The sequence below is a fragment of the Ranitomeya variabilis genome, chromosome 3, assembly GCF_051348905.1.
Source record: "Ranitomeya variabilis isolate aRanVar5 chromosome 3, aRanVar5.hap1, whole genome shotgun sequence".
Classification (NCBI taxonomy): domain Eukaryota; kingdom Metazoa; phylum Chordata; class Amphibia; order Anura; family Dendrobatidae; genus Ranitomeya; species Ranitomeya variabilis.
This window is the reverse complement of record NC_135234.1, coordinates 34,191,066-34,245,536: the sequence shown is the minus strand read 5'-3', so window position 1 is coordinate 34,245,536 and position 54,471 is coordinate 34,191,066. Positions and strand designations below refer to the sequence as shown.

The following is a 54,471-nucleotide window of genomic DNA, read 5'->3' as shown; positions in this document are numbered from 1 at the left end:
GCGCATTGCACACGGACCAATGATTCTCTATGGGGCAGCTCCTATCTGCCGTATATTTCTCTGCCATATGTTACGGGCTGATAAAATCAGAGCATGCTGTGATTGTCAGCGTAATTCATCCAAAAATCCGCCAATGAAAGTCTATGGGGGCGAGAAAAATACGGATTACACACACCACACATGTGACTTGTGAGAAATACGCAGCGGTGTTCTATAGAAAAGCCGGCAATTCAGTGCGGTGTACAGTAAAGTCACACTGACAGGTTAGAATAGAACAGATAAAATAAATGTCTACACATAGAATAGGTATATATATATATATATATATATATATATATATATATATATATATATATGTATGTCATTGACTCACACACACATATATATATATATATATATATATATATATATATATATTTAATACAGAGCTAGATAGCTTAAAAGCTTAAAATTGCCGGCTTTTCATTTCTCCTTATCAAACCCGACAGGATATGAGGCATAGGTTACATACAGTAAACCATCTCATATCCCTTATATTTTTACATATTCCTCACTAATAATGTTAGTAGTGTGTGTGTGGAAAATGTTGGAGTTCTAGGTGTTAAAATAAAGGGTTAAATCACAGAAAAAATTGGCGTGGGCTCCCGCTCAATTTTCTCCGCCAGAGTGGTAAAGCCAGTGACTGAGGGCAGATATTAATAGCCTAGAGAGGGTCCATGGTTATTGGCCCCCCCTGGCTACAAACATCTGCCCCCAGCCACCCCAGAAAAGGCACATCTGGAAGATGCGCCTATTCTGGCACTTGGCCACTCTCTTCCCACTCCCGTGTAGCGGTGGGATATGGGGTAATGAAGGGTTAATGTCACCTTGCTATTGTCAGGTGATATTAAGCCAGGTTAATATTCGAGTGATGTCAATAAGACACCTATCCATTATTAATCCAATAGTAATAAAGTGTTAAAAATACACACACGCATTAAGAATAAAGTATTTTAATGAAATAATTAAACACATAGGGTTTTATTATCTTTATTGTACACTCAATCCAACTGAAGACCCTCGTTCTCCTGTAAAAAAAAAAGGAAAATAAAAAAGCAACAATATCCCATACCTGTCCGCCGTACAGTCATGTCCCACGCACAGTCATGTCCCACGCTGTAAATCCATCTGAAGGGGTTAAATACAGTTACAACCAGTAGCTCTGCTAATGCAGCCACTCCTGGCTGTAGAACACTGGGGAATGAATGACATGAAGGTAACGTAGCTTTGGTGACTAGCGGTGATCGCCATTATTGTATTTTAATGCAATGTTGCGGAGACCAAAAAAATGTAATTCTAGCGTTTTTAATTTTTTTATTGCTATGCCGTGTAGCGATCAGGTTAATTCTTTATTTTTATTGATAGATCGGGGGATTCTGAACTCGACGATACCAAATATGTGTAGGTTTGATTGTTTTTTTGTATTGTTTTATTTTGAATGGGGCGAAAGGGGGGTGATATGAACTTTTATATTTTTTTTTATTTTTTTTAAATATTTTTAAAAACTTTTTTTTTTTTACTTTTTCCATGCTTCAATAGTCTCCATGGGAGGCTAGAAGCTGGCACAACTCGATCGCCTCTGCTACATAGAGGTGATGCATCGGTTACCTCTATGTAGCTGAATTACAGCATTGCCATGAGTGCCGACCACAGGGTGGCGCTAATAGCAATCCGTCATCAACAACCATAGTGACGGGGGTCAGCGGTGCGTGTATTTCCAGCCCGGTGGCCGTAAGAACTTGTTAAATGCCGCTGTCAGCGTTTTACAGCGGCATTTAACTACTTAATAGGCGCGGGGGGATACTGGTTGCTGACGTACTATCCTGTCAGTGGCTAGTAAAGGGTTAAGAGTCGCTCCTTCATAAATGAAACAATTATGGTCTTTCCTTAGTATTCAGACCATCAATTGATGATTGGTTGAAATCTTTCTTTAAAAATCTACAGCACTGTCACGATTCACACCGTGACTGTCAAGTTCCCTTAGCCGCGGCCAGCAGTGTCATGATTCTCAATGGCGAGAGAACATAGCCCAGCATATATGAGAACTAGCTCTTGGAAGATGGAAACTATACTGACCATGAACTAAACCTGCCGCACAACTAGAAGTGGCCGGGTAGCATGCCTACGTTTTTTTATCCCTAGATGCCCAGCGCCAGCCGGAGAACTACCTAATCCTAGCAGAGGAAAAGACAGTCCTGGCTCACCTCTAGAGAAATTTTCCCAAAAGGCAGACAGAGGCCCCCACATATATTGGCGGTGATTTAAGATGAAATGACAAACGTAGTATGAAAATAGGTTTAGCAAAATCGAGGTCCGCTTACTAGATAGCATGAAGACAGAAAGGGCACTTTCATGGTCAGCAGAAAACCCTATCAAAACACCATCCAGAAATTACTTTAAGACTCTAGCATTAACTCATAACACCAGAGTGGCAATTTCCGCTCACAAGAGCTTTCCAGACACAGTAACAAAACAGCAGCTGTGAACAGGAACAAAATGCAAAAACACACAAGGACAAAAGTCCAACTTAGCTGGGAGTTGTCTAGTAGCAGGAACATGCACAGAAAGGCTACTGATTACATTGTTGACCGGCATGAAACTGACAGAGGAGCAAGGTTATATAGCGACTCCCACATCCTGATAGGAGCAGGTGAACAGAGGGGATGATGCACACAAGTTAAATTCCACAAGTGGCCACCGGGGGAGCCCAGAATCCAATTTCACAACAGTACCCCCCCCTCAAGGAGGGGGCACCGAACCCTCACCAGAACCACCAGGGCGATCAGGATGAGCCCTATGAAAGGCACGGACAAGATCGGAGGCATGAACATCAGAGGCAGTGACCCAAGAATTATCCTCCTGACCGTATCCCTTCCATTTGACCAGATACTGGAGTTTCCGTCTGGAAACACGAGAGTCCAAGATCTTTTCCACAACGTACTCCAACTCACCCTCAACCAACACCGGAGCAGGAGGCTCAACGGAAGGCACAGCTGGTACCTCATACCTGCGCAACAATGACCGATGAAAAACATTATGAATCGAAAAGGATGCAGGGAGGTCCAAACGGAAGGACACAGGGTTAAGAATCTCCAATATCTTGTACGGGCCGATGAACCGAGGCTTAAACTTAGGAGAAGAAACCCTCATAGGGACAAAACGAGAAGACAACCACACCAAGTCCCCAACACAAAGCCGAGGACCAACACGACGACGGCGGTTGGCAAAAAGCTGAGTCTTCTCCTGGGACAACTTCAAATTGTCCACCACCTGCCCCCAAATCTGATGCAACCTCTCCACCACAGCATCCACTCCAGGACAATCCGAAGATTCCACTTGACCGGAGGAAAATCGAGGATGAAACCCCGAATTACAGAAAAACGGGGACACCAAGGTGGCAGAGCTGGCCCGATTATTGAGGGCGAACTCCGCCAAAGGCAAAAAAGCAACCCAATCATCCTGATCCGCAGACACAAAACACCTCAAATATGTCTCCAAGGTCTGATTAGTCAGCTCGGTCTGGCCATTAGTCTGAGGATGGAAAGCAGACGAAAAAGACAAATCTATGCCCATCCTAGCACAGAATGCCCGCCAAAATCTAGACACGAATTGGGTCCCTCTGTCAGAAACGATATTCTCCGGAATACCATGCAAACGAACAACATTTTGAAAAAACAGAGGAACCAACTCGGAAGAAGAAGGCAACTTAGGCAAGGGAACCAGATGGACCATCTTAGAGAAACGGTCACACACCACCCAGATGACAGACATCTTCTGAGAAACAGGCAGATCCGAAATAAAATCCATCGAGATGTGCGTCCAAGGCCTCTTCGGGATAGGCAAGGGTAACAACAATCCACTAGCCCGAGAACAACAAGGCTTGGCCCGAGCACAAACGTCACAAGACTGCACAAAGCCTCGCACATCTCGTGACAGGGAAGGCCACCAGAAGGACCTTGCCACCAAATCCCTGGTACCAAAGATTCCAGGATGACCTGCCAACGCAGAAGAATGAACCTCAGAGATGACTCTACTGGTCCAATCAACAGGAACAAACAGTCTACCAGGTGGGCAACGATCAGGTCTATCCGCCTGAAACTCCTGCAAGGCCCGCCGCAGGTCTGGAGAAACGGCAGACAATATCACTCCATCTTTAAGGATACCTGTGGGCTCAGAATTACCAGGGGAGTCAGGCTCAAAACTCCTAGAAAGGGCATCCGCCTTAACATTCTTAGAACCCGGTAGGTAAGACACCACAAAATTAAACCGAGAGAAAAACAACGACCAGCGCGCTTGTCTAGGATTCAGGCGCCTGGCAGACTCAAGGTAAATTAAATTTTTGTGGTCAGTCAATACCACCACCTGATGTCTGGCCCCCTCAAGCCAGTGACGCCACTCCTCAAAAGCCCACTTCATGGCCAAAAGCTCCCGATTCCCAATATCATAATTCCGCTCGGCGGGCGAAAATTTACGGGAAAAAAAAGCACAAGGTCTCATCACGGAGCAGTCGGAACTTCTCTGCGACAACACCGCCCCAGCTCCGATTTCAGAAGCGTCGACCTCAACCTGAAAAGGAAGAGCAACATCAGGCTGACGCAACACTGGGGCGGAAGAAAAGCGGCGCTTGAGCTCCCGAAAGGCCTCCACAGCATCAGGGGACCAATCAGCAACATCAGCACCCTTCTTAGTCAAATCAGTCAATGGTTTTACAACATCAGAAAAACCAGCAATAAATCGACGATAAAAGTTAGCAAAGCCCAAAAATTTCTGAAGACTCTTAAGAGAAGAGGGTTGCGTCCAATCACCAATAGCCTGAACCTTGACAGGATCCATCTCGATGGAAGAGGGGGAAAAAATGTATCCCAAGAAGGAAATCTTCTGAACCCCAAAAACACACTTAGAACCCTTCACACACAAGGAATTAGACCGCAAAACCTGAAAAACCCTCCTGACCTGCTGGACATGAGAGTCCCAGTCATCCGAAAAAATCAGAATATCATCCAGATACACAATCATAAATTTATCCAAATAATCGCGGAAAATGTCATGCATAAAGGACTGGAAGACTGAAGGGGCATTTGAAAGACCAAAAGGCATCACCAAATACTCAAAATGGCCCTCGGGCGTATTAAATGCGGTTTTCCACTCATCCCCCTGCTTGATTCGCACCAAATTATACGCCCCACGGAGATCAATCTTAGAGAACCACTTGGCCCCCTTTATACGAGCAAACAAATCAGTAAGCAGTGGTAACGGATATTGATATTTAACCGTGATTTTATTCAAAAGTCGATAATCAATACACGGCCTCAAAGAGCCGTCTTTCTTAGACACAAAGAAAAAAACGGCTCCTAAGGGAGATGACGAAGGACGAATATGTCCCTTTTCCAAGGACTCCTTTATATATTCTCGCATAGCAGCGTGTTCAGGCACAGACAGATTAAATAAACGACCCTTAGGGTATTTACTACCCGGGATCAAGTCTATGGCACAATCGCACTCCCGGTGCGGAGGTAGTGAACCAACCTTGGGTTCTTCAAAAACGTCACGAAAGTCAGACAAGAATTCAGGAATCTCAGAGGGAATAGATGATGAAATGGAAACCAAAGGTACGTCCCCATGAGTTCCTTTACATCCCCAGCTTAACACAGACATAGCTCTCCAGTCGAGGACTGGGTTATGAGATTGCAGCCATGGCAATCCCAGCACCAAAACATCATGTAGATTATACAGCACCAGAAAGCGAATAACCTCCTGGTGATCCGGATTAACACGCATAGTCACTTGTGTCCAGTATTGTGGTTTATTACTAGCCAATGGGGTGGAGTCAATCCCTTTCAGAGGTATCGGAGCCTCCAATGGCTCCAAATCATACCCACAGCGTTTGGCAAAGGACCAATCCATAAGACTCAAAGCAGCGCCAGAGTCGACATAGGCGTCCGCGGTAATAGATGACAAAGAACAAATCAGGGTCACAGATAGAATAAACTTAGACTGTAAAGTGCTAATTGAAACAGACTTGTCAGGCTTCTTAGTACGCTTAAAGCATGCTGATATAACATGAGTTGAATCACCACAATAGAAGCACAACCCATTTTTTCGTCTAAAATTCTGCCGCTCGCTTCTGGACAGAATTCTATCACATTGCATATTTTCTGGCGTTTTCTCAGTAGACACCGCCAAATGGTGCACAGGTTTGCGCTCCCGCAGACGCCTATCGATCTGAATAGCCATCGTCATGGACTCATTCAGACTCGCAGGCACAGGGAACCCCACCATAACATCCTTAATGGCATCAGAGAGACCTTCTCTGAAAATCGCCGCCAGGGCGCACTCATTCCACTGAGTAAGCACAGACCATTTGCTGAATTTTTGGCAGTATATTTCAGCTTCATCTTGCCCCTGAGACAAGGACATCAAGGCCTTTTCCGCCTGAAGCTCTAAATGAGGTTCCTCATAAAGCAACCCCAAGGCCAGAAAAAACGCATCCACATTGAGCAACGCAGGATCCCCTGGTGCCAATGCAAAAGCCCAGTCTTGAGGGTCGCCCCGGAGCAAGGAAATTACAATCCTGACCTGCTGTGCAGGGTCTCCGGCAGAGCGAGACTTCAGGGACAAAAACAATTTGCAATTATTTTTAAAATTTTGAAAGTGAGATCTATTCCCCGAGAAGAATTCAGGCAAAGGAATTCTAGGCTCAGACATAGGTGCATGAACAACAAAATCTTGCAAATTTTGTACCTTTGTGGCGAGATTATTCAAACCTGTAGCTACACTCTGAAGATCCATTTGAAACAGGTGAACACAGAGCCATTCAAGGATTAGAAGGAGAGGAAGAGAGGAAGGCTGCAGTATAGGCAGACTAGCAAGTGATTCAATTAAGAGCACACTCAGAACTAGAGGGGAAAAAAAAAAAAAAAATTGTAGCAGACTTCTTTTTTCTCTCCTTTCTCAGCCAGTAATTTAACCCTTTTTTGGGCCGGTCAAACTGTCATGATTCTCAATGGCGAGAGAACATAGCCCAGCATATATGAGAACTAGCTCTTGGAAGATGGAAACTATACTGACCATGAACTAAACCTGCCGCACAACTAGAAGTGGCCGGGTAGCATGCCTACGTTTTTTTATCCCTAGATGCCCAGCGCCAGCCGGAGAACTACCTAATCCTAGCAGAGGAAAAGACAGTCCTGGCTCACCTCTAGAGAAATTTTCCCAAAAGGCAGACAGAGGCCCCCACATATATTTTACGGTGATTTAAGATGAAATGACAAACGTAGTATGAAAATAGGTTTAGCAAAATCGAGGTCCGCTTACTAGATAGCATGAAGACAGAAAGGGCACTTTCATGGTCAGCAGAAAACCCTATCAAAACACCATCCAGAAATTACTTTAAGACTCTAGCATTAACTCATAACACCAGAGTGGCAATTTCCGCTCACAAGAGCTTTCCAGACACAGTAACGAAACAGCAGCTGTGAACAGGAACAAAATGCAAAAACACACAAGGACAAAAGTCCAACTTAGCTGGGAGTTGTCTAGTAGCAGGAACATGCACAGAAAGGCTACTGATTACATTGTTGACCGGCATGAAACTGACAGAGGAGCAAGGTTATATAGCGACTCCCACATCCTGATAGGAGCAGGTGAACAGAGGGGATGATGCACACAAGTTAAATTCCACAAGTGGCCACCGGGGGAGCCCAGAATCCAATTTCACAACACAGCAGTTTGTCACGAAATCCACAGGGATTCCTGACCACTGCCACCAATAGGTCACGGATTGGGGTGACTTTAGACCAACAGACAGCTATCACATGTGCAGGAGGCTTATCTTAGTTATCCCTCCACTGCCACAATGTGATAAAAAAAAAAAAACACACCAGGTTATTGACCTCTTAGTTTACAGCAGGGGCTTATTTTAGGTATCCCACTGCTCTTCAATATACCATGAACTACAGGGATTTGTGTATATCCCGCTTACAGTTCCAGTTAAACCTTGCAGCTCTCTGGCGCCCCCCTTTCTGTCAGGTCAGATCAGGTACTGCACCTAGGGTAATTAGTCACCAGAAAGGCTGCCTGCTATGTACTGGCTTTTGGGCCCGCTGCAGCGACGCGATAACTACTCCCACTCAGGCAGGAACAATAATTATCAAGCCGCAGTCGCTACAGTGACCCCCCAAAAGCCTGCACAGTATCGCTGCCACCAGCTTCGATTAAACGGGTCCGAAGCTAACCCAACACAGTAGCGTAATTTCCCTTCAAGAGACAGGGTACGTTTTTAGAGCAGGGAGAAAGAACTGGCATGAAATAATATACCCCACAAGGAGTAGGCAGTGCTTTATAAAAATATTTTACAAAGATGTTACAAATGAGACAATTGTAAATATGTACAAGGTAATTATAAAAAAACCCAGGGAATAACATGAGAAATAACACTTACAGTTGTTCAAAGCATTGCAGGCAACAGGCTAGGGGAGTTTCCATCTATTCCAGTGCATCAGGGCGTGCACTCTGGGCTCTTCAGGTAAAAACTCAAATCTGACCCTCTTGGACGCTGGCCAGCACTTAAAACCTACAGCCTGTGACCTCACAGAAAGGGCTGGCTTTTCCAAATCCTCCTACCTTTTCCATCTGACTAAGTGTAAGCTAAATTTTCAAGACTTGTAATTCCGCTACCGAGCATGTCATAGTCCTAACAAAACCAGCATTCATCTCGGATTAACGTGAGCATTTTTATGAGATCAAATATGTCCTATTATTTACAGAGCAATCCCTACTTCTTCACCCGATGGAGTTAGACGCCCATGTTTAGAGTGATGCGTAGATCCACCGATGGAGAATAAGAAGATATATCTACCATTTTCCTATCTTACATCGTCTGCCTAATATCTTACAAAAATGGAACAAAAGACCCATGATTCCGTAATCTTCTCTAACAGTTCCAGCTAGAGCAGTTGGGAGGGGGCGAGTAACTTCCTTCAGAGCCTGGAATTTATGGCATGGCCATAAAACCCCCTACTGCCTTAGATTCAGAAACTCACAGGGAAGCAAAGAGAACCAGACAGAGGGGGGGGGGGTTTAGCCCCCGCTTGCTAGCAAAAAAACTAACTTATGATATTTCATACCATATCGTGACACCTCCCCCTTTTAGCGTGCGCTACGGCGGCAGAACCTCTCGGTATGCCTCCATGCGCACCTCCGTGGGTTCACCCTGGCGGGAGAGTCCATCTGCATTCCCATGCTCTTTGCCCGCTTTGTGTTTAATGGTGAAGTCAAATTGCTGAAGGGCAAGGCTCCAGCGTAGCAACCTGCCATTGGTTCCATACATGGTGCTTAGCCAGCGCAGAGGGTCGTGGTCGGTCACCACAGTGAAGGTGCGACCGTACAAGTAGGGCTGCAAGCGCTGCAGGGCCCAGACTATGGCCAGGCACTCCTTCTCGATGGTGGAGTAGGCCACTTCCCTCGGCAAAAGTTTCCGGCTCAGGTACAACACGGGGTGCTCTTGGTCCTCCGAGTCAACCTGGCTGAGCACAGCATCAAGGCCAAACTCGCTGGCATCAGTCTATACCAAGAATGGTCGACTGCTGTCAACTGCTTTCAACACAGGGGCGTTGCACAGTGCTGTTTTCAACGCCTGGAAGGCCCCCTCACAGCCATCTGTCCAGTTGACGATGTGGGGTAGCTTCTTCCTGGTGAGGTCCGTCAAAGGTTTTGCCAGGCTACTATAGTGCTGCACAAAGCGCCTATAGTACCCTGCAGTGCCCAGGAAGGACATCACCTGTTTCTTGGTCCCAGGAGTGGGCCAGTTCACGATCGCGCCCACTTTCTCAGGCTCCGGTTTCAGGGTGCCTCCGCCTACCCGGTGCCCCAGGTAGTGGACCTCCCTCATGCCCATCTGGCACTTTCCCGGCTTGATAGTCAGTCCTGCTCGGTGAATTCGCCTGAGCACCTCCTCGAGATGCTGCAGGTGTTCCCCCCAGGAGGGACTGAAGATGGCAATGTCATCCAAGTACGCCACTGCTTACTTCTCCAGTCCCTGAAGCAGGAGATTGACCATCCGCTGGAAAGTGGCAGGGGCATTCTTCATGCCGAAGGGCATGACCGTGGACTCGTACAGTCCAAAGGGTGTGATAAAGGCGGACTTCTCCTGCGCCTCGGGGCTCAGGGGAATCTGCCAGTATCCGCGACTCAGATCCATTATTGTCAGGTACTTTGCGCCAGCTAACTTCTCAAGCAGCTCCTCGATGCGCGGCATTGGGTGCGCGTCAGAGGCTGTAATGGCGTTGAGCCCCCTGTAGTCCACGCAGAACCGGGTGGTCCGGTCCTTCTTTGGCACGAGAACTACAGGTGAGGCCCACGCGCTCTTTGACCGTCGAATCACCCCCAGCTGTAACATCTCATCGATCTCCTGGCGCATAATCTGCTGCACCTGGTCAGAGATTCGATAGGGTGTTCGCCGTAGTGGGGCGTGATTCCCGGTGTCCACCTCGTGGACGGCTAACTCAGTCCTTCCAGGCCAGTTGGAGAACACGACCCGAAAGGGTTCCAGTGTGGTTTGCAACTGCAACCGCTGTGGTTCATCTAGCGAGGCGCTTACCTCCACGTCCTCAATGGACCCACGGGCCTTGGCTTGGGCCAGCAGGTCCAGGAGGGTGTCTTCCTCCCCTTCTTCGGGTGCGCTGCAGACCGGTAGGACGAAAGGTTCACGTTCGTGATGAGCCTTCATCATGTTGACGTGAAAGGCCTTTCGCCTACCCCGAGTGTGGTCAAGCGTGACCACATAGGTGACCGGGTTGAGCTGTTGGTGGACGACGTACGGGCCCTCCCAGGCTGCCTGAAGCTTAGCCGTTGGTACAGGAACCAGCACCCACACCTTTTGACCCACGTGGTAGGTCTGCTCCCGGGCGTTCTGGTCGTACCAGTGCTTCTGATCAGCCTGAGCCTGCGTCATGTTGTCATGCACCAACTGCGTCAAGGTCTGCATCTTGTCACGGAAGCGCATGACATAATCCACTATGGACAATTGCAGAAGGGTTCGGCTCCTCTTCCCAGGATTCTCTTACCAACCCAAGGGGTCCCCGGACTCGCCTGCCGTACAGGAACTCGAAGGGGGAGAACCCCGTCGAGGCCTGCGGAACCTCTCGGTAAGCGAATAGCAGGTGTGGGAGGTACCGCTCCCAGTCGCGCCCTTGTGTCTCAACCAGCATGCGTAGCATCTGTTTGAGGGTACCATTGAAGCGTTCACACAAGCCATTGGTCTGTGGGAGATACGCACTCGATACCAGGTGCTTCACCTGCATTTTCTTACAGAGAGCCTCCATTAGGTGAGACATAAATTGGGTCCCTTGATCAGTAAGCATTTCCCTGGGAAATCCTACACGTGAAAAGATGGCCAACAGGGCATCCGCCACCTTATCTGCCCTAGTTGACGACAGAGCTACTGCCTCTGGGTACCGGGTAGCGTAGTCTACCACAGTAAGAATATATCGCTTTCCAGAGCTGCTGGAGACGGCCAGCAGGCCCGGCCCACAATGTCCACCGCAATCCTCTGGAAAGGCTCCTCTATCACTGGCAAAGGGATCAGGGGAGCCTTAAGAGCAGGCCCCGCCTTCCCCACTCTTTGACAGGTGACACAGGAGCGGCAGTAGTTTGACACATCTGTCCCCATCTTAGGCCAATAGAAGTGTTGAGACAGCCGGGCCTTAGTTTTGCTGATTCCCAAGTGTCCAGCTAGCGGGATCTCATGGACAATCCGCAACAACTCACCCCGGAATTGCTGCGGGACGACCAGCTGTCTTTCCCTCAACCACTCCTTTTGTGATTCTCCGGGTACTGTCTCCCGGTACAACCTTCCTCCTTCCCCGAACACCTTCTCCTTATCAGTCTCGGAGAATGACGTCCCGGCGAGTTGTCTCAAACTCTCTAGGCTCGCATCTGTGTGCAGAGCGGCCTGAAACTCCTGGCTAGGGGAAGCCAGAAGCGACGTCAGGGTCCCTTCCCCACGGGAGCCCTCTGGGACCTGCTCTGGGTCCACCTCTGGTTCAGTCATACTGATGACTGAGGAGGGTCCGGAAGGCAAACAGGTATCTGCGTTCCGGGCACTCTGACTGCGGGTGACAGCAGCTACGTAGGCTGTCTCCCCGGGGGTTTCTACAGACCCATCAGCCGACGCTGCTATGTGCTCTACCTCCCCATCCATCCCCATTACCTCAGGAGCATTGCTACTTATGGGCCAGTTACCTTCCTCGGTGGCACTGGTCAATTGCATGGCATCACCTTCCTCACGGTTCCCATGTATCTCCCCATTTCTTGTAGCACCGACACTTGCCCCTGCTAGGGGTTCCTCAGCCGTCTCACTCCGCAGAGCGACGTGGCTGAGCACTCCTGTACCTATGGACACATCAACTTGCACAGAAACATCATTATCAGATTCAGTTGGCACAGGTACAACATTTTCACCATCGATCCTAGGGAAAAAAGGGTTAACAGATGCATCATTACAAGATAAAGCATGGTCAGGTAACACATGCGATCTCCCATCATCATCATCATCAGGGTTAACTTTACCCTCATTAGTAGATTGGGGAGGGGTGTCAATGACGAAGTGTGCCACCAACCTCCCCAAATCAGTCCCCAACAAAACATCAGTGGGCAAATTATCAGACAGCCCCACTTCCTTCACCCCGCTCCCGGCACCCCAATCAATAAAAACCCGGGCCATCGGTAAGGGACAGCTGATGCCCCCAATCCCAGTGACAGTTAGGGTTTTCCCCGGAATGATTTCTTCAGGGGCCGCCAGTTCGGGTCGGATGAGGGTTCGTTCAGCCCCGGTGTCCTTGAGGCCTGTAGCAACACGACCTCCCACAGTGACGGGCTGTACGTTGTCACACACCCTCCCAACCACACCACCCACCAAAAGAACTGCTGCATTCGGCCCTGGGGCCTTGGCTGGGGGGTTCTTCTGCTTGGTTGGACAGAAGGTACCGATATGACCAGGCTGCCTGCAGTGGTAACACTGTCGAAGTTCGGTGGTAGGTCTGGTGCTGTTGGCCACGGGGACAGGACCTCTGGTGTGTTGGCTGGCAGGGGTACTGGCGTTGGATGCAGGCTTACCCCCTCTCCAGCTGGAGGTGACTGGCTTCCGCACTTCCGATCTACGGTTGGCCTCATAGGCATCGGCAATCTGCGCTGCTTTCGTCACGTCTTTGGGTTCTCTGTCCATCACGAACTGTCGCACCTCAGCTGGGCAAAGATGGAAGAACTGGTCTTTGATCATCAGGTCTCGCAGCTGTGCAAAGGTGGTCACTGACAGTCCTTGGGTCCACTGGTCAAAGTGGGTCCCCAGTCCATGCACCACATCACTGTAACTGTCGTGTGGGCCACGTTGGAGGGTCCGAAACTTTTTACGGTACACCTTGGGTGTAAGCTCGTACTTGGCTATCAGAGCCTGCTTGATGGCCTCATAGTCACCATCTTGTTCTTGAGGGAGTGCAGCAAACGCCTCCAGAGCTTTGCCTCTCAGCCCTGGTGTCAGGTATTGTGCCCATTCATCTGTAGGCAGTCGGTACTGTCTGCAGGCTTTCTCAAAGGCCCGCAGAAAAGTGTCCAAGTCCCCATCCTTTTCCATAACAGGAAAGTGGTCGGGCCGGGGCTTTGGTGTCTGAGCACTGCTGGGCTCACGGCTGGACTGGGACGACCTCTGCATTTGCAGTTGGGCCATCTGCAGCCGGTACTCCCGCTCCGCTTGGGCCTCCCGCTCGGCTCGGGCCTCGGCTCGCTCCTGGTATTGCTGGATCAGCTGTCGACGTCCCTCATGGTCGTCAGCGGGGAATTCTTTCAAGGCCGCCTGCAGGTGGGGGTCCAATTCGCCCGGATTGCTAACAGGGCGAGCATTCAGTGGTTGGACCTCGGCTGCAGCACCATGTTCGCTGGTGCCGGCTTCTGTGGCTTCTGGGCTCTGTGAGTGGTCTAGAGCGGCTTCCCATTGCATCAGGACTGCGACCAGTTGGCTTTTGTTTTTGTTTGCATAGTCAATGTGCTGTGACTTGCACAAGGCCACAAGGGTGTCTTTGGTCTGCTGCTCATAAAAGGTTTCTCCCAGCACAACCATGGTTGCCAAATAAAAGATAGGATAGAAAAACTTAGAGAAAGGGAGGGGATAATTACCAGTACACAATTGTCTCACAACTAATAAGCACTGAGTTCGTTCTCCCAAACTTATTTGCGCAGGGTTCTTGTAAGAACTTTCTGCAAGTTTTTAGTGAGAGGAATGATTGCTCAAACCAAATCACTAATGCTCTAATATCCCACCGCCTTGCCACCAATTGTCACGATTCACACCGTGACTGTCAAGTTCCCTTAGCCGCGGCCAGCAGTTTGTCACGAAATCCACAGGGATTCCTGACCACTGCCACCAATAGGTCACGGATTGGGGTGACTTTAGACCAACAGACGGCTATCACATGTGCAGGGGGCTTATCTTAGTTATCCCTCCACTGCCACAATGTGATAAAAAAACACACACCAGGTTATTGACCTCTTAAGGCCCCGTCTCACATAGCGAGATCGCTAGCGAGATCGCTGCTGAGTCACAAGTTTTGTGACGCAACAGCGACCTCAGTAGCGATCTCGCTATGTGTGACACGTACCAGCGATCAGGCCCCTGCTGCGAGATCGCTGGTCGTGTCGGAATGGCCTGGACCTTTTTTTGGCCGTTGAGGTCCCGCTGACATCGCTGAATCGGTGTGTGTGACACCGATCCAGCGATGTCTTCACTGGTAACCAGGGTAAACATCGGGTTACTAAGCGCAGGGCCGCGCTTAGTAACCCGATGTTTACCCTGGTTACCAGCGTAAATGTAAAAAAAAACAAACAGTACATACTCACCATCTGTTGCCCGTCAGGTCCCTTGGCGTCTGCTTCCTGCTCTGACTGAGCCGCCGTAAAGTGAGAGCACAGCAGTGACGTCACCGCTGCGCTCTGCTCTCACTGTACGGCGGCTCAGTCAGAGCAGGAAGCAGACGCCAAGGGACCTGACTGGCAACAGATGGTGAGTATGTACTGTTTGTTTTTTTTTACATTTACGCTGGTAACCAGGGTAAACATCGGGTTACTAAGCGCGGCCCTGCGCTTAGTAACCCGATGTTTACCCTGGTTACCCGGGTGCTGCAGGGGGACTTCGGCATCGTTGAAGACAGTTTCAACGATGCCGAAGTCGTTCCCCTGATCGTTGGTCGCTGGAGAGAGCTGTCTGTGTGACAGCTCCCCAGCGACCACACAGCGACGCTGCAGCGATCAGCATCGTTGTCTGTATCGCTGCAGCGTCGCTGTGTGAGACGGGGCCTTTAGTTTACAGCAGGGGCTTATTTTAGATATCCCACTGCTCTTCAATATACCATGAACTACAGGGATTTGTGTATATCCCGCTTACAGTTCCACTTAAACCTTGCAGCTCTCTGACGCCCCCCTTTCTGTCAGGTCAGATCAGGTACTGCACCTAGGGTAATTAGTCGCCAGAAAGGCTGCCTGCTATGTACTGGCTATTGTGCCCGCTGCAGCGACGCGATAACTACTCCCACTCAGGCAGGAACAATAATTATCAAGCCGCAGTCGCTACAGTGACCCCCCAAAAGCCTGCACAGTATCGCTGCCACCAGCTTCGATTAAACGGGTCCGAAGCTAACCCAACACAGTAGCGTAATTTCCCTTCAAGAGACAGGGTACGTTTTTAGAGCAGGGAGAAAGAACTGGCATGAAATAATATACCCCACAAGGAGTAGGCAGTGCTTTATAAAAATATTTTGCAAAGATGTTACAAATGAGACAATTGCAAATATGTACAAGGTAAGGTAATTATAAAAAAAACCAGGGAATAACATGAGAAATAACACTTACAGTTGTTCAAAGCATTGCAGGCAACAGGCTAGGGGAGTTTCCATCTATCCCAGTGCATCAGGGTGTGCACTCTGGGCTCTTCAGGTAAAAACTCAAATCTGACCCTCTTGGACGCCGGCCAGCACTTAAAACCTACAGCCTGTGACCTCACAGAAAGGGCTGGCTTTTCCAAATCCTCCTACCTTTTCCATCTGACTAAGTGTAAGCTAAATTTTCTAAGACTTGTAATTCCGCTACCGAGCATGTCATAGTCCTAACAAAACCAGCATTCATCTCGGATTAACGTGAGCATTTTTATGAGATCAAATATGTCCTATTATTTACAGAGCAATCCCTACTTCTTCACCCGATGGAGTTAGACGCCCATGTTTAGAGTGATGCGTAGATCCACCGATGGAGAATAAGAAGATATATCTACCATTTTTTTATCTTACATCGTCTGCCTAATATCTTACAAAAATGGAACAAAAGACTTCCATGATTCCGGAATCTTCTCTAACAGTTCCAGCTAGAGCAGTTGGGAGGGGGCGAGTAACTTCCTTCAGAGCCTGGAATTTATGGCATGGCCATAAAACCCCCTACTGCCTTAGATTCAGAAACTCACAGGGAAGCAAAGAGAACCAGAGAGAGAGGGGGGGGGGTTAGCCCCCGCATGCTAGCAAGAAAACTAACTTATGATATTTCATACCATATCGTGACAAGCACTCAGTAGAGCAATTTGTGATTCTGCAGTTTTGGCCCAAGAAAGCCAAAAAAAAAGTGTACCTTGTAAGCCCATTACAGTTTTTTAACTAAACAGTTGCCATTCAGGAGAAGCAGTAGTCCTTATGGTGTATCTCACTCAGGTCTCATTGTCTACTATGTACAGAGACGTCATTTTACAATCCTCTAGACCTCATGAAAGGAGACACATTTTTATTCCTCTCTCCTGGATCCATCGCTGAGCACTGCTTCCTCCTCCTTTCATAAACTTTCTCTGTTCTTTGGCACATCACATTGTCATGGTCAGCTGATGACCACCTCTGACCTCGCTCTTCCAGGCATTATTGGTTGGTTCAGGTAGCAGGACGTGGTCTGAGTATTCCGGTAGTTGAGGACCATGACACTGCTTTATTGCTGGCCCTTTCTGCCAGTTTGCTGGGTGATTCTGCTATGTCTCTGGCCATTTGTGCTACTTTGCTGGGTGATTCTGCGATATCACTGGCCATTATGCTACATTGCAGGGCGATTCTGCTATATCACTGGCCATTATGCTACATTGCTGGGTGATTCTGCTATATCACTGGCCATTATGCTACATTGCTGGGTGATTCTGCGATATCACTGGCCATTATGCTACATTGCTGAGTGATTCTGCTATATCACTGGCCATTATGCTACATTGCTGGGTGATTCTGCTATATCACTGGCCATTATGCTACATTGCTGGGTGATTCTGCTATATCACTGGCCATTATGCTACATTGCTGGGTGATTCTGCTATATCACTGGCCATTATGCTACATTGCAGGGCGATTCTGCTATATCACTGGCCATTATGCTACATTGCTGGGTGATTCTGCTATATCACTGGCCATTATGCTACATTGCTGGGTGATTCTGCTATATCACTGGCCATTATGCTACATTGCTGGGTGATTCTGCTATATCACTGGCCATTATGCTACATTGCTGGATGATTCTGCTATATCACTGGCCATTATGCTACATTGCTGGATGATTCTGCGATATCACTGGCCATTATGCTACATTGCTGGGTGATTCTGCTATATCACTGGCCATTATGCTACATTGCAGGGCGATTCTGCTATATCACTGGCCATTATGCTACATTGCTGGGTGATTCTGCTATATCACTGGCGATTATGCTACATTGCTGGGTGATTCTGCTATATCACTGGCCATTATGCTACATTGCTGGGTGATTCTGCTATATCACTGGCGATTATGCTACATTGCTGGATGATTCTGCTATATCACTGGCCATTATGCTACATTGCTGGATGATTCTGCTATATCACTGGCCATTATGCTACATTGCTGGATGATTCTGCTATATCACTGGCCATTATGCTACATTGCTGGATGATTCTGCTATATCACTGGCCATTATGCTACATTGCTGGGTGATTATGCTATATCACTGGCCATTATGCTACATTGCTGGATGATTCTGCTATATGGCCATTTATGCTACATTGCTGGATGATTCTGCTATACGGTTAACCAGTTCTGCTTTAAACTCTGTGACAAGCTCAACTGAGCCTACTCTGCCATACTGCTACCAGGTCTCTATTGGACTCTGTGACAAACTTAGCTCTGCTGTATCGCAGGACATAGTGTGATGTAGCCCTGACAGTTCTGCATTGGTTTCTGTGACAATCTGAGCTTGTTTTCACCAATTCCTTATTGCCGAGTTTCCTCTGCCGCCCCGTGGACTACCACTCCGTTATCTCTGTTGCCATAACCACAACATGGCTGTATCATATCGCCTGGTTCCCGTTTGCTCCTCTTGTTGTCATTCTGCCACCACAGCTTCCGTTGTTTCATATGGATCTCCATGTTGCACCAACGTTATCTGTCTGTGCTGAATTACAGTGGTTAATCCGGATCACTGGTCTTCGATGATCCACCTCACCAGGTGAGGCATAACATTCAATCCTGGACCTGCCCCGAACTCGGGGAACCCCGTGCTCCAGATCCACTAGTCTCAATTGCATTTCCCGTTTACTGCCATCATTGTAGTCGGACATTTTCTGCAGTCAAACATCCTTGTGTCATGGTCCGAGTACGGACCGTGATACACGGACTGTTCACGGGTCTCCTGAACCGAACTTGACGGTCTCATATATGCCGATGAGGTTTTCAAGTTCGGTTCAGGAGACCCGTGGACAGCTGTCCTGCAGTTTCTGGCTTTTCAAGGTAGTATGTCAACTCTACACCAGAAGACCACCTATACCCCCATTTATGACGTAGTAAAATCTTTCGTTTATAATATTTGTACCTGAACATAACATATCACTAGCAAGGTATAAACACATGGTTAACGATTTTCACTACCACTACAACTATAGAACGGGTGAGGTTACAGGTGACTTTCGCACCTTGTCCGTGCACCGTGCTGGAGAGCGTGTGATTACGGCACTTCTCCCTGCTCTCGCTTAGGCTTGCACAACCTGTGGGCTGATTACACAGGGGACTGTAATGAGCCGTCAGCTGTCTCCTCCCTCGTGTGTGTTGCTTTGTAATGTTTTCCTGTAACTGTGTATATTCCCCAGAAGTAAAAAATGAGGAAGTGACTGAGCGTCGTTACAGTGGGTGTCGGTACATGATGTGACACGCTGTACGGCACAAAGGACCCCAGCGCGGATCATGGACTATCACTATGGGCTGCTTATATTCATCTGCGGCTGGATTCCAGGTGAGTTGTCTCATTCCCCGTGAACTTTGAGCTCTTTACAGGGGATGTGGTAACGGGTTGTCCCTTTGTGATAGATCAGGCAGATTATAGCGAAACATTCACCAAAATTTAGACTGAAATTATGGCAAAAATATTTCTATACATGGTGTGCACCAAAGTTTTCATGCATTTTAGACCCTTTCTCCGACTCTCTCGACAGTTTTAAAGACTAACTAGAAGTGATGTGGCTAGGAATCATAAATTAGCCCCAGGTTATCGAAAAGTGTCCACCATCGTGAGAAATCGGGGGGAATTTCAGCCTCTCTGGTCCCCTTCAGCTCTCTGCTGGGTTCACATGAGTGTGTCGGGCGCTTTACCATGAATTGCCGAGGTTTTGTGATGTGGTTATAGTCCGCGCGGTGCTTTTAGATGAAACTTGTTAGACAAGTTCATGGCTGTAAAGAAAAAGAACAAAAGACAAACTGCATAGCTAAAAATTATACCGAAACGACATGTATGGTTTTGGCACATAATATTAGGCTATGTTCACACGTTCAGTATCTGGTCAGTATTTCACATCAGTATTTGTAATCCAAAACTAGGAGAGGAACAATCACAGGAAAAGTATAATAGAAACACATCATTATTTTTCACTCACTCCTGGTTTTGGCTTACAAATATTGATGTAAAATACTGAACGTAGGAACGTGGCCTTAAATCTACCTACAGTTTAGGTAATGCTCTTAAAAATTATCTATGCTCAATGGGTGTAATATCAAGTTGTTGGATGCCAAAGCAAAATCAGCGAGTGGGCCACCCCAACGACTTCATCTGGAGTACTTGCCATTCGAGAGTTTGGAAAAAATGGGTATATCCCAAACTAGACACCATGTTGTTCTTCTTAGGGCATAAGACATCTTTTTCAGACAAATTCTGCCTGGAACCTGCCTAAAAACATGTGCCCCAAAAATTAACATTATGTCAAAATGAGTTGCTGTCCATATGTTCTTGTCACTTCGAAAGCGTGAAGTGGCTCAAAAAAGGGACTGGCCAATTTTCTGGCATCTTCCAAGCGATGATATATATGTAATTTAAAAAAAGAAATCGCCGATGGCACAAAATAGGTCCACAGAGAAATAAAAAAAGTGCCTCAGTGAAAAGACCACCAGTGGTTTCCTGAGGCGTCTTTTGTCTCAAAACAATGTGGGTGCCCTGGCATGTAAAAGATGCCAGGCGTACAAACCCTTAGGGTTTCCAAAATAGTTGTTCTTCCTGTAATTACACCGTTTTTATAGGCCATGGCCTATCACACCCCATTTCTCACCCCCTTAAGTATGCGTTTCAAGTGCCAGAGCTACATTTATGTACAGAGCTAAAAGAACAATATCTCGGGAATGGAGAAGCTCAGGAACAAAAGGAAAATCATACTTGTGTGGGGCGCCCTGACGTTACACACAAGAAACCTTCCAAAAGTGATGCTCTATGGAAGGATTCAGGAGGGTTCAGCCTGTGAACTGGAGATTTGCCAAAGCTTCCGGGAGTCCACATTGTCTTCCCTTTTCTGGGAACCTTTTGGACATTTCGAGACAGTTTGCAAATAAGGCCGCATTGAGATGTCCGTTTTTCACGTGCGTGTCCTATCTGAGTTTTTTGTACTCTATGGAGGCTGTTCACATGTCTGTGATTTTCTTGTGGATTGAGTGCCAAAAAATAAAAATGGAGACACGTCCATTTTTGATCCGAGTCACGGATCAAAATTATTCATCCAAGTCTAGGGGTTACACAAAAAACTTGGACAGTTGCATCCTAGTACTGTCCGTTTTTTCACTGACTGTTTTCTAGGTGAAGTATGTGAAAACTCCATCAGATTTTTTTTGAGGGTGCACGAGAAAAACTGATGGTAAAAACTGATCAATCACTGATGAAAATCTGATCCAAAACACTGATGAAAAGTGTTCTGAGAAAAGTCCACTGAAGTTGGAATGAGGCCTAATGCTTAACTTATGGTATTGGTCTTCTTATGGGGAGGAAAGAGACCTTATGGGCCCCTTTAGGTTGCTGAGCCTGGATGGCCACCACACCTTCTGCTGCCCTCATTCACCCCTACAGCTAGAATAAAGGGTCCCATAGCCATAGCCAAAAATAAAAGGTCCCATGGCTTACAGATTTCCACAGCCTTTAAGAGGTTATCTATGAATGATTCCATAATAAATAGACCCTACTAACAAGTGATCGCTCCTAGCCTCCGAATGAGGTTGTCTTCTGTTGGATCTTTTGGGCCTGGCAGAGAATTTTCTTGCACTATAGCGGGTGGTCTGACCCTGCACTAAATACAAAAACATATATCTAAAACCACAAGTTGAGGACCTTAATAATGTTTGGAGTATTTTATTTTACCCTTTTGATTTCTTTCTTTTAACTTTTGACACATTCTGCCTTGGTGACAAGATCAAGATGAAGGAGGCAAAACACGTGCGGGCATTCTCTCCGAAATAATTGGAAAGGAGAAAACAGTTGTTCAGTGATAGGGCTCCATAGTAGCGCCACACATTGCTAATAACGAAACTATACATTGTACTAAAGTCATTCCGTGAGCACATGGTAATAACGCTACACTGCATTGACGAAGTAATACCACAACAAGCACAATGAGAAACATTCGTGACACACCACAAGGGAGGATGTTTACAGCAGAAGTGACCTGGAGGTGGAAGACAGCGTTAAATAGAAAGAGAAGAATGACTCGGACCTCCTGCCAAATAGGAAGTAGATATAAAACCATATATGACCATAAAATAATTACTAAAAGGGATTATACCCCTTCAGGTATTTATGGCATATCCATGACAATAAAGGTTTCATAGGACCCTAACTTATGATGAGACTCTCTTATCAGATATTTCTTACATATTGGAGTTCTGTATGAACAAAAACGAGCTTTGACCTCCATAAATATTTATTATGAAACAAATTTATTAGTATGGAATTTTGGCCCGTAAAATTATATAATGGTAAAAGGTGAAGAATAGGAACTCAACTGAGCGCCTTCTTTGTGATCAGCTTGTGTTGAAGCAGTAATTATTAGACCCCTATATACATTAGATAAAAGTTGACCATACCAGATGATTTTGGGGGAATCAGTCAGTCATCTATTGTGTGTCAAGGCCTCACAACTCTCCCCCCAACAGATAGTGCAGATAAGGATCAGCGGGTTTTAATTTTTTTGCCAGATCCTTTTTTCTGCAGAAAGATAAGCTACTGCCAGACTCATCTGGCAGAGGATTACTCTGATTTCCCAATAGAGAACACATGAATGCTTGACTAAGTTGAACGTTCACGTGCATGGGGCAGTCAGGTGAGATATCTGTATCTCAGATGTACGGGGATCTTTCGGTGTATCTAAAATTAAAAAAAAACTATGGAAACCATGACAAAAATAACCCATGAAGATAAAACGAATGAGATCCCACTTTCTAAAAGCTTAGTCTGAAAGGTTATTGTTATTAACTTTTTTGAGTCTGCTCCATAACATCCTAGTTCATCTTTGTTCCTGTCGGATATCTGAGTCAAAGGTATGGGTGAAGGCGAGGTATCTAGCAGTAATTGCCCTACGGAGGTATGTGCACAATAGGGGGTGAAGGTAAATGACACAAGCTGAAGTTCAAAACTTAAACTTTACTCACTGGGAGGTTCTATAAACTTTATGGTTACACAATACAAGTCCAGTCTCTTGGCGGTTTCATCAATTAGAGGCACAATGGTGCGGCTTGCTGAATTTCAGTTTATTGCACTTTATCTATCTTAATCTTCATTGTGGTGAGGCCCCTTCCACTCTACCTCACTGCACCCCCCAAAATGTTAGACTTCGTGGATTCTGGTACCTCAATTTTATCGGTCGTCCATGACAGCACTACGGAGAGAGGGGATCCGCCCTTCAGGAACAGGAAACCTACAGATACATAAGGGCGGCACCTCTCCCACGCATCAGTTGGTTTCCTGTTCCTGGAGGACAGGATTCCTTGCAGATACGACTTCGTTTCTCCTATCAATACCCAGGCCGGCTGTCCGACCCAGGTAGCGAGGGGGTCTCCTACCTCGGGCAGTGCGGGTCCCTGGAAGCGCCACGGTGGGTCCGGGTAGGGCTCCACGACAGTGAGCGGTGCAGTGTGGAGCGACGTCCGGAGGAGGTCCATCCCCAGTGGTCAGCAGGTGAGTATGTCCCCCCCCCCCGGGGTCCGCTCTCCCCCCTGGGCCTCGGTCTTCCCCACTCTGATCCCCGTCGGTGCGGTGCAGCGCGGCGTCCTGTGTGCTCCTTTCGATTCGGGACCGGAGCTGGGGGTCGGACGCCGGCCTCTGCCGCGGTCACCGCTGGGCTGCGGCCGTGGAAGCGGCGGTGGCGTAGCGGGGGGGCGGCTGGATGGTCCGGCGGCACCGTTCCCCGGCTTCCGGGCACGTTTCTGAGCGTTCTGCCCGAAACCGGAAGTGACGCGCAGGGGGCGGGGCCAAAACCGGAAGTCAAACACCGGCCGGTTTTTTTCTAAAAACGCCGCTGTCCTGCATGCGGCGGGGGGGGGGGGGGGGGTGTTTGGGTGCAGGGGGGGGTGGAGCAGTCACCTGCAAGTCGGGGGGGTGGATTTGGCCACACACCTGCACTGATTCCGGATCCGGGGGAGGGCTATTTATAGCCAAACAGAATGCTGCAGCACTGCTTGTGAGCCCATCTGCAGCTATGGATGAGCCGGAAGCTGCCGTCGGTCTGCTGGAGCAGGAGCAGGATGGATCCTCGGAGAAGTCCCATGCGAACCCCCAGCTGAAGACCCGCGGACGCAGTAACCAGACCAGTCGCAGATCTAAGCAGAAGGATCTGGACCGACCCCCCAGTAATCCGGTACCTACCGCTACTGCCTGGGTAAGAGATCTTCGTGAATGTACCCTGATGCAGTCTTTTCCTATGTTTATTTCCGTAGGGGAAAAAAAGCGCTGGTAAATCAAAAAACAAGGAGTGCGCGCTATGCGCTTGCCCTTTGCCAGACGCCTACCCTAAGAGACTTTGTCAGTCGTGTGTACGGCAGACGGTAGGAAATAAATTGATGGGAACACTGATAGCGGTAGCGCCAGATATATTACATAGCCTTTTTCTCCGCTCCCATAGGTGGCGGAAGAGTCTCCTGATTTCACATCAAGCCTTAGGGAGATTATCAGGAAGGAGGTGGCCCTAACATCGGCGCGTAGGATAGGCGACATCCAAGCATTATCCAGGGTTCCCCCTTACATGCAGCTTAGGGATGATAGAGTGATACTATCCCCTGATCCAGCATATCTTCCTAAAGTAGTGTCCAGGTTCCACAGAACACAGGAAATAGTTCTTCCATCCTTCCTCCCCAATCCTACTAACGATAAGGAAAGGAAGCTACACACTTTAGATGTAAAAAGATGTATCCTGGAATATCTGGCAGTAACTGATCCCTGGAAGATAGATAACGCCCTATTCGTGTCCTATCAGGGTAGTAGGAAGGGTCACAGGGCATCAAAATCTACTTTAGCTAGATGGATCAGGGAGGCTATCTCGCTGGCATACATCTCAAAGGGCAAGCCGGCGCCTGAAGGTCTGAAAGCGCATTCCACTAGAGCTATGGCGGCTTCGTGGGCGGAAAGATTGGAGGTGTCGATCGACCAAATTTGTAAGGCTGCTACTTGGTCTTCTCCACACACATTCTATAACCATTATTGTTATGGTTCTCAATGGCAAGAGAACATAGCCCAGCAAACATGAGTACTAGCTCTTGGAAGGATGGAAACTAAACTGACCATGAACTAAACCTGCCGCACAACTAACAGTAGCCGGGTAGCGTTGCCTACGTTTTTTATCCCTAGACGCCCAGCGCCGGCCGGAGGACTAACTAATCCTGGCAGAGGAAAATATAGTCCTGGCTCACCTCTAGAGAAGTTTCCCCGATAGGCAGACAGAGGCCCCCACATATATTGGCGGTGATTTTAGATGAAATGACAAACGTAGTATGAAAATAGGTTTAGCAAAATTGAGGTCCGCTTACTAGATAGCAGGAAGACAGAAAGGGCACTTTCATGGTCAGCTGAAAACCCTATCAAAATACCATCCTGAAATTACTTTAAGACTCTAGTATTAACTCATAACATCAGAGTGGCAATTTCAGATCACAAGAGCTTTCCAGACACAGAAACGAAACTACAGCAGTGAACTGGAACAAAATGCAAAAACAAACGAGGACTAAAGTCCAACTTAGCTGGGAGTTGTCTAGCAGCAGGAACATGCACAGAAAGGCTTCTGATTACAATGTTGACCGGCATGGAAGTGACAGAGGAGCAAGGTTAAATAGCGACTCCCACATCCTGATGGAAACAGGTGAACAGAGGGGATGATGCACACCAGATCAATTCCACCAGTGGCCACCGGGGGAGCCCAAAATCCAATTTCACAACAGTACCCCCCCCTCAAGGAGGGGGCACCGAACCCTCACCAGAACCACCAGGGCGATCAGGATGAGCCCTATGAAAGGCACGGACCAGATCGGAGGCATGAACATCAGAGGCAGTCACCCAAGAATTATCCTCCTGACCGTATCCCTTCCATTTGACCAGATACTGGAGTTTCCGTCTGGAAACACGGGAGTCCAAGATTTTTTCCACAACGTACTCCAACTCGCCCTCAACCAACACCGGAGCAGGAGGCTCAACGGAAGGCACAACCGGTACCTCATACCTGCGCAACAATGACCGATGAAAAACATTATGAATAGAAAAAGATGCAGGGAGGTCCAAACGGAAGGACACAGGGTTAAGAATCTCCAATATCTTGTACGGGCCGATGAACCGAGGCTTAAACTTAGGAGAAGAAACCCTCATAGGGACAAAACGAGAAGACAACCACACCAAGTCCCCAACACAAAGCCGAGGACCAACCCGACGCCGGCGGTTGGCAAAAAGCTGAGTCTTCTCCTGGGACAACTTCAAATTGTCCACTACCTGCCCCCAAATCTGATGCAACCTCTCCACCACAGCATCCACTCCAGGACAATCCGAAGATTCCACCTGACCAGAAGAAAATCGAGGATGAAACCCCGAATTACAGAAAAAAGGAGACACCAAGGTGGCAGAGCTGGCCCGATTATTGAGGGCAAACTCCGCTAAAGGCAAAAAAGCAACCCAATCATCCTGATCTGCAGACACAAAACACCTCAAATATGTCTCCAAGGTCTGATTCGTCCGCTCGGTCTGGCCATTAGTCTGAGGATGGAAAGCAGACGAGAAAGACAAATCTATGCCCATCCTAGCACAGAATGCTCGCCAAAATCTAGACACGAATTGGGTTCCTCTGTCAGAAACGATATTCTCCGGAATACCATGCAAACGGACCACATTTTGAAAAAACAGAGGAACCAACTCGGAAGAAGAAGGCAACTTAGGCAGGGGAACCAAATGGACCATCTTAGAGAAACGGTCACACACCACCCAGATGACAGACATCTTCTGAGAAACAGGAAGATCCGAAATAAAATCCATCGAGATGTGCGTCCAGGGCCTCTTCGGGATAGGCAAGGGCAACAACAATCCACTAGCCCGAGAACAACAAGGCTTGGCCCGAGCACAAACGTCACAAGACTGCACAAAGCCTCGCACATCTCGAGACAGGGAAGGCCACCAGAAGGACCTTGCCACCAAATCCCTGGTACCAAAGATTCCAGGATGACCTGTCAACGCAGAAGAATGAACCTCAGAAATGACTTTACTGGTCCAATCATCAGGAACAAACAGTCTACCAGGTGGGCAACGATCAGGTCTATCCGCCTGAAACTCCTGCAAGGCCCGCCGCAGGTCTGGAGAAACGGCAGACAATATCACTCCATCCTTAAGGATACCTGTAGGTTCAGAGTTACCAGGGGAGTCAGGCTCAAAACTCCTAGAAAGGGCATCCGCCTTAACATTCTTAGAACCCGGCAGGTAGGACACCACAAAATTAAACCGAGAGAAAAACAACGACCAGCGCGCCTGTCTAGGATTCAGGCGTCTGGCGGACTCAAGATAAATTAGATTTTTGTGGTCAGTCAATACCACCACCTGATGTCTAGCCCCCTCAAGCCAATGACGCCACTCCTCAAAAGCCCACTTCATGGCCAAAAGCTCCCGATTCCCAACATCATAATTCCGCTCGGCGGGCGAAAATTTACGCGAGAAAAAGGCACAAGGTCTCATCACGGAACAATCGGAACTTCTCTGCGACAAAACTGCCCCAGCTCCGATTTCAGAAGCGTCGACCTCAACCTGAAAAGGAAGAGCAACATCAGGCTGACGCAACACAGGGGCGGAAGAAAAGCGGCGCTTAAGCTCCCGAAAGGCCTCCACAGCAGCAGGGGACCAATCAGCAACATCAGCACCCTTCTTAGTCAAATCAGTCAATGGTTTAACAACATCAGAAAAACCAGCAATAAATCGACGATAAAAGTTAGCAAAGCCCAAAAATTTCTGAAGACTCTTAAGAGAAGAGGGTTGCGTCCAATCACAAATAGCCTGAACCTTGACAGGATCCATCTCGATGGAAGAGGGGGAAAAAATATATCCCAAAAAGGAAATCTTTTGAACCCCAAAAACGCACTTAGAACCCTTCACACACAAGGAATTAGACCGCAAAACCTGAAAAACCCTCCTGACCTGCTGGACATGAGAGTCCCAGTCATCCGAAAAAATCAAAATATCATCCAGATACACAATCATAAATTTATCCAAATAATCACGGAAAATGTCATGCATAAAGGACTGAAAGACTGAAGGGGCATTTGAAAGACCAAAAGGCATCACCAAATACTCAAAGTGGCCCTCGGGCGTATTAAATGCGGTCTTCCACTCATCCCCCTGCTTAATTCGCACCAAATTATACGCCCCACGGAGATCTATCTTAGAGAACCACTTGGCCCCCTTTATGCGAGCAAACAAATCAGTCAGCAGTGGCAACGGATATTGATATTTAACCGTGATTTTATTCAAAAGCCGATAATCAATACACGGTCTCAAAGAGCCATCTTTCTTAGCCACAAAGAAAAAACCGGCTCCTAAGGGAGATGACGAAGGACGAATATGTCCCTTTTCCAAGGACTCCTTTATATATTCTCGCATAGCAGCATGTTCAGGCACAGACAGATTAAATAAACGACCCTTAGGGTATTTACTACCCGGAATCAAATCTATGGCACAATCGCACTCCCGGTGCGGAGGTAATGAACCAAGCTTAGGTTCTTCAAAAACGTCACGATATTCAGTCAAGAATTCAGGAATCTCAGAGGGAATAGATGATGAAATGGAAACCACAGGTACGTCCCCATGCGTCCCCTTACATCCCCAGCTTAACACAGACATAGCTTTCCAGTCAAGGACTGGGTTATGAGATTGCAGCCATGGCAATCCAAGCACCAACACATCATGTAGGTTATACAGCACAAGAAAGCGAATAATCTCCTGATGATCCGGATTAATCCGCATAGTTACTTGTGTCCAGTATTGTGGTTTATTACTAGCCAATGGGGTGGAGTCAATCCCCTTCAGGGGTATAGGAGTTTCAAGAGGCTCCAAATCATACCCACAGCGTTTGGCAAAGGACCAATCCATAAGACTCAAAGCGGCGCCAGAGTCGACATAGGCATCCGCGGTAATAGATGATAAAGAACAAATCAGGGTCACAGATAGAATAAACTTAGACTGTAAAGTGCCAATTGAAACAGACTTATCAAGCTTCTTAGTACGCTTAGAGCATGCTGATATAACATGAGTTGAATCACCGCAATAGAAGCACAACCCATTTTTTCGTCTTAAATTCTGCCGTTCACTTCTGGACAGAATTCTATCACATTGCATATTCTCTGGCGTCTTCTCAGTAGACACCGCCAAATGGTGCACAGGTTTGCGCTCCCGCAGACGCCTATCGATCTGGATAGCCATTGTCATGGACTCATTCAGACCCGCAGGCACAGGGAACCCCACCATAACATCCTTAATGGCATCAGAGAGACCCTCTCTGAAACTCGCCGCCAGGGCGCACTCATTCCACTGAGTAAGCACAGCCCATTTACGGAATTTCTGGCAGTATATTTCAGCTTCATCTTGCCCCTGAGATAGGGACATCAAGGCCTTTTCCGCCTGAAGCTCTAACTGAGGTTCCTCATAAAGCAACCCCAAGGCCAGAAAAAACGCATCCACATTGAGCAACGCAGGATCCCCTGGAGCCAATGCAAAAGCCCAATCCTGAGGGTCGCCCCGGAGCAAGGAAATCACAATCCTGACCTGCTGAGCAGGATCTCCAGCAGAGCGAGATTTCAGGGACAAAAACAGCTTGCAATTATTTTTGAAATTTTGAAAGCAAGATCTATTCCCCGAGAAAAATTCAGGCAAAGGAATTCTAGGTTCAGATATAGGAACATGAACAACAAAATCTTGTAAATTTTGAACTTTCGTGGTGAGATTATTCAAACCTGCAGCTAAACTCTGAATATCCATTTTAAACAGGTGAACACAGAGCATTCCAGGATTAGAAGGAGAGAGAGAGAGAGAAAGGCTGCAATATAGGCAGACTTGCAAGAGATTCAATTACAAGCACACTCAGAACTGAAGGGAAGGGGAAAAGAAAAAAAAAAAAAAAAAAATCTTCAGCAGACTTCTCTTTTCTCTCCTTTCTCTGTCAATTAATTTAACCCTTTTTTGGGCCGGTCAAACTGTTATGGTTCTCAATGGCAAGAGAACATAGCCCAGCAAACATGAGTACTAGCTCTTGGAAGGATGGAAACTAAACTGACCATGAACTAAACCTGCCGCACAACTAACAGTAGCCGGGTAGCGTTGCCTACGTTTTTTATCCCTAGACGCCCAGCGCCGGCCGGAGGACTAACTAATCCTGGCAGAGGAAAATATAGTCCTGGCTCACCTCTAGAGAAGTTTCCCCGATAGGCAGACAGAGGCCCCCACATATATTGGCGGTGATTTTAGATGAAATGACAAACGTAGTATGAAAATAGGTTTAGCAAAATTGAGGTCCGCTTACTAGATAGCAGGAAGACAGAAAGGGCACTTTCATGGTCAGCTGAAAACCCTATCAAAATACCATCCTGAAATTACTTTAAGACTCTAGTATTAACTCATAACATCAGAGTGGCAATTTCAGATCACAAGAGCTTTCCAGACACAGAAACGAAACTACAGCAGTGAACTGGAACAAAATGCAAAAACAAACGAGGACTAAAGTCCAACTTAGCTGGGAGTTGTCTAGCAGCAGGAACATGCACAGAAAGGCTTCTGATTACAATGTTGACCGGCATGGAAGTGACAGAGGAGCAAGGTTAAATAGCGACTCCCACATCCTGATGGAAACAGGTGAACAGAGGGGATGATGCACACCAGATCAATTCCACCAGTGGCCACCGGGGGAGCCCAAAATCCAATTTCACAACACATTATAGATTGAACTTGGGTGCCTCTTCTGACCTTTCGTTTGGTGTAAGGGTGCTGCAAGCTGTAGTCCCTCCCTAGTTAGTTACTCTCTGTAATTCTCTCCGTAGTGCTGTCATGGACGACCGATAAAGTCTTAGTTACTCACCGGTTAACGGTGTTTTTCGGAGTCCATGACAGCACCTGTACATACCCTCCCGTCTTCTTAAGTTCTGGGTGTACACCTCTTCCTTTATTTATATAATTCACGGGTAGTGAATAGTTAGTTATTTGTATCATTGTTTATTATGTATGCTATTAACCTTGGTGGTCCTCTTGTGCTCTGTAAACCAACTGATGCGTGGGAGAGGTGCCGCCCTTATGTATCTGTAGGTTTCCTGTTCCTGAAGGGCGGATCCCCTCTCTCCGTAGTGCTGTCATGGACTCCGAAAAACACCGTTAACCGGTGAGTAACTAAGACTATTTGCCACACACCAATACACTTGAACCCTTTTCTGGTTCGACAATGGTAGACTGAAACCTGGACCTTCTCCAAGAGTTGTCTGGTCCATGAATTTGGCCTCAAACCACTGGACCACGCTTCAATACCTGTGGATGCCCAACTCTCCCATATTGCTCAGTTTTATGGAAAGGTTCCCAACCAGAGAGGATTTCCCCTTTTAAGAACTTTTGCTCTAATACTCGACTATATAAAAAACACAACTAACGGACTAATCAGTTACTCACCCTCCCGCTGTCCAGTGATGGGTCTGTGCTGCTTTTCCAATGTTTGTTGTGTAATGATGTCACATCAGTCACTGATCTCCGTGTTGACGTCACGTTGACAGCGCTGCAGACAATCAGTGAACTCAGCAGCTCTGTCAATGTAGATGGCAAAAGAAATTGAGCTCGGTGATTGGCAGCAGCCTTGTAAACTTTTTACCACTGAAGTCAATCAACAAATAGCGGCATATGGTGAATAAAAGCACAGTTTTATGGGTTTTTTTGCATCCCTAACCCTTTTGAGCAATAATCTTTGAAAGGAAACAACCCTTAAATGCTACGGCACACACACTATGCCTAATAGTCCTCACTGGTAGACCATGAGCCATGAGGTGGTTCAAGGAAGCGGATACCGTCTTGTAGTGAGCTTTGCCATATCTTTATCTATATCTCCATATAGTATTATCAAATCTGTTTTTGGCCAATTTGAACCATTTTTTGCACTTGTATTAGATTGTACATGATAATATCACGCTGATTTCTTCTGCATACACAGGTTTCGGGAAGCTTCCGATTCCCACCAATGTCACCATGGAGTCCATGAACTTTAGGAATATCTTGCGATGGAATCGTCCAGCTGAGCTCGGGGGTAACGTGAACTACACTGTGCAATATAAAATGTAGGTGACATTGCAGTGATTGCTTTTTAGGATTCTTCTTGTCATATAAATGTACATTGTGCATCACTTTAACCCAGCTGCTTCCGAACATCTTTTAGAAAACATAATTGGAGCCTCATGCTATAGAGTTTACAGACCCTGCAACAATAAAGGGGAAACTTCAGTATCAGTCGCTATTAATTGATGCACATATAATATATTTTACCCATAAGTGCAGGTTTTAGAGAAATAAGAAATTGAGCAACAGAAAAAAAATTCTTGTAATTTCATTTGAAAAAATTGAATAATTTAGAAATTGATGGCAGCAACACATCTCAAAAATATTGGGCTCGGAAAGTGTCCACCATTGTGTGGCATCCCCCTGTTCTTATTACAACACTCTGTAATGTCAGGAAATGGTGGAGACAATGGCTGGAGTTTCGGGAGAGGAACTTTCTTCCCTCCTTGACTGATGTCTTATTCTCGCTGCTCCACAGTTCAGGGTCTTTGCCGGATCTTTTGTTTCATAATGTGGCAAATCTTTTCTATTGGTGAAAGACTGGCCAGTTCATCACCCAAACTCTTCTGTGCAGTCCTGCTGTTATGATGGAGGCAGTATGTGGTTTATCATTGTCTTACTATGATATAATATACAAGTCCTTCCCTGAAATAGACATTGTCTGGATGGATCAGATGTTGTTCTATAACCTCCATATAATGCTCAGCACTGATAGCACCTTTCATGTGTGCTGCCCCTGCCATAGTCACTAATGCCCCCCGAACCATCACAGACGCAGAACTGTGCGCGGATAACAAGCTGGATGGTCCCTGTTCTCTGGTTTCCATAAAGAATTTCACATTTTTATTCCCCTGACCACATAACCGTTTTCCATTTTGCCTCTGTCCATTGTGAAGGAGCGCTTGCCAAGGAAAGACAGCAGCGTTTCTGGATTGTGTTGCCATTTGGCTTCTGTAACTTTTGGCTTCTGTAACTTGCATCGGTGGATTATACAGAACTGTGATCACAGACAATGATTTCTGGATTATTCCTGAGCCCATGCATTGATTTGTATGAATGAATCATGCCTGTTTCTAATGCAGCAGGGCCCGAGAGCCCGTAGACCACGAGCATCCAATATTGACCATTATCCTTGTCCCTTGTGCACATGGATTTCTCCAGAATCTGATTCTTTTGATGATATTATATCCTGTAGATAGTGAGATATTCACAGTCTTTGCAATTTTACGTAGAAGATTTTCCTGAAATTGTAGAAAAATTGTTCACAGATCGGTGATCTCCGACCTTCTTTGCTGCTGAGACTCTGCCTCTCTAACACGCTCTTTTAAAATTGTCCCTCCAGCTGTTTTTCATTACTACCACTTAAATTTTCAGCCTTTCATTAACCCTGCCACAACGTTTGTGTTGATGTCATCAATTTCTAAATTAGTTAATTTAAAAAAAATTGAAAAAATGTCCCACGTTCACCTCCTGATCTGTGGTCTATCTTCTGTAGTGAGCAAAATATGGGTAGAAGAGATTTCCAAATCATTGCGTTCTTGTTTTCTTTATATTTTTATCTCTGTCTATTACATGGTAATCCTCTATGGAAGTATGTATTCTAATGACATTTTGTTTGTTTTTTTCTCTCAATGTGATTTGCATCACATTTGCTTTTTGCTGCTGCACATAATGTGAATTTTAATTTCCAGGGACTTCAGCTCTGAGAGGGATGACTATAAGTATATATGTGAAAGAACACATAAGCAGCAGTGTGATTCCTCCCTTATTACATACAAGTCTTATGTGCGAGTGAGGACAGAGCTAAATTCCAAACAATCTGACTGGGTGACCATTCATTTTGACCCCTATTATCAAAGTAAGTATTTTCCCATCCACTATGGATAAATAGATAGATACAGTTCTACTCAAAAGTTTACATACCCCGGCAGAATCTTTGCTTTCTTGGCCTTTTTTCAGAGAATATGAATGATAAAACCAAACCTATTTCTCCACTCATGGTTAGTGGTTGGGTGAAGCCATTTATTGGCAAACTACTGTGTTTTCTCTTCTGAAATCATAATGCCAACCCAAAAAATCCAAATGACCCTCATCAAAAGTTTACATTCCCTGTTTCTTAATACCATGCATTACCTTCTATCATCAATAACAGCTTGAAGTCTTTTGTGGTAGTTGCGGATGAGAAAGCCTCCAGTTCCTGTAAATTCCTGGGCTGTCTAGCATGAACTGCGCGCTTGAGATCTCCCCAGAGTGGCTCAATGATACTGAGGTCAGGAGACTGAGATGGCCACTCCAGAACCTTCACTTTGTTCTGCTGTAGCCAATGGCAGGTCGACTTGGTCTTGTGTTTTGGATCGTTGTCATGTTGGAACGTCCAAGTACGTCCTATGCACAGCTTCTGGGCTGATGATTGCAAATTTGCCTCCAGTATTTGCTGATAACGTGCTGCATTCATCTTTCCTTCAACTTTGACCAAGTTTCATGTGCGTTTGTAGCTCACACATCCCCAAAACTTTAGCGATTCACCTCCGTGCTTTACAGTAGGAATGGTGTTCCTTTCATCATAGGCCTTGTTGACCTCTCTCCAAATGTAACGTTTATGGTTGTGGCCAAAAAGTTCAATTTTGGTCTCATCACTCCTGTTCCAGAAGTTTTGAGGCTTGTCTGTGCTGTTTTATGTATTGTAGGTGAGATACTTTGTGGCATTTGTGCAGTAACTTTCTTCTGGTGATTCGACCATGCAGCGCATTTTTCTTCAAGTGCCTCCTTATTGTGCATCTTGGAACAGCCACACCACTAATTTTCAGAGAATCCTGTATTTCAGCAGCTGTTATTTGTGGGTTTTTCTTTTCATCTCAAACAATTCTGGCAGTTGTGGACAAAATTTTTGTTGGTTTACTTTACGGTGTTTTTTTTTTTTTTTTTCCAGAGCCCCTGATTTTCCATTTGTTAATCACAGTTTGAACGCTGCTGACTGCCATTATCAATTCCGTGATATCTTTTTGTATCCTTTTCCTGTTTTATACAGTTCAACAACCTTTTCCCATAGATCAGTTGACAATTCTTTTGCTTTCCCCATGACTCACAATCCAGAAACGTCAGTGGCTGGATGAAAGATGCAAGAGTCTGTCTGGATCCCAGAAACTCACTCGGCTTTTATGCGCACACACTGATTACAAGCAAACAGGTCACAGGTGAGGATGTTCCCTTTAGTAGCCATTCAAACTCATTTGTGTCAACTTCTGTGCAATGCTGTCAGGCCAAAATCACCAGGGTATGTGAACTTTTGATCAGGGTCATTTGGATGTTTTCGGTTGTCATTATGATTTAAAAAGAGAAAACACGTTAGTTTGACAATAAATGGCTTCACCCAACCACTAACCATGAGTGGAGAAATAGGTTTTGTGTTATCATTCATATTCTCTGAAAAAAGGCCAAGAAAGCAAAAATTCTACTGAGGTATGTAAACTTTTGAGCACAAGTGTAGATGAATGGATGGACAAATATTAGATAGCTAGATAATAGATCGATATTAGATAGATAATAGATATATAATAGATAAATAGATAGATAGAGGACACAGTGATAATAGGGCCCTTGTGCAAGAACAATTTGTGGACCACTTGCAGTACAATAATGTGTCTGGACAGAAGCTGCTTTGGAGCTGGTAGTGGCCTCTTTCCCTATTGTGCCCCTCTACCGCTGCACCAATGGTGTCTGCTCCCATATATATGTACACATAGATGGAAAGATAACAGGCAGGTGGATTGCTAGACTTTTTAGGATTTGTTAAACATACTACTCATCCCATTTTTCTTACTCTCAGAATGGGCAACACTAAACATGATATATAAACATACTGATCCTGTAGTAAATAAACCGCATAAAGATCAAGAAGTGCTGTAATTTGAAAGATAAAAACGATCACTTTATTTAAAAAAAAATTTAAAAAAATGCACACAGATATAGAAAATAGAATTAAGAGGTGCCTCAAACCACAAAACCACAAAAAGGGAGGTCAGCTGAAAAAGTATACATTAATAAACAGGTAAATATAAATGCATGGCAACATGTGTCCTGTCCATCAATTTACACTGGTGTCAAAATTAGACAAAATATGCACCTAAAATACATAGCCTACTCTCAACACAGCAAGGTATGTTGTCCTGAAGAAAACATTCATACACTCACAATGGTCACACTACCATACAGCTAAACAGGGAGGCTTGTGCCTAAACACAAAAATATACCTGTTGCCAAATAGGCAATGTGGTAGCATGTGATGGTAAATGCAGAGAGAAAACATTCCGCTGGTAGAGCAGAGTCTAAGAATGAATCACAATAATAGCAATTGTTGACAATGTACTCCTATTCCCCAATATTTGCACTAGAGTCACAATAGCCTGTGCCAAGCACATATTACCTGGGTTTGTACTGCTTCGGGAATAAGATGCCGAGTGGCACGCTAACCTGACCCCGACGCGCGTTTCACTTGTGATTCTTCCTGTGTAGTAGTGTAACAGTGTAAATTGATGGACAGGACACATGTTGCCATGCATTTATATTTGTCTGTGTATTAATGTATATTGTTTCAGCTGACCTCCCTTTTTGTGGTTTGGGACACCTTAATTCTATTTTCTATATCTGTGTGCATTTAAAAAAAAAAAAAATTAGTAATAAAGTGATCGTTTTTATCTTTCAGATTACAAACACTTCTTGATCTTTATGCAGTGTATTTAGTACAGGATCAGAATGTTTATACCTTTTAGGATTCGCCGAATTTGGAACAGATATTTTGTAAAATAAATCATGGGCTTTATTCACACACTGCACCAGTAAAGTCTCCTACTGTGTGTATCTGACTGTGGGCATTATTATAATAATATACCAGATTCTACCATTAGATCATATTATATCCATTTTCTTTTATCAAGCAATAATCGGAGCTCCAAACACAACAGTCTCCTCAAGGTCGGGATACCTGGATGTCAGTTTTAATGGCCCCTTTGTAAATTCCGAAGAACACTTTATCGGAAGGTCAATAAAGGAGAGATATGGGGAGCTGACTTACAGGGTGTTTTACTGGAAGAAATCTGACCCTGCACATGTAAGTAATGTATGATCGAGACCACCGGAGATAGCAGGGTGCTGAACACCGTCATGTCCTGCAGCCCTATAGACAATGTACAGAACGATGCGCATGCGCGACTGCTGCCCCATTAGATCCCTGCTCTCAGGTTCCTTCAGAGACCCAGAAATCAGCAATCTAGCCTGCAGATAGGCGCTAGCTTTCTAAATTTTTTGTTTCTAAGGGGAATCTATTGGCCGAGAATGACACTTTTCAGCTTGGGGTGGGCCGCAGTTGTCTATCATGAGAGGGAAGGGTTATAATAAAATATATTAAGGCAGATTTACAGCTGTATGCGGAAAACAAAGAATCACAACATTGACCGAGGCTGATGAGGACACTTGAGCGTTTCCTCCCTCCTCCCTGCGCAGTGACCTCTGCACATGTCACAGAGCGTGCCCGTTACATTCTACCATAGATGTTACTGAGTCTGCTATATTCCATTTTGTATATTTTCTGCTTTTCATTCTGCTATTCTGTGCAGGTTTTAAATATAACTACAGAAGACAACACAGAAATCCTTCAGGACTTAGAAACGTGGACTGTCTACTGCGTGACGGTCCAAGCCTACGTACCTCAGTTTGACAAGGCTGGCGAGTTCAGCCCTGTGATGTGCAATCAAACCACAGAAGACGGTAAGCGACTATTATACTAAACCTGTTACACAGCGATATACACCGACCTGTATACCCAGTGCCCCCCGATAAAAATGTCTGCCAGCTAACTTGGCTCTAGCGGCCAGAGTTGTTACACTGTACCCCACCTAAGGAGGAGTTCTGCCCTTCTGTCTCCATACGGTTTCTTGGCCATGGCATATATCTAATTTGAACCTAAGACCCCGGCGGCGGCTGCAAGGCTGAAGTGCTAACCACTGAGTTAGCGGGTAAGGGCTCATACTCATTTGTGAGAAAAACAGACTATAAAAAATCTGATTGCACTTTGACCAATGTTATTCAATGGTTGACATCTCATCTGCAAGTTTTTTTTTCTCAGCTGAAATCTGCACGCTGCGATTTACAGCGTATCTTGGACGAAACTCTCCAATGCAAATCAATGGCTGCAAGCCAAAAATCACACGGCAGATGGACCATGCGAGTACCGTCCAATTTTTACACACCAAGGTCCTTTGAAAAGCCGGCAGTTCAGCGGTAAAATCACAGCAGGACTCTACGTAATGGAATAGATAGATTACATACAGTATATACAGTACACATGGAATAGATATATCCATGTCAGTGACATATACAATTAGTGCAGTGTGCATGCAGCTTACTATACATGCATTTAATTAATAAATGAGTATTTTCTGAAAAAAATTGTGTGGGCTCCTGAGTAATTTTCCAAACCAGCAGAGGGAAAGCCGACAGCTTGAGGCTAATGTTTATAGCATGGGAAGGAGGTAATACCTAAGGAGCTTCCCAGGCTACTAACATCAGCTCACAGCTGTATACTTAACCTTTCCTGTCTATTAAAATGGGGAACCCCCCCCAAAAAATACAAAATACGAAGGGCTCCCCCCCCCCCCATCATTAATAACCAGCAAAGGCTAGACAGACAGCTGCAGCCTAATATTAATAGCCTAGGAAGGGGCCATTGATATTGCCCCCCACAGGCTAAAAACATCAGCTGTCCGCCGCCCACATTTTACTGTACTGGCTGCGGAATTGCCAGCTTTTCATCTATCTCTCTCTATCTAATATACATATATATTGTGTTTGTGTGTTTCGAAGAATATTTCCTTTGAAAGCGATGTGTAAATGACAGAGAACTGCCGTATATAAAAGCTCATGTTAAAATCGCACTGCATTCGGATGTAAATTGGATGCTAGGTGTGAAAAATCGGATTGTACTCGCATAAAAAACGCATGACACTCATTCTTTTTTTTCTGTCCTGATATTGGAACTTTTTTTTCACACATATGGGTATGAGTCCACATTCACAAAATCACGGGAATCGGATTGTAGGGAACCCAAAAATCAGACTCTGAACCCCGAGAACTGAGTTCTGTAAAGTCCCATTTTAAGGGAGCAGAGATGCAGACACTCGATCTTCACTCTGTTCATTGTCTATGGCACTGCCAGAAATAGCAAAGCACTGGACTTGGATTTCTTTGCCAGTCCTATTGACAGTAAATAGAGTGGATATCGAGCGACCGAACCTCCACTCCTTTCAAGATGGGACTCTGAAAAAATCAGTTTCCAGTATCCAGGACTTTGTTTTAGGCATCACTTGCAGCCCCGAGGTCAGAGCCACGTTGATTAGTAAGTTATCCTCTAAATTCCAAATATGGAAATAAACAAATGTAGGATAAAATACATTGTGAAGGGACGAGAAGGAGGTGAGCTGTGACATCACCTATTGTGAATGGTGGATCCTGTGTTATCTACTGTATATAGAGGTGTTATCAGTCACTGTACAGGAGGGGGAGGTGATCTGTGACATCACCTATTGTGAATGGTGTATCCTGTGTTATCTACTGGTGTTATCAGTCATTGTACAGGAGGGGGAGGTGAGCTGTGACATCAGCTATTGTGAATGGTGGATCCTGTGTTATGTACTGTATATAGAGGTGTTATCAGTCATTGTACAGGAGGAGGAGGTGAGCTGTGACATCACCTATTGTGAATGGTGGATGATGTACTATCTACTGTATATAGAGGTGTTATCAGTCATTGTACAGGAGGAGGAGGTGAGCTGTGACATCACCTATTGTGAATGGTGGATGATGTACTATCTACTGTATATAGAGGTGTTATCAGTCATTGTACAGGAGGAGGAGGTGAGCTGTGACATCACCTATTGTGAATGGTGGATGATGTACTATCTACTGTATATAGAGGTGTTATCAGTCATTGTACAGGAGGGGGAGGAGGTGTGCTGTGACATTATTTGTTGTGAATTTTGGATCATTTGCTATCTTCTGCATATACAGGTGTTATCATTTATTAAAATCCACTCTGTGGTGATAATGAAACTGCTGAGAAGTCTTATGTACAGAAAAGGAAATATGAGTCTAGGATAAGACCTAATGGCCAGTGTGACAATTGTACAATTTATTTTTGCTTTAACATGAATATAGACAGTGGTATGGATATTTTTTTTCTCGATTCACTATTTGGAGTGCTGCCTAATTTGGACATTTATGTCAAGAGGATTCCTGACTGTGGATCTTTTGTGATTGACCGACCTGGGTACTCACTATATTGAATTTAGCCAGGCGCCGTTTTGTCTTGATTTTTTTTGCCTTATTCCACTGGTTTGATGTTTCATTGTTCAGTTATTTAGGTGTATTTTAGTGTCCGGTGCTTTAGGTGCCCTTGTTTCATCATAGGTTGTCGGGATTGGCACACGGGCAGATTAAAGACAATTGCGGTTCCTTCCGGGATTTTAGAAGCTCCTTTGCATGTTTTCTTGGGCTGTGCACATGTACAGAACCAGTTCGCCGACATTCCTCCTGGTCTATTCTCATTGCTGCCAGAGTCCTGAACATGGCTCACACGAGGGTTACAAGTTACGGCTCAGACTCTCCCCCTTTATCCGGCATGTGGGTTGCTCACCTGTTATGTGTCTTATTAAGATTTGATTTTTCTTTTGGTATCGTACTTTTATTTATATATTTCCATATTGACAGCTCACCAGCATTTTCCTGTCCCTTTGCCTATAGGCTTACTTTGGTAATGCTCATTTCTTTGTATTGTCAATGTTTCCATGTATGCAGAGATTATTTGCCCTTTATGTATTACCCTTTATCTATAAATTCGGTTAATATGGAGATTGTATTTGTCTCCTGCTCTATTCTGCTTTGGAGACTGATGTGATCCTTTCCAAACAGTATTTTACCTACTTTTTGTTTTTACATGTTTTTAAGATTATTTGGTGCTCTTTGTACATATCAAGAAAGTTTGTTTTCACTTTTTTGGTTATATTGCAGGTCCTGCTTTATTATTCCTTTATTAGTTTTTTGTATAGATACACCTATTCCCTTCTCCTCCTCCATAAATATCGTATTTGGTCAGGCCAATAACTTTATTTAATTTTTCAGATAAGTATATGCAGCACCTGGGCTACGGCCAGGGTCAATGTTTTACGCATGGCTATCAGTTTAAGTTCCTGCTTTAAAGAGAACTTGTCACTTGCCATAAATATCTCATTTTTTAAAATCTGGTGTAAACGCCGCTGTTCTCCTGAATCCGGCGTTGTTTTTCTTTTGTTCCTGCGCCTCTCCATTCCCGAGATATGGCTCCATCTTCCCTGTATATAAATCTTGTCTTATTAGCCAAGTGGGCGTGGTCCTCAAGAAGATGTCTACAAAGAAGAAATAAGGATTATGCCTACTTTGTTAAAAAGACTGGAACATCTAAAGGGAGAACGGGCCATAGTTCAAAAACGGAGAGGAGCAAGAACAAAACGAAAACTCCACCGGCTTCAGTAGAACAGCGCCATTTACACCAGGTTAAAAAATACGGTACATAGTTATGGTAAATGGCAGGTCCTCTTAATTAATAATGCTGATATTAACATTATGAACTACTTCCAGGTAGGATCCCGTCATGGAAAATAGCCCTGCTGTTCCTCGGATCCATGGCACTTTCAGCCGTTTTTTTCCTTCTACTCGCCTATACCATCATGAAAGTATATGAGATCACACAATATATATTCTTCCCACCTTATTCTTTACCAGAACATCTGAAAGAGGTTTGTATCTGGCCTTATATTGTGCCTTCACTACTAATTAACTTTTTTCAGACCCGTGAGAAAAATATTTTTGAAAGTCTAAGGCTTCAATCACACATAGGGCAAACATTTATCAGGGTCTTTGATAATTTGCATCTTTTGGCTGCAATTATAGAGGGGGCTGTGTTGATCTCTGCTCACTCGTTCTTTACTTGCACTGTGCAATGACAGTGCGCTCTGTTACCGGCTCGTCACTTCTGATCAGGGCCGGTGAGAGAGCGAACTGTCACTGCGCACTGAGAAGAACAGTGCACGGTGACAGGAATCTACTGAGCATCGGTTGGAATTGACAACCGACGGGTGCTCAGTAGAGCAGAGGTCACTGATGACTCTTTATTTCAGGGACGGGGCAGGGGCTGAGGCAGTGACTGGAAATGGGGGTGCCCAAATCATTCTAATTGGCCAGTAACATTATAATTGCCCAGTTTGTCCTCATTATAACCCACCTATGGGTCTCCTAAAGAATAAATGAAGCAGTGGCTGCATGCGCCTTTCTGGGTACTGTTCTTAGAAATGGGGGGGGCACCGAGCACCTGTGCTTGGTTTGAACAGTCATTTTGTGCTGACAAGACTCCCTTTGAGTGAAATAAATGTGGATGACCTATATATATATGAATTATGATTTTTTGTTTCCCCTTGCAGTATTTGAGTAAGCCATTCTACAGCGCTCCTCACCTGCCGACCCTGCCCACGGAGGAATGTGGAGAATCGTGTGCGCAGCTGACATTTATATCAGAAGAGACACACGAGATGGACGCGGCCTGAGACATTTTCCTCAGGCCCTTTACTGATTATCTGTGTAAATGCTGGAATGGGGGTCTTCCCACAGCCACCATGGATGGGACGGATGAGGACTTTCCTCTCCTAGGGTGATGTGATCCAGCACCATTATGGCCGGCGTCATTCCAGTCCAATTTTTCTATTTATTCATCTAGCCTTTAGGGTATGTCTCCACGTTCAGGATTGCATCAGGATTTGGTCAGGATTTTCCATCAGTATTTGTAAGCCAAAACCAGGAGTGGGTGATAAATGCAGAAGTGGTGCATATGCTTCTATTATACTTTTCCTCTGATTGTTCCACTCCTGGTTTTGGCTTACAAATACTGATGGAAAATCCTGACCAAATCCTGATGTAATCCTGAACGTGGAGACATACCCTTAGATTAGTTTTGGGAACATATTCGGTAAAGGACGGTTCTGTTCAGTTCCCCTGGAGATCCGGGGAGCATAAACTGATCAGTATGGACATTACCTATGTTATATCTCTGTTTCCATCCCTTGGGCCCTCGAGGGTGTTTGTCAGATCTGATTCTATCCCAGGTCATGGGTACGATTTCCCATAAAAACCTGTGCTAAGATTTCGTTCGCATCCTGTATGGGATCTACATTTAGTGTGTTTGCCAGGAACATATGGCCTATTAGGGTATATGGACGTCATAGATCCCACGAACTACGCTCAGGATCTTCCTCTATGAGCCAGTGCAGAGGTTGCCTAGGTTACCGTCCACCTCTGCAGTCTTTCAGCGGTGGCCAATTACAAGCTCTGTGCTATAGAGTTTGCAACTTCAGTGCCCCCGTGCCCCTCTAATGCTGCAGAGATAAAGCTGCCTCGGCTTGGAGCATGGGAGAGAACGGTTCAGGTCGGCTGTCAGTCATCAGGCGCCCATCGCAGCGGGGACTGGCGTGCTCCTGAAAACTTTACTTGAGAAAACCACTTTAGGGAAAATTTTAAATGCGTGATATAATGGGTAAATGTGAAGACTTGAAGGCACAGTGTCTCAGAACTTTTCCTATCGTGTACTTTATTTTTACATTGGCCTAGATAGTTATTTACAGGCTTCATCTAAGGCCTCTCATTTAACCAAACCCGGAACCAGTGCTGTTTGCAGTAGGGTCTCAGGTTTGGTGGGTATGAGTTACTTTTTTTTTTTACCGCCATGGATCATTGCCTTTAAAATAAGTCTCAATACGGAGTTGAATCCCTTTATTTATAGCCGTTATCCCCACAACCTAGTCGCCAACTACAACATTAGTTGTGAGGAAACGTGCTGGGATAAGGTGTTATCCGCCATGCTCGGGTCTTCGGCGTGCTTCGAGGGTCTTCGGTGTGCTTGAATAATTTGTTCGCGTCCCGAACATGCAGGGATTGCCTGCCCAAATTTGTTCCGGTATTCGGATGACATCTGAGTGCAGACAGAATGGATGGAATGGAGAATTTTTCTACATCTTCTCTTCATCCATGATCACACTCATAATTGATCTGATTTTCTTGGATAACAAAAGATATATACAGCTCTGGCAAAAATAAAGAGACCACCACATGCAAACCCTGCCATGGGCAGCCCAATCTCCAGACCTCAACCCCATTGAAAACCTCTGGAATGTAATCAGGAGGATGATGGATAGTCACAAGCCATCACACAAAGAAGAACTGCTTACATTTTTGTACCAGGAACAGTGTGAAAGACTGGTGGAAAGCATGCCAAGACGCATGGAAGCTGGGATTAAAAATCATGGTTATTCCACAAAATATTGATTTCTGAACTCGTCCTCCTGAGTTAAAACATTAGTATTGTTGTTTCTAAATGATTATGTTTTCTTTGCTTTATTTGAGGTCTGAAAGCACTGTTTTGTTTGTTTAATTCTGATCATTTTTCTTTGTCAGAAAAAAAAATACAAAATTTATTGCTTGGAAATTCAGAGATGTTGTCAGTAGTTTATAGAATGAAAGAACAATTTACATTTTACTCAAAAATATACCTATAAAGAGAAAAATCAGACAAACTGAACATTTTGCAGTGGTCTCTCCATTTTTTTCCACAGCTGTATATGCTCGTCTGCATCCAGCCTTGCACTAATTTACCGAAGTTTGATCCTTTCGTTTTTTTGTACACTTTAGGCACTTTTATATTTTTTTTATTACGGTATATATTTAAATGGAACACTCCAGGAATACCGCAGATCCTTCTCCTATTCTTGGCATTGATACTTCGTACCCCTAGAGACTGCGTTGGGCATGACGTAGCGTGGCTGATTTTCTTAAAGCTACATGACTTGGAAATTTGAATTAATTTATTTAAGTCGCGTGCCTCAATGTAGTATACAGATCTCCAATGCTCGTCATGAATTTGACGAGCAGCAGTTGGCACGACCAAGCGGGGTCCACTTTGGGCAAAAATGGCATAAGCCCACCAAAAATTGTAAAACTTTAGCGTAGCGTTGCATTACACCAAAATTTTGCAACTTATCAAAGTTTTTTTAACTCAGAAACATTTGCACTGTATAAAACTTAGACAGCTTTAGTAAATACTATCAGTTGTAGTGGAGTTCCTTGATGATATGTCGTCTACACTGTGTTCCAAATTATTATGCAAATAATATTTCCTCCTATTTTCTCTAAATTACCTATCTGAATTGCAGTCCGTGTTATTTTCCAGTCATCTACTATTCTAGTATAATTGCAATGTTTTGGAACAAACTGCCTATGAAAACAGTATCTTTAAAAAAAAAAATAAACACTCAAAATGCATGTTCCAAATTATTATGCACAGCAGAGTTTTCAACCTTTTTTTTTATTTTGAACAAAAAATGGTGAATTGTGAAGTTATAAGCATTATCAGCTTATTACAAAATGAAATCAAACAGTTTTCAAGTGAGAACTTTATTCTAGGTGATGTTACATTTGCACCTAGGACCCCTTGTTCAAAAGAAGCTTCTGAACTCTCGCGTCCATTGAATTTGTCAGTTTTTGGATGGTTTCTGCTTCAATTGTTTTGCATGTGGACAGAATTCCCTCCCAGAGCTGTTGCTTAGATGTGAACTGCCTCCCGCCATCATAGACACTCCTTTTGATGATGCTCCAGAGGTTCTCAATGGGGTTGAGGTCAGGGGAAGATGGTGGCCACACCATAAGTTTGTCCTCTTTTATGCCCATAGCAGCCAGAGATGCAGATGTGTTTTTTGCAGCATGAGACGGTGCATTATCATGCATGAAAATGATCTTGCTGCGGAAAGCACGGTTCTTCCTCTTGAACCATGGCAGGAAGTGTTGTTTTAGAAACTCCACATAGTTTATGGAGTTCATCTTTACCCCTTCAGGGGCCAACAATCTCTCTCCCCATGATTCCAGCCCAAAACATTACTCCACCTCCTCCTTGTTGGCGCCTTAGCCGTGGTTTCATGGGGTGTCCATCAACCAGCCATCCTCCACTCCATCCATCTGGACATCGAGCGTTGCACGGCACTCATCGGTGAACAAAACAGTTTGGAAGTCAGTCTTCATGTATCGTTTGGCCCACTGGAGCCATTTCTGCTTGTGTGCAGTGGATAGAGGTGGTTGACAGGATGGCTTACGCACAGCTGCAAACCTCTGAAGGACCCTGCATCTTGTTGTTCTGGGGATGTTGGAGGCACCAGCAGCTTCAAAAACTTGTCTGCTGTCCTTACGCAATTGCCTGTTGGAAAGAGTCCTCAATTTTTCCTTATCAGCACGCACACGTGTGTGCTGGGAATCAGCTACATACTTCTTGATTGTGCGAAGATCATGATGAAGTGTCTTGGCAATGTTGATTGTAGTCATGCCTTGACTTAAATACTCCACAATTTGTTGCTTCTCAGCAGCCGACACATCCTTTTTCTGTCCCTTTTTGGCCAAATATGTAGGCTGCTTAATAATGTGGAACAGCCTTCTTAAGTAGTCTTGCCTTTATTTGGACACACCTGCCAAACTAATGTGCACAGGCATCTGCAATTGCTTTCAGTGATATAAAGAGCCCGGACACACATCACCATCAATGAGTTTAAATGACAAACAAAACAATTCTAACCTTATCACTCCTAAACTCTTTGTGCAGAATAATTTGGAACACAGTGTAGATTTATTATTCTGGATACACAGGACATCTTATATTAGTGTGCAGCAGTTACTGAGCGTGCAGATATCTCCCACGCACAAGAGAGCAGGAACATGGGAGGTCTTCACTTTATGTACTTTAACGAAGAAAGTGAAAGGGTAGGTCCACTCCTGGCCAAGCTCTTATGAATAGTTCGGCTTTATGCTAGCCATTCCTCTGATGATGTTCCTCCACTACTCGTAGTGAATGCTGCAGTCAATCAGTGGACCCTGAAGGGCTGCAGCAGTCATGTGACACTGACTTGCAACCGCAGCGAAACACAGCACTGAAATCCGAGGGATGGCATGGGAAAAGTTTCTGAATATTTTCCCATGCTACAGAATTCATATGAGTTCATGCCGCCAGGGGGCGCAGCTTCGGTGACGACACCGCTAGTCATGAAAACCAGATGTAAACAATAGGGGACATTTGCTGATGACACATTCCCCCTAAGGCTACTTTCACACTAGCGTCGTTTGGAATAAGTTGCAATGCGTCGTTTAGGAGAAAAAACGCATCCTGCAAAGTTGCCCGCAGGATGCGTTTTTTCTCCATAGACTTACATTAGCGACGTATGGCCACACGTCGCATCCATCGTGCAACGGCTGCGTCGTGTTTTGGCGGACCGTCGGCACAAAAAAAATTACATGTAACAATTTTTTGTGCGTCGTGTCCGCCATTTCCGACCGCGCATGCGCGGCCGGAACTCCACCCCCTCCTCCCCGGACCTTACAATGGGGCAGCGGATGCGTTGAAAAACTGCAACTGCTGCCCCCGTTGTGCGTAATTAACACACTGGCTGACGGTTTGCGACGGCCCGTACTGACGGACTAGTGTGAAAGTAGCCTAATATGTTGTGTGCGATTTGTGGATGTTTTGTGACTCATCTTCTTAATTTATTTACACTTTGTGATTAATTATCTTCAGTACAATCTAATAAAACAGAATAAAAAATAAATAAAACATTTTTATGCATATATGTCTAGTGTGGTCACTTTGTGTAACACAGGTAGGATTTGGCACACATTTATATTTCTGGTTTTTATGGAAATTGTCATTTTATTTCCTTCAGATATACATACTAATTCCAATTAAAGGGAACCTATCACCAGAGAAACGCCATTAACCTGTTGATATGAAGTTATTAACCTGCCCGGCGCCCCGACTGGAAGAAAATGAACTTTATTCTCCAGGTAGCATTCCGGTTCCAACCACAGGGGAAGCGCTGGCGTGGGTCCTGAGTATACAGAGCAGCCACTGTAAGGCTATGTGCACACGTTGCGGATCTGCAGCGTTTTTCTGAGGGCAATTGTACCAAATCCGCAAAGAATTGCTCAAGCAATGTTAATCAATGGGAATCCAGAATTGGTGTGCACATGCTGCGGAAAATACCGCACTGATTCGCAGCGTTTTATTTTCCGCAGCATGTCAATTCTTTTTACGGATCCGCAGCATTTCTGCACCCATTGCAGGTGTAAAAGGGTTTGCGGATTTGCTGCCAAAAACGCTACAGAAAGGAGATGTCAGAAGGAGGAAGAGTGTGTGGGCGGAGAATATGTGTGAGCTGAGAATGTGTGTGCATCTGTCTGCGGGTGTCTGTGTATGTGTACCCAGGCGTCGTCTGATGGGACTACTACTCCCATCCAGCTATGTCTGCTGTCACATATAGCAGTGACAGCATGAGCCGATGATGGGAGAGTAGTCCCATGATCCGGCGCCTGTGTTCAATTGTAAAAAAAATAATAACATTTACATAATTACATACAATATAGATGCTCACCAAACACCTAATCCCCAACGCCCTCGTCTCCTGCAAGCAATCAGAAATAATAAAACAATATATACTCACCTTTCCACCGTAGTCCATTTAATGACGAGTGTCCCACAGCGATCTCACGTGTAGAACTGTCATATCGGGAGATGTAACCGCTCTACCCAGCCTCCGGCGATACAATGATAGGAGGTAATACCTTCTGCAGTGTATAGCCACGAGGTTCACCAGAGTTCATCAGCTGATTAGCTCCGGTGCTCTCATATGCGGCACTGCTGCATGAGAAAATTCTCACGCAGCGGTGCCGTGAGAGCAAGAATTCCGGTGAACTCTCAGTGATACACTGCAGGAGCGATTACCTCCTGTCAGTGTATCGCCGAAAGGCCGGGTAGAACGGCCACATCTGTGACTTCTACACGTGCGATCGTCGTGGGACACTTGGTAATGGACTTCGTCAGACAGGGAGTATTATATCTTGGTTTATTATTTTATTTTTGTTGCAGGAGACAAGGGTGTCGTGGATTAGGTGTTCAGCAAGTATGGTAAATTAAGATTCAATAAAGGAGCCTGTATTTCAAATAAAGGATTTTATTATGGCTGTGTATTTACCATATAACTATAGGATTAGCAATGGATAGGCTTGACAATACAAAGGTGACATCAACCCCACAAATATGAACCCCACTTGCCAAAGCTACAGGGCAAGTGGGAAGAGCGAGGCTAAGTGCCAGAATTGGCGCATCTATAAGATGTGCCATTTCTGGGATGGATGAGAGCTGATGTTTTTAGCCTGGGAGGGTGCCAATATCCATGGCCCCTTCCTAGGTTATTATTATCAGCCCCCAGCTGTCTGACTAGCCTCTTCTGGTTTGATTTTATAGGGGGACTCCATGTCAATTTTTTTCTGGGGTTCCCCTGTAAACTAGCAAGGAAAGGCTAAGCAAACAGCTTTGAGCTGATATTAATAGCCTGGGAACATTTATGGCTATTGGCTCCTTCCCAGAATATTAACATCTGCCCTCAGCCGTTGGCTTTCACTCTGCTGGTTATTAAAATTATGCGGGAGCCCACACAATTTTTAAAAAATTTTGAAAAAATATTGCATTTCACGCAGATTTCTGACAGTTGCTTTTATGTTACAGCATATGTAGGTTAATTATGTTAATGCTCCTACATAGGCTGGTGTGTGTGTGTCTTTATATAATATTAATAACAGTATCTGGCTGAAGAGGTTGAACAAGGAAATTACATCACAATTCTTATTTTTTTTTAATAATATATTTTTATTTAGCTCAATGGATTTACAAAAACGCAAGAAAATCCGCATAAAAAAACGCATCAAATTTGAATAAAAACCCTGCAGATTTTCAACTGCGTTTTCTGCCAAGAGAGGCAGAAACTTAGCAGAATTTTACACAAACAAATCCGCAATGTGCGCACATAGCCTGACCATGCCCCCGGCCCTGACTGACACCCGACCACAATACAGAAATAAATACATTAGTGCGTAAAATTTAGGGATGATAAGAAGACATGTCGAAGACCAATCAAAGTCCAGCTTTCATTTTTCAAAAGCAAAATACAAAATGAAAACTGCGCTGTGATTGGTTGCTATGGGAAACACAGTTATTCTCATAAACAGTTTCATAAATGGCCCCCAGTGAGTTATCCCTACTGCAGGGTCTTAGTAGGTGGTACATGACACGGGGGGTTTCTCTAGGGGTCCTAGGAAGCCCTGAGTCGTGCACCGTGCGTCGCCTCAGAACTTGTACTAGACATAAAACTACACAGTCCAACTAACAAGTGTTTGGATTAATGGAGGAAAGAAGTCAGTGATGAAAAATACAATCCAGAGTTTCGTTTTTGGTCGCCATCTGTCAGGCCTAGGAGGATCCTGGCAAATTGTAAATGAACAATATCAGTCAATGGAGATTTTATTTAATGATTTATACATAAAGAAAAAGTTGGTAAATTTTGGCTCATAGCGCATTTGGGCTAAAAATGGGGAATTTTTACTTCACTTTCTGCTTTTGAAAATGGGAGAGAATGGATGGGATTAGGCGCCATTGTGTCGACAGATGTAGCATAACTAACGCCATTAATTATAGAAATCTGCGCCTGATTATTTCAATATCTGGTGCATGGACAGAAAGACAAAAATTCATTACAAGGAGTTTTTTTTTTACCTAGGTGGAAAACAATCGGTGTGCGCCGGGCAGAAGGTGGCCAGGCAGAGGGTGGCTGGGCAGGGAGAGGCCAGGCAGAGGGCGGCCGGGCAGTGGGGGCCAGGCACAGGGCAGTGGGGTCCAGTCAGGGGGCAGCGGGGGCCAAGCAAGGAGCAGCCAGGCACAGGGCAGTGGGGTCCAGTCAGGGGGCAGCAGGGGCCAAGCAAGGAGCAGCCAGGCACAGGGCAGTGGGGTCCAGTCAGGGGGCAGCGGGGGCCAAGCAAGGAGCAGCCAGGCACAGGGCAGTGGGGTCCAGTCAGGGGGCAGCAGGGGCCAAGCAAGGAGCAGCCAGGCACAGGGCAGTGGGGTCCAGTCAGGGGGCAGCGGGGGCCAAGCAAGGAGCAGCCAGGCACAGGGCAGTGGGGTCCAGTCAGGGGGCAGCAGGGGCCAAGCAAGGAGCAGCCAGGCACAGGGCAGTGGGGTCCAGTCAGGGGGCAGCGGGGGCCAAGCAAGGAGCAGCCAGGCACAGGGCAGTGGGGTCCAGTCAGGGGGCAGCAGGGGCCAAGCAAGGAGCAGCCAGGCACAGGGCAGTGGGGTCCAGTCAGGGGGCAGCGGGGGCCAAGCAAGGAGCAGCCAGGCACAGGGCAGTGGGGGCCAAGCAAGGAGCAGCCAGGCACAGGGCAGTGGGGTCCAGTCGGGGCAGCAGGGGCCAAGCAAGGAGCGGCCAGACAGGGCGGCCGAGCAGTGGGGTCCAGCCGGGGCAGCGGTGGCCAAGCAAGGAGCGGCCAGGCAGAGGGCGGCCGAGCAGTGGGGTCTAGTCAGGGGGCAGTGGGGGCCAAGCAAGGAGCAGCCAGGCACAGGGCAGTGGGGGCCAAGCAAGGAGCAGCCAGGCACAGGGCAGTGGGGTCCAGTCGGGGCAGCAGGGGCCAAGCAAGGAGCGGCCAGACAGGGCGGCCGAGCAGTGGGGTCCAGTCGGGGCAGCGGTGGCCAAGCAAGGAGCGGCCAGGCAGAGGGCGGCCGAGCAGTGGGGTCTAGTCAGGGGGCAGTGGGGGCCAAGCAAGGAGCGGCCAGGCACAGGGCGGCTGGGCAGTGGGCAGTGGGGTCCAGTCAGGGGGCGACCTGATAGGGAGCAGCCACTAATGAATAATTGTAACTAGAGTAAGTTCTCCAAAACTACATACCACTGTCACATAAGGGACAGACCGCTGAAATCATGTCAGTCACTGACCTCACTGCGGGAAGCATAGCAGAGACGATAGGTTCCCTTTAAAGGGATTTCCACATGCCCTTTTAGAGTACATAGACATATAGGGCTCTCATATTAAATAGCTGGCATGTAATACTACAATGCCTGGGTGGTTGCGACTTCCCCACTATGATGGAAGCCAAACCCGCAGTAATTTGCTGAGCACTGCAGCGGCATCAATCAAACTGGGGTCATCTCTCATTAGACAATCCCCTTTAATCATTGGTGTTATTTGCAGTATATAGGTAATATCATCTATCTGTCAAATCGTTGGCCATACAACCAGCTTAAAAAAATCGTAAGACAGTAGAACAAAATTACTAAATCCTACATCCTCCTTTTCTTTTCCCTATCGTAACCCAAAAGATATCATTTTGTGTTATTTTTTTTCCTCCTCCTCTTGTGTAAGTTTATCTGAAAAAAAAATGTACTAGGGTAAATTTTCTGGGATTAAACTACTTCTGGCGGAGAGGCTGCTTGAGGCAGAAGAAATCTTCACTGCTTGGTCTGCAGTAGAGTTCAGGCAAACTAAGCCCCTTTCTTACCAAATTTGTCCAAGAAATGAGAGGCCATCATGTAGAAAACATCTTTATTTATGATTAGTGCACATCTGTGATTTTATTAATACATAATTAAGGCTACGTTCACATTTGCGTTGTGCGCCGCAGCGTCGGCGCCGCAGCGCACAACGCAAACAAAAACGCGGCAAAACGCACGCTAAAACGCTGCGTTTTGCGCCGCATGCGTCGTTTTTGGCCGAAAGTTGGACGCAAAAAAAATGCAACTTGATGCGTTTCTTGCGTCCAACGCTTGCGGCCATGCGGCGCAAAACGCAGCACAACGCATGTCCATGCGCCCCCATGTTAAATATAGGGGCGCATGACGCATGCGGCGCCGCTGCGGCGCCCGACGCTGCGGCGCTGACCGCAAATGTGAACGTAGCCTTAGGCACAAATTCCACAAAATTAAGCTGTAAAAATACACATATATATATATATATATAAATAAACCAATCCTTTGGCATAGTGGTAGGATTGGTATAATACTGTAAAGTTAAAGTACCCCAAAGTCTTATAGGGAACACTGTAAATCAATGTACAGCATGCACATACAGAAACTTACTGAAGACGAAATGATTCAGCAGTTTCCCTGCAGCAGCAATGTAAAATCTTCACAGGGGTCGCAACACCACCATGGCATCTTCCTGGGGCCGCAGCAGCACTGTGGCATGTTCAAGGGGCCGCAACAGCACCGTGGCATCTTCCCGGGGCCGCAGCAGCACCGTGGCATCTTCAAGAGGCCACAGAAGTACCGTGGTATCTTTCCGGGGCCACAGAAGTACCGTGGCATGTTCAAGGGGCCGCAGAAGCACCATGGCATCTTTCAAGGGCCACAGAGGCACTGTGGCATCTTCCTGGGGGCCACAGAAGCACCGTGGCATTTTCTCGGGGCCATAGCAGCGACATGGCATCTTCCCATGGCCACAGCAGCACCGTGGCATCTTCCCATGGCCACAGCAGCAAGGTGGCATTGCAGCAGATCAATATGATATTTCAACCTCCTGCCACTAATTTAACAGAATAATGCAATTTTTCCAGACCTCTCATACTCCAACCATTCCGGCCTGTTTTTGCATACAACAAGAGCGTAGATTTCGTGAACCCATTGCCAACGAGGACACGGACATCATTGCATCGCACTGGGGCCTCTAGCTCAGTAAACTAGTTAACCACAGCTACTTTTTTTGGAAATACCCTCATTAAATTAGACATTTACCCTTATATAAATGAACAAAATGCCTCCTTACCATTTAAGTAACACTTGACCTGCTGAAAGAAATTATGACCTATATGCAAGAACCTCAGTGGGCCCATATGTCAAATCCTATGTACTAAAGACACATGGGTCAAGTTCCCATATTCCTTAAACTAATCAAAGTTGAAGTTGAATCTCAACATGACAAGATCTTCTTGTTCTTAGAGGGAATAAGCTACTACCAGAATTGTGTGGCAATGGTTTACCCCCTTTTCTTCCTACAGAACACTTGTACATTTAGCCATAAGGTATAGGAATAATAGTTATCTGCGGTGTAGGTCCATTTGTAGTACTCACTCGTTTTTCTAACATCTACTCGGAGGTATATGATAGAGGTACAACTTACACTATCCTACTCATCCATTGTCAGCCACCAGAAGTCATCTGACTCAATCCGGAAGCAAGTTCTGGGTGACGACCGTATTGATTAGTTCATTTCTGCATTAATTACTCATCTACTTTGACCCTCTCTGTCCTGCTGGTGGCCCAAGTCTGGACCCAAACTCAGACTCTTCTGCCTTTCCCACAACTTCACCTTCT

At 45.7% G+C, this 54,471-nt stretch overlaps 1 protein-coding gene across 1 annotated transcript; it reads left to right on the top strand.

Annotated features, from left to right (window-relative positions):
* The first annotated feature begins 19,190 nt into the window (after positions 1–19,190).
* LOC143815088 (interleukin-10 receptor subunit beta-like) lies at positions 19,191–42,978 on the top strand. The gene is made up of 7 exons (XM_077293936.1): positions 19,191–19,354; positions 32,058–32,181; positions 33,871–34,037; positions 37,114–37,286; positions 37,792–37,942; positions 41,846–42,003; positions 42,685–42,978. The coding sequence occupies exons 1-7, from the start codon at positions 19,306–19,308 to the stop codon at positions 42,805–42,807; spliced, it is 945 nt and encodes a 314-aa protein (XP_077150051.1). The 5' UTR covers positions 19,191–19,305; the 3' UTR covers positions 42,808–42,978.
* Positions 42,979–54,471: the final 11,493 nt, after the last annotated feature.

What these genes read in the sequence shown, in the direction of transcription:
- LOC143815088 (XM_077293936.1), top strand. Translation starts at nt 19,306, where the DNA reads ATGGACTATCACTATGGGCTGCTTATATTCATCTGCGGCTGGATTCCA. An exon ending in CATCTGCGGCTGGATTCCAG is followed by an intron (nt 19,355 to 32,057) that starts GTGAGTTGTCTC and finishes CTGCATACACAG; the next exon opens with GTTTCGGGAAGCTTCCGATT. An exon ending in TACACTGTGCAATATAAAAT is followed by an intron (nt 32,182 to 33,870) that starts GTAGGTGACATT and finishes TTTAATTTCCAG; the next exon opens with GGACTTCAGCTCTGAGAGGG.